The sequence below is a fragment of the Dermochelys coriacea genome, chromosome 9 (assembly GCF_009764565.3).
Source record: "Dermochelys coriacea isolate rDerCor1 chromosome 9, rDerCor1.pri.v4, whole genome shotgun sequence".
In the NCBI taxonomy this organism is placed as follows: domain Eukaryota; kingdom Metazoa; phylum Chordata; order Testudines; family Dermochelyidae; genus Dermochelys; species Dermochelys coriacea.
The window spans coordinates 77,232,608-77,304,696 of NC_050076.1; the positions used below are offsets into that span (position 1 = coordinate 77,232,608).

Genomic DNA, 72,089 nt, shown 5'->3' on the forward strand with positions numbered 1-72,089 from the left:
GCTCTGGGAGTCTCCAGATGCAGCCAAACTGGCACAGGTTTACCACATAGCTGGAGGGCAGGATTTGGGGATCCCAATCATGAGGTCGGCACTATGCAACGCAGTTCTACAAAGTTCCCTGTATGTTCCCACTGCAGGTGTAATCTTGGGAGGAGCAAAGGTGGGGCTAGCGTATCTGCCCCATCCTGGATTCACTGTCCATTTCCTCCTGCAGAATGGAGGCTCAGTAGAGGCACAGGCTGCATCAGTCACAGGGCCAAATATAGGGGCCACAGAAAGGCTCCATTGCTAAACTGTGGCCTAGGATTGAGCGATTCTTATTCCTCCAGCCAAGCTACTGGGTTTTGTTGCATTCTGCCTCGAGTTCTTAGAACACTAGACCCATTTCAGCTCTGAAGCATGTTCTTTAAAAGGTGGGTATTTCTGTGTTGAAAGAGGAAAGACAGGACAATGTCAGCCATGTCTCTTATGGATGAAAAAGACAACTCCTAAGCTTAGACTGACAGAAATAGATCAAGCCCTCCATCAGTGACTATAACAGTGAGTTGAGGGTTTTCAGTGACTTTTTTCACACTGGATTGGACTAATTGTACAGTCAGAGAGCTACTTTGCTTATTATTTTACTTTCACTTATAGTGCAACCCTAAAGAGGACACCTTTTAAATCATTTGATCAATTTTCTATATGGGGACTGCCAGGCAGAATAACCAATATGGAGAACATTAAGAAATGATGAGCATGAAAGATAAACGTTTCTGATAGCACAGAACAAGCACCATGTGTATTGAGCTGAAATGGGAATGTTCAGGCACTCTCATAAAGGAGCCATTAGCATTTTGTGACTGTATAATAGATGTATATTTTAAAAAAATAACCTTTAACTCTCTTTACTGCCGTTAGAAATGTATTTAGTTTATTCACTAGAACCAAATGGATTTTGTTGAACACAAAAAGCAGATAAAGAGAATCCAGAAACAAAATTTTGCTGAATTTTAATGAACCTAAAAGGAAGTAAGATGACTTGGACAACCGTTACTAGTAAAAATATTACATAAATACCAGATGTTTGTAATTCCCCTTAATTGATTGGATCAAATAAAATATACAATGAAAAGTGATCTGTAACTTTAAACACAAGAGGCCTAGTTCTCATTTACATTAAGGCCCTTTTGCACTGCTCAGGTTAGGCTACAGGGGCTTTAACATAAAGGGAAATCAGAACTTAAAGGAATCAGTTATTTACTTCTTCATGCGCCTTGCATTTATGTACAGTTAGTTTCAAAGAATCTCCCATGTGCCTTTTTTATTGTCTGGGTTTTCATTCTTTTATTTTTTATCTCCCTTTTTTATTGTCTGGGTTTTCATTCTCTGTTGTGCAGGGTAAGTGTATACTGCCTTAGGTGGTTTTTTGTTTGGTCGTTTTTACATTGGCATATGTGTCTAAGTTACTTGATAAGAGAAATATCTACTGAATTCAACAGAATACATTATCTGTCCACTCCTGTGAAAGATGACCTTAAACAAAGTGAAATAAGATAACAAGTAATCTACTTACCTAGAATCAATACTAAGAAATTATTTTTAAAATGCAGAAAAGATCCAAAGAGATTATTACCTATAGCTGGAGAACTTGCAAAGCACAGGTTGGTCCGTATCTCAGAATACTGTATGCAGTGTGTGTCTTCCAGCTGAAAATATAATATTTTAGAAATTGGGCTCAAATATCTGTGGGTAAAATCTGGCTCTGTATTTCTAAATTGAACCTAACTTTCTTCTAATCACATAAATAATCCAAATACAGGTGATTTCCCCCCCCCCCCCTTCTTAATTTTCTTTTATTGCTCAACCTTAAATTTTTGTAACTTCTGCAAATTGGAGATGTTAGGCCAGATCCTCAGCTGGAGCAAACTGGCAGAGCTCCACAGACTTCACCTGATGTAATCAGTATAAATCCATTGAAGATCTGGCCCATGGTTTTTAGTATTTGTATTTCCATATAATTTATAAACAATGGAAGTCTTTACTTCTGACCCCTTGTAGTCTAAAGTTCTCGTCTCTGTGTACTCTTCTTTGCTTTCTATATTCTGCATTCCTTAAATTATAACTCCTAACCTTATCTATTAATCTTTGCAGCATTCCAATCTTAAATACACTGTACTGTTTTCACTGGGAATCTCTCCTGTTGACTAAGTCTCTTCTGCCACATTCTGAAAAATCTTTTCCTCACAAAATCCATTAGTCTATAATTGCTTGATTTGTCTATTGATTCTGTTTTAATGGCATCATAACAGCTATTTTCTCATGAAGATTCTCTCCCAAATCTAGTGACCTTAAATTGTTTAAGGTACATTTAATTTCCTTCATTTAACATTCATAGATTTCTAGTATGACATCTGAACCTGATGATTTAATTCCATTAAGTGCATCTAATCTATTCTGCACATCGGTTCTTTTCCCAGATTCTTGCCTGTCACATCAGGAAAAGTTCTGGTACCAGATCTCCATTGTCTTCTTCTATGAAGATGAAACAAAGCTATTTGCCTACACTACTCTTTATTTTCCATTATAAACCTGATTTCATTTTAAGTGATCTAATGCTTTCTTTTCCTCAGCCAATTGCATTTGTAATTGAAAAATCCTTGTTATCATTAATACGTTTCTTGTAACTTCATAACAAATCAATGTGGTCTGCAAGCCAGGAAGATTAAAGAAGGAAGTGTGGATGCTGCTCATACACAAAGCCCAATTCTTGCAAAGCGCTAAGTACTTCCGGCTGGTACTGAGCATCCTTAACTTCTATTAGAATAAATGCTCAGCAATTTGGAAGCGTTCAGCATTTTGTAGGATTGGAACCATATTGTACATCTCCTTTCTGCTTGGTAGGTACTTTACAGCTATTTATTGATTGTAGATGGCCTCACGCTGGCAATTATTCAAGACCATTTGCATTAAAAGTGTAGCTGATCTTAGGAGAAGGGAAGGTGGGAAGATGAGACAGTATAAAGGGGCATGATTCTTTGAAAATCTGCTGGCTGAACTTACTGGATTTTACATCTAATTGTTGGTGGGATTGGTGATGATAAAAATCTTAAACCATCTATCCCCAGGACGAAGGCTTCCATAATGCTTATCTTGTTCTTTCACTCTGGTGAACAGGGGTTTCCAGAAGTACTATTTCAGAATATTGCATGAATCCTTATTGCAGGGATAATGGACAGGCTGTAGATATACTGCCACATTTAAATAAGGGAAGCCCAGTAGGTGTAGCACACAGTACTTAAGATTGTCAAACAGCCTTTGAGAAAGTTCCCCATCAGCAATTAATTAATAAACAGGAAGATATTAATAGCTAAGATTAAGGTGCAGATATTTAAAGGGTCCTTACATATGAATGGAGGCACTGTAATTGGGTGCCCTGCCTCCTTAAGGGCCAGAGGCCAGGCCTGGAGCTGGCTGTCTTGGTAGAATTAGCCCTGCCTGCCATACCTGGGATGGGGTATGGGGTTTAAGTAGTAGAACCAGGTGTGTATGGAGGAGCTGATGGTTCTACAAAGAGAAGCAGGCAGCTGCGGGAGCTCAGGGAGAGAGACTGCAGAGTCAATAGACTCCAGCAGGAACCCTGAGTTTTCAGGGAAAAGGCTTCCAGCAGGGAATAGTCTTCCCAGTAGGAAGACTGGGAGCCTGGACTGGATGGGGCTTTGAGAACTCTTATCTGAAGTATTTTGTTGTGTTAATAAATCCAGCCCCAAGGAGGGGCACAGATGAACTTGGGAAGAGTTTGTTCTGGTGATTTGATTGAGAGCCATAGGCCACAAGGGGTGCTCAGGAGGTGGTTGGCCCATTCACAGGCACCTGTACTTGAAGTTTGATTTACAGGGGAAACATTCTTCAGTGGGGTGAGGAAGGAGGCAAACACAATCCAGGAAAAGTGGCTACTCTCATGTGTGGAGGTATTTGAAATTTTTCCCCAGAAAGGTATTTAGAGGCATTTGCTGCTTCGTATAATTTTGTGAGATGGCTTCTGTGTGACAAGAGAATATAAGAAGCCTAACTAGCTGGAGTACTTGTAGTAGATGGGTAATTAGAAACTGTAACTCTGAGCTTTCTTTTCACTAAACAGTGTTCTATGAATGAACGCTGAATTTATAGAATTGAATTTCAAAATACCCCATGCCTAATTATAAAGCTCTGCTTTCAGAACTGAAAATGTGGTATTGGTAATGAGACATGGAGCCTTTCACTTGCAAGTCCGTTAAAATCTAGCCCAGATGACCAGTGACCCAGAGGGACTGGACCCGGGCAGTAAACTCAGATATCTACAGTTTCTTCTTCAACAAGGGGAACAACAAGAGGGGCCTGTTGGAGACAGACTATGGGAGTCCCCAGATACTTAGGGCTCCTTCCCCAAAACAGTCAACATCATCTAAAACAATGTTCAGGGAGCAAGCTAGGGCCTTTGTGTCCCATCTATGCTGCTGCCTCCCCATATGGGCCAAAGGGGCCTTGGTAGCCTCATGGCATCCTCCTTCACCCAGTTCTGTAGCTTGGATTTTGTTCATTTGTTACACCAGTAGTGGTTGTTGGTTCCCTTCTGTCCTGCTCCTCACCCCATGGCCGTGCTGTAACCCCTCAACCACACTCCTGCAGTGTGTGCCTCTCACCCTCTTTCCCATCTCACCTTCCTTGTTTGGATCTCTATCCCCCTCAAATTTACTCTGGCTCTGCCCACACCCTGCCTGACTCCAACAATCTTCCCCTCTTCCAGCCCAGCTTCTCCTAAATTTACTTAGCTTTTGTATTGTGAAGTAAATATAAAAAATATAAAACATTATATATAAACCAATACGTGAAAAGGGGAGATCTAGGATTATCTTGCCCAATGCCTATTTTCACCCTGTTTGCTTTGTCTGAATGGTGGATCCCTTCCCTCACCCATGGTCTGTTTTTTGTCATTTTAGATTGTAAACTCTCTGGGACACAAACTCCTATGTGTTAGGCCAGTGCCTCGCACAATGGGCTCCCAGTTTTAATGAGGCTTTTGGCTATCACTACAACATAAATAACAATTGTGACAATCATCATGTGGGTCATCACCAGGACTTGAAGCCAGGATCTCCTAAGTGTGGTGTTTGGGAGATAGAAGACCAAAGGTTGAGTGACTTAAATCATCCTAGAAGTGCAATACTTCTCCGTCAATACACTTTATACACTGATCTAAAAAATGGAAATTATTTTAAAAAGGTCAGGAAATAGTTCAGAACTGTGCATTTACTGTATGTGGCTGATATGATACAAGTGACTTGCCATACAATATGCTGCATATGATTTCTGCTCTAGAACAGTAATAGAAATACCTAGGGCCTGATCCAAAGCCCTTTGAAGTCAATGGAAAGGCTCCAGCTGACTTCAGTGGGTTTTGAATCTGGCCCAAAAAGCACTGTTTGATTTGCCACATGAAATTACATGTTGTGTTGAAGGTTAACATTATAAAGATTATTGGACTACGAAGAAGCAGCATATACTGCTGGGTTGAACTAGCAATCTAATCTGTCCGAGCTATGTAATCAGTCTGTCTAGGTTTCTACAGCCTGCCCATCACTATGGCATCTGAATGTTTTACAGGAAACTGGTGAGCAGGCATCATTGTGCAGAGTTGCTGATGTCCTCTTCCCTACAGTAACAAGAAAACCTGGGGGAAGCTCCTCAGAATCCAGATCCTGCCTGAACCCCCAGGAGCCTGTATCTTCCCAGGGATAACTGCTCCGCAATCACCAGAGATTGGAACCTTTGGAGCAGAAGCCAATCACAGATCACTCTTCCACTGGAGGAGAGAGGTCAGTTGACTGCTCATGACTTATTCATTGACAATAGAGCAGTCTTCCTCTCTACTATATGTTATAACCAGCTATTTGTAGTTTATTATATTCTTGAAATGTGCGTAGCAATTGGCCAATGTTACAGATACTGCAGAAGGCTGGATTAATGATTTTTCCGATATTAGGAAATTTAGAAATTTTTATCAATTGATTTGTCATTAAGTGTTCAGCTAAATGCAGTCAACATTTCGTATTTACAGGGAATACTTTTTCTAAAATGGATAAACTGAAGCTGCATATAATCTTTATATCATGGATGGGATCCTCACACAGAGGGAACTTGTGTACAGGACAAAAATGGCCTTATGACAAAAACAATCAGTAGCAACATTTCCTTATTCTGATATGACATTGAATTGTTCTGTGAGGTCCAGTGCAACAACCTTGGAAGTCAGTGGAAAGATTCCCATTGACTTCCAGTAGAATTGGATTAAGCCTTGAAAAGGGGGAAGGACTGACATTTTACTTCCATGTTGCACAGCCAGATTTCCAAAACCCAAACACTGATTTCTATGGGTAGTTTTGATTTAAGAATATTAAAAGATGGTTTGAGTACTTTTCAGTTCTTAAAATCCAGGCTTCCTCCTCCCATGTGTGCAGAGACTGGTCAGAAGCTGAGTGAATTGGAAATTGGTATGTGTACACCTGGCTGTGATTTTCAGAAAATAGCTTATATAAGAGCAACATGCTTTATGGGAAAATGATGGAGTAAATTTGTGGCACCTTGATTCTTTGTGTGTGTGTGTGTGTGTGTGTGTGTGTTTGCAGTTTAATTTCCTGTAAAAAGGAGACTAAACAGGGTGAGACACAAGGGCAATTATAAGAATGTGTCTCAGATGCAAGCTCAAAATACATGCCAGGTTCCTTCTTCCAACAGTGACATGAGCCACCAATTTGAAATGGTCCACACCCCATGTCTTTAGCACCACATGCTAAGGCCTATAGCACTGCAGCTGTACGAGTAACTTCTTCTCTATATGGTGCATCCACTAGAGGGGGAACATGACACATTGCATGTTACATGATCCTTTACATCACAAAAGTGCTGCCCATTTACACCAGTAGAGAATTTGGCTCAACGTTTTATCAGTCATGGGAGTTCTTCCTGAGTTATTAACCTGAGACGCTTTAGACTTACCTTGTCATTGCAGTGTTCTGCTTTATCTGTTGTGCTAGCTAATAAACAGTGAAGAAAATAATTTTAAAACTTAAATTCCAGTGATACCAATATGGTGTTAACATTTTTCCCCGTAGGCTACACAGAAACCAACCAAGCAGATGGCTAACATTGCTATCTTTTACAGTACCTCTCAAGCAGTTTCCCACAATAGCTTCATTCTGATGTACACAGCTGGCTTTACAAAATAATTCAGCATGATGTGTGGTTATCATGAGAAATGCAATCTGAGCATCAGAGTTTTCCCAAATTAAAGGCCATGCTCTGATGATGCGTCACAGGTAGCTTCATCTCTCCAGTCCCCATGCACTGGAAACTTAGAGGTATTGCATATATTTGCATAAAAATTAGTACAGAACAAAGAAAAGCTAGAATTGCATCCTCCTTCCCCTTCCACCCAATCCAACAAAATAGTTTCCATTGACCTCCAAGTCTGCTGATTCCCAAACATGGCTCGCTACCATCTGTGCTCTTACAAAGGGAATAGGGGGGCTCAGTATTGGCACACTCTGCTGGACTCTAGCTGGCTGTTTTATTCAGATCTCATACTTTGGGATTTGGCCACATCAGATGCTACTTATAAGAAGTCCCAGCTGTAGTTATAATGCCTATAATATAGTACATGAGAGAAAGCATGACCACACTTAAGGTTCAAATTCCAGATCCCCATGATTGTGACAAACGTGAAGATGAATAAATTGATGGCAGAAACTTAATGATTAGCTTCACCATATATTGACAATGAACCTAGGTAGTAAGCTAAAGCAAGCCTTTGAATTTAAAGACATTCTTCATCTCTTGATAGTGAAAGCATTCTGTGTCATGTTACTAGTCTTCTGATGAAAATGCAAGCATTGATTTAACAACAGCAAAGAAAAAACTGATATGCTAAGTTTCTGAAATGGGCTCTTTCTTAAGGTGCACATGCTGTTCAAATTCATCAAGGCTGTGATAATGGGTTTGTTGGAATTTCACTTGAACTCACTTGCTTCATTGCTTTATTAGCTCCTGACATGCATTTGTACCAAAATTACACTGCTGTATAGTTACAAGCCATGCAGCCACTTATCCATTTGGCAACAACAGCACTGATGATCAGCCTTCTCCAGGCCATATGGGTAACCAAGAACTAATTTCTTGACTTGTGATTACACAAGCAGAGAGGTATTATTTATGTATGAATTAACATACATTCCTTCTGGAATAGCACAACAGATGGAGAGCTCAGGAAAACTACAAAATCTTTACTTATGCACTTTCTGAGACACAGCTTCCCCTACTGATGCAGTTTCTACAACCAGAAAAATTTGTGCCATATTTATTCTTCTGGGCACTTTGCAATGCCTGAGCATAATTGCTTCGGCCTAGACAACCTTTGAAAGGATAGCCCAAAGTGCCTGAAATGATATGATAAGTGAAGCTCCAGCTGCTGATTGAATAGATACGGCATGTGACTAATATGATGCAAATGAATTGGTTGAGGAGTGAAGGGATGGTAAATGTCACATTGTCACAAAAATGAATTACAGTAATTGTCCACATACGTGTTCCACATTTCACCATTTTTTAAGTCCTAATAGGTTTTCTTGATGACTATTAATAGTATTACACTCTAGCTGTCCATGCTGCTCTGCAGAAATAAAAGAAGTCATTCTTCTGTGGTTTTTATCATCTAAGTCAAATTAACGCATCAAATGATGATAGGCAAAGATGGAGGATTACAACAAACACATACTTGGTAATTGCTTTGTGTGTGTGTGCAGATTGATCTGATTTTAACTTTTCTTTCAAATAACCCAGGGCAAGAGAGGGGGAGCAGATGACAGTGGAGGGGAGCACAGGTCGGAGGTACAAGGATAGCCCAAAGAAGTAAAATTTGAAGATGCATTTGAAGGAGGAGAGCAAGGGCTCTTGGTGCTCTGAAGGAAGAAGACAGTCCCAGAAATAAGGGAGCAGTATGAAAAAAGAAACACATGGAAGCGCAAGACAAAGCAAGAAAAGGTGAACTCCTGGCCCCACTGAAGTCAATGGCACAACTGCCATTGATTTCACTCAAGGTGAGGGAAGTGGGCAGAGCTTTGGGTGCTAGATGCAGAGTAGCTGAAATTTGGGCTGAGACCTAGTCAGGGGCAGAGTGGTGGACTGTCCTGAAGATGATAGTAAAGAGTCTGAACCTGATGCAGAACACGACAAGAAGCTAGTGAGGACTCTTGAGGAAAGGGGTGAAAGGGAAGGATTGGCAGCAGGGCAAGACTCTTGGCAGCAATATGTTAAATGGTTAGCAGACTGGAAATGCAAAGAAAACTGGAGAGGAAAAATTATAGCCACAAACAGCTTTGTTTTGCAAAGCTACCTTACCAAATCAACAGGACTGGCTAGAGCTAAAACCTCAGTACCCACATGATTTATGACCTTTAATCCGTGGAATGACCTCCCCCTGTGCCTGATTGCATTTGGTGCCCTTTATGATGGACATTGACTAATTGACTATAATTAGAAAAACGTGCACAGGAAACAGACTGTTTTCTTCACTGAAAATCAATGTCTTGTGTGTGGCTTGCTTGCATTGCAGGGCTTTTCTTTGGACTGATTTCTGAATGTTTTGGAGGACAAGTCTTTGACTGATTCGAGTGGTCATTGAGATCTCTTAGGTGTTTATTGCTTCTCTCTCAGATTTTCTTTAAAATAGTGGCTACTAGGAGGCCTGGTCTTGCTTTGTGAGGGCATGTTTCCTATTGTCTTTGTAGGCATTATTGCCTACAACCTCTCCTTCACATATGAAAGGCACAATGGGGAGATTTACTTTCAGTGGTGCACAACCATAGGAGAGGTGACACCACCAAAGCTTTGTTTCTGGGAGGTGGAGCTTATGGGTTGGAGTTGAGTTGTAGAAATCTGCTACTGACAATAATACTACCTCATAGGGGAGCAGCAGCATCTAGTGGCACTAGACTGGGATCCAGAGTCCTGGGTTCTATTCCCAGGTCCATTATTGATCACAGACTATCCATCTTGGGTACAAGTCACTTTCCCTTTCTACTCTGTCTGTTTAGATTGTAAGCTGTGGTACAAGAAATATCTCGCTGTGTGTTTATACAATGTCTCACACAATGGGTCTTGGTTTCAGTTAGGGCCTGTAGGCACTATTTGGATACAAATAACCAATAATAACTGAATCCTTCCCCTTCCACTGAAAGCTTTATAAAATAGACACGTTTCATTATTTAGCCAAGAGTCCCACTGCCTTTGCTGCTTGAGTGTGTCTAATGACAAGCAGAGAACAGCTTTTCTCCGGGCCACAAAAAAACAAACCAGGAAGAAGCACAGACCAGACACTAACATTACTTAATCAAAAATTAACACAGACTGCTTGTTTTAGAAATCATGCAAAGAAGACTAGAAGTGGTGGTAAAATAATTTCAAATGATCAAAAGGCTGGGGGAAAAACCCAACATGCTGCACCTTCAGCATATTACATAATTTGTGAACTAACATACACATAGCATAAATCCTGAAGGGATTTCAATGCACAATTTCAATGCACAAACGAAAACTAAGTCCCCACCCCCTCACAAGTGAGTTTTGCTCCAAATCACTGATTTCCACAACCCCTCTGTATAATTAAAGCATTTTATGCCTTGTAATTGCCACATTAACTAAATGTTGCTGTTTATTATTAAATAATGAACCTCATTAGCATGTTCTGGTGAACTGAAATGCACGTGGTTGGATTTTGCATCTGTGAGTTCTGCCCTTGGTATTGTGTTGTCAGGCAGGCAGCCAGTAGCTACATAGCCTTTGAGGACTTGATTCTGCAAAGTGCTGAGCACTCTGGCCCTGATCTGGCAAAGCACTTAAACGCAAGCTTCCCTTTAAACAGGGGAGTAGTCCCATTGGAGTCATTAAAGTTAAGCACATACATGAGTACTTTGATCAGGGCCAGAGAGCTTGGCAACAGCTTGCAGGATTGAGCCCTGAATGAGTCAGTCAGTTGTAGTGGAAGTGTGGGGAAAAAAAGGTAGCATAAGTACTAGATAAACAGAGCAAAGCAGCATACCCAGACCTGAAGCCCTGGATCATTCTACCAACAGATGAAGATAAGGGGGAAGAATGACTCATCTGAACTATTACTGGAACCTATAATGTCCTCAGTAACTTAATAATGAATAGTGCTGACACATTTTGTTCTTCTATTGAAGTTTCCTTTTTTGATGCCCGTCCTTTTCATTTGAGTCTGACAGCAAAGTGAGAATATAATTTCACTGTTATTTCTCCATCCTTGTCTTAATCATTGAGTTTAATCAAACTTGGAACACGAATCTGGTCCTACCTATATTCACTGTCCCTACTGCCTCTCCCTAAAAACTTGGCAAAACTCCCTCCTCCTTTTACCTACTACGTCCAGCCCTTTCCCAGCCTCCCTTCCCCCTTCTCTCCCCCAGCAAAAGTTGAGGAGGGCCTCTTGCTCATAAGATGATACCTGACTGTAGAAGGAAGGCCAGACTCACTGTTATGCATTGTGGAGAAGCTGATGGCAAGGTGCTCCCATGCTATGGCAATGTCTTGAGTGCTATAGAAACACATATAAATAAGTGAGGCTTTCACAGTGATGCTGCACAAAGATAGCACAGAGCTAGGACTGTGCCAAAAACATTTCAGTCATTACATGAGTGGCTTGGCTCCACCTAAAAGGTTGCATTGGCACAGCTGGGCCGATGCAGCGGCACTGCTGTAGCGCTTCAATGAAGATGCTACCTATGCCAATGGAAGGGCCTCTCCTTTTGGTCGAGATAATCCACCTCTCCAAGAGGCAGTAGTTAAGTCGACAGGAGAAGCCCTCCTGTTGACAAAGTGCTGTCTACACTAGGAGTTAGGTCGGTATAACAGCATTGCTCTTGCAGACCAAGCCCCATATGAACAAGTCCAAGGCACTGAGATACTTTACGTTGTCTATTTTGCCTCACATAGAAAGTTTATAGGGACAGGGTACTGAAAAAGTTCAGTGAGGTAAAGGGAAGCGATAAGAGAAGAAGCCATTTTCTGAAAGTGGATTGATGACAGAAGGTTCTTACTGTCCTTTCATCTGGAATGGCAGGTTTTATATCTATGAAGCCTTTAGTTGTGCCTACATTTTCAACCCTCCCCCACATGCAAAACTCATGCAACTACAGCACTGAAAAATGGAGGGGCAAACAAACAAGTACAGGAAGTAGATCTAAATAATTGTATCTTTCAGCCATCCTGCATTTAGCTAATTAAAACCTAACCCTGAGAGCAGCATGAACTGAGACAAAAGAGTTTTTTCCAGTGTTTTGTAAATTTTCCCCCAGCTTGTACTGAGCGGACTGGAGTGTTTTACTGGTCTGGTCAGAGCACTTTGAGTTTGGAATGTTCTGTGAGATTTTTCAGGGCTAGCCTGCCCTGTAACATCTGTGATGTTTAGGTCACTTCTGACACCCATTATGGTACTCTGTGCCTGTACTAATCAATGATGACTTCTAGTGTATTTCCAGGAGGAACATTTTTTCAATCTGTACAAAGCTAAGTTGATTACAAGTGTGCAGTCAGCTAAGTATGTTTGCTGTTCTACTGATACATCATAGAACAATAGTTATGGAAGTTACACAGTCAGTACACAGCCTCACTTTTAAACTTTCTAAACTAATGTTGAGTAACAGGATTTTAAAATTTCAAACATATTAAAATATTCAAAATAGAATACCTCAGCACATAAAAGCAGCTAACTTAGATGTTCCACCAGCTTTTGAGTGAAAACAGAAGGTGGAAAAAGTAAAATAGTGCTTAAAAACTTGTTTTTTTTGCCACTCTGTCACATATCCTCCTTTTGAATCAAATAGTTCTATTTGCTCTTCAGAGCAGACTACCATAGTTAAAGAATATTTCAACTATCAGCAGTTTATTACACAGAAAAACTCACTCTCAGTAAAATTTTGATGTCCAGGATCCTCAATGGGGAACAATTTTTTCCTCCAAACTTTGATATAAAAGTTCCTGGATTCTATTTAGGAGGAAAAAGTCTTATCAGAGTTTTTGGCATCACATGCTCTTTTTTTTGTGCTCTGAAGCCACAACACTGTCATTAGTTGATAAAATTGACTAGCACTTTCTGATTATCTAAAATTACAGTGTCAGAATGCCATTTAACAGCATCTATCCTCATGTGTGGCACTGAACATGACTCTGGGGACAGGACACTGGAGGGAAGAGGTGAGGTGGACTGGGCAGGGGAGAAGTGGAGGGTAGGGTGTGCAGTAAGGCTGTGGTGAAGAGACCATGAGAGAGGAAGTAGGACAGGGGGTTGGAGAAAATCACCAGTTAGCACTGAGCAGAGGGTATCCAGTCAAAACTGTAGAAATGTAGTCTGCACACGCTATTTGTGAACATTGAAACAAAACACCTAGATCAGGGATTACTAGAATATGCACAAACCACATGCACTTTATTAAAAGTAGGAAAACATGACAGAACAAACATCCTTTTTAGAATGACAATAAGTCAATAGACTGAAAAAGATTTGGGGATTGTGGTAGGTAATCTGAACATGAGCTCCCAATGTGTCTATATGGCTAAAAGAGCTAATGCAATCCTAGAGATCTTATAATTGTCTGTGGTGCTTCTTGTCAAGGCTCTCTCTCTCCAGGCCTCTGTGCCTGGACAACTTCACAGTCCTATTCCTGCTTGGGCACGGTTTCTCCCCAGTCTCTGTATCTGTGGAGTCTCCCAGCCTTCCATTCCTTCTGGTCCCAGCCAGAGACTGCTCTGTCCAGCTGGTACAACTTCCTCAGCCAGGAACAGCAGCCTTCCTCCCCTGGCTCCAGCCAGAAATTGAGCTGTTCACCCTCTACAATTACTTTTATATGAGCCTGCTAGGCTCTAATTGGCTGTCTCCCACTGCAGCCTCTATAGGCAGCTTGGAGGACCTCACTCTACTGCCTTTTTCTGGGGTAGGGTGTGGTAGGCCCACAGGGCCTTCTGGGGCGGCTCAAAGGGTCTGGTACACCCCATCACAGTGCGGAATTAATTCCAGTTATGGGAGGAGGAGACAGAAGATATTAACTGAAAAAGCTAAAATTTCCAGGGATTTACAAATGGAACAGGTGAAAGTTGCAGGCTAAATATCTTGGCTAGCAACTGTCTCCCAGGGGTCACATAGGCATGGGAACTATGGGGGTGCAGCACCCTCAGGTTTTGCACAGGGTCCCGGCTGCTGGCCCCAGTCCCAGGGGCCCCGCTGTTGGTCCTGGTCCTGGCTGCTAGCCCTACAACCAGGGCTCTGCACGCATCCCCAGCTGTGGCCCCCCACCCCCTAAAGCCACAACCTTGCGCCCAGCCCCAGCTCTAGGGGGCGGTGAGGGGCATGGACAGGGATAGGGGGCTGCAGCTCAGCACCCCCACTCTAAAAACTGTTCCAGCGCCACTGAGGGGTTATATATGGGACCCATGAAAGTCAAGGAAAAACTTCCACTGAGTTCAATGGGGCAAGGATTTCACCCTAGGGGATATGGAAGTCAATGGAGCTATGACAACGTACATGAACTGAGTAGCTGCCTCATGTGTTCAGAGCCATGTAAAGGAAATGACAAAGAACAATAAGTGGATAAATCTATATTTGACTAGATAATCGAAGATTTCGGGGATGGTCTGATCAATTATAAAACTGTCTGTTTTTGCCTTTTTTGCACTCAATCCAGGTACTTCAGCCAGGAGCCCGTAAAGCAAGGCAATCTATCTATCTTATATAACGGTTTTATACTGCTGCCAATCACCATAGTATCTGAGCACCTTCCACATAAAATCAATAGCAATAGCAAAGCCTCGGGTAGATTTCATGATTCTGACTTTGTTAGGGGTGGGGTGCAGAGGGGAAATCTCTCACTTGTGGCAGGTCTACTAGTGGAAAATTAGTCCAATGAATATTTGAAATGACTGTGCTACTGAAAGAAAAGTGATCAGGCTTTTGCTAACCTGACTTATTAGAGTGCTTTAAACACCAAAGCACCTGCATTTTATTCTTCATGTAAATAAAAAAAATCTAATCAAAATAAGAATATGGAAGGCAGAAGGCTACAGGGACACCGTTCTCTATTGAGAGAGGCACTAATTAGCTCCATCAGATGCTTTTTTGTATTGCGTAACTATGTACACACCAAACAGTTGTGTAATCATAAAAAAATAACCCCATTTTCCTTTACTGGCACATGTATAAGGATTACAATTCTTTGCAACATAGAATTGCTATTTATTTTCATGTATAATTTGACTTTGATGGTTTCCCATGTAGAAATACAGATCAATACTGAAGGAAACTGCATTCCCTTAAATGAGATGAAAAACAAACTTGCTCTCCATGAACAATAAAACAATCCTAAAAGCAGCTCTGTGTAAACTCGAAAGCTTGTGTCTTTCGCTGACAGACGTTAATCCAATAAAAAGTATTACCTCGCCTACCTTGTCTCTCTAAATTCCTGAGAGATGCAGACCTGCTATTTGGCAGCCATGACCCCCATTATAGTCAGTAGGTATTGCGGGTGCTCAGCACGTTGCAGAATTTGTCCCTGATGCTTGCTGGAGTCTTTTTGCTCTTTGCAGTTGTTAAAAATGTCACACTAAAGGAAGTAATGTTGGAAATTCTGTGTCTGCCTCTTCTCTATTTCCAGTGAGCAATAAGTACTGAAAGTGAGAAATGTGAGTTTTCAGCTAAAGGTATTTTTCTTATGGTACAGCAAGGACCTAACTTATTTTAAAAGATTTTCTTTGTATCTGCACTTCATGGTTCTTTGTCTTGTTCCATTTTCTGTTCTACACATTAGGTTATCAAACTTGGTCAGTCTTGTTGTACATTACAGAGTAATAATACTAAGATAGCTCTGTCTAATATATTAAACAATAGAACATGTCAGAAAACTGACAATTTTATTGGGGGGAGGGGCAGAGTAGGGTTCAGAAAAACCATTCTGAAGATTAAGAGAGAGAATAGTAAACGAGGGCTTCACTCATTCCTTTTAACATGGCATCAGAGAGTGCTCAACTGTGGTACTCCACAAGGCTCAATCCTGTCTTCCCCTCCTATTCAAAATATATGTTTCATCTCTAAGCCCTGGTCTATACTATGCGTTGAGGTCAAATTTATTAGCATTAAATTGATTTAACCCTGCACCTGTCCACATGATGATGCCCTTATTTTCGACTTAAAGGGCTCTTAAAATCGATTTCCTTACTCCACTCCCAACAAGGGGATTAGCGCTGAAATCGGTTTAGCTGGGTCGAACTTGGGGTACTGTGGACGCAATTAGACGGTATTGGCCTCCGGGAGCTATCCCAGAGTGCTCCATTGTGACCGCTCTGGACAGCACTCTCAACTCAGATGCACTGACCAGGTAGACAGGAAAAGTCCTGCGAACTTTTGAATTTCAATTTCCTGTTTGGCCAGTGTGGCAAGCTGCAGGTGACCATGCAGCGCTCATCAGCAGAGGTGACCATGCAGAGCTTATCAGCAGAGGTGACCATGATGGAGTCCCAGAATCTCAAAAGAGCTCCAGCAAGGACTGAACAGGAGGTATGGGATCTGATCGCTGTATGGGGAGAGGAATCCGTGCTATCAGAACTCCGTTCCAGTTTTCAAAATGCCAAAACATTTGTCAAAATCTCCCAGGGCATGAAGGACAGAGGCCATAATAGGGACCCAAAGCAGTGCCACGTGAAACTTAAGAAGCTGAGGCAAGCCTACCAGAAAACAAAAGAGGCAAACGGCCGCTCTGGGTCAGAGCCCCAAACATGCCGGTTCTATGATGAGCTGCATGCCATTTTAGTGGGTTCAGCCACCACTACCCCAGCCGTGTTGTTTGACTCCTTCAATGGAGATGGAGGCAACATGGAAGCAGGATTTGGGGACGAGGAAGACATGATGATGAGGTTGTAGATAGCTCACAGCAAACAAGCAGAGAAACCGGTTTTCCCAACAGCCAGGAACTGTTTCTCACCCTAGACCTGGAGCCAGTACTCCCCGAACCCACCCAAGGCTGCCTCCCTGACCCACCAGGTGGAGAAGGGACCTCTGGTGAGTGTACCTTTTAAAATACTATACAAGGTTTAAAAGCCAGCATGTTTAATGATTAATTTGCCCTGGCATTCGTGGCTTTCCTGGATATACTCCCAAAGCCTTTGCAAAAGGTTTTTGGGGAGGGCAGCCTTATTCCATCCTCCATGGTAGGACACTTTACCACTCCAGGCCAGTAGCACATACAAGGGAATCATTGTAGAACAAAGCATTGCAGTGTATGTTTGCTGGCATTCAAACAACATCCGTTCTTTATCTCTCTGTATTATCCTCAGGAGAGTGATATCATTCATGGTCACCTGGTTGAAATACGGTGCTTTTCTTAAGGGGACATTCAGAGGTGCCCGTTCCTGCTGGGCTATTTGCCTGTGGCTGAACAGAAATGTTCCCCACTGTTAGACACGCGGTGGGGGGAGGCAAAATGCGACCTTGTAACGAAAGCACATATGCTATGTATGTAATGTTAACAGCAAGGTTTATCGTGAAAGAGTGTACCCATTGTTCTATAAAATGTGTCTTTTCAAATACCACTGTCCCTTTTTTTTCCTCCACCGGCTGCATGTGTTTCAAGGATCACAGGATCTTCTCCTTCCCAGAGGCTAGCGAAGATTAGAAGGTGAAAAAAACGCACTCGCGATGAAATGTTCTCTGAGCTCATGCTGTCCTCCCACACTGACAGAGAACTGACGAATGCATGGAAGCAGACAATGTCAGAGTGCAGGAAAGCACAAAATGACTGGGAGGAGAGGTGGTGAGCTGAAGAGAGGGCTGAAGCTGAAAGGTGGCGGCAGCGTGATGAGAGGAGGCAGGATTCAGTGCTGAGGCTGCTGGAGGATCAGACTAATATGCTCCAGCGTATGGTTGTGCTGCAGGAAAGGCAGGAGGATCACAGACTGCCGCTATAGACCCTGTGTAACCAACCGTCCTCCTCCCCAAGTTCCATAGCCTCCTCACCCAGATGCCCAAGAACGTGGTGGGGGGACCTCCGGCCACCTAGCCACTCCACCCCAGAGGATTGCCCAAGTAACAGAAGGCTGGCATTCAATAAGTTTTAAACTTTTAAAGTGCTGTGTGGCCTTGTCCTTCCCTCCTCCACCAGCCTCCTCCTGGGCTACCTTGGTAATTATCCCCCTATTTGTGTGATGAATTAATAAAGAATGTATGAATGTGAAGCGACAATGACTTTATTGCCTCTGCAAGTGGTGATCAAAGGAGGTAGGGAGGGTAGTTAGCTTACAGGGAAATAGAGTGAACCAAGGAGCAGCAGGATACGGACCCTGGACTTCAGGAAAGCAGACTTTGACTCCCTCAGGGAACAGATGGCCAGGATCCCCTGGGGGACTAGCATGAAAGGGAAGGGAGTCCAGGAGAGCTGGCTGTATTTCAAGGAATCCCTGTTGAGGTTACAGGGACAAACCATCCCGATGAGTCGAAAGAATAGTAAATATGGCAGGCGACCAGCTTGGCTTAATGGTGAAATCTTAGCGGATCTTAAACATAAAAAAGAAGCTTACAAGAAGTGGAAGGTTGGACATATGACCAGGGAAGAGTATAAAAATATTGCTCGGGCATGTAGGAAAGATATCAGGAGGGCCAAATCGCACCTGGAGCTGCAGCTAGCAAGAGATGTCAAGAGTAACAAGAAGGGTTTCTTCAGGTATGTTGGCAACAAGAAGAAAGCCAAGGAAAGTGTGGGCCCCTTACTGAATGAGGGAGGCAAGCTAGTGACAGAGGATGTGGAAAAAGCTAATGTACTCAATGCTTTTTTTGCCTCTGTTTTCACTAACAAGGTCAGCTCCCAGACTGCTGTGCTGGGCATCACAAAATGGGGAAGAGATGGCCAGCCCTCTGTAGAGATAGAGGTGGTTAGGGACTATTTAGAAAAGCTGGACGTGCACAAGTCCATGGGGCCGGACGAATTGCATCCGAGAGTGCTGAGGGAATTGGCGGCTGTGATTGCAGAGCCCTTGGCCATTATCTTTGAAAACTCGTGGCGAACGGGGGAAGTCCCGGATGACTGGAAAAAGGCTAATGTAGTGCCCATCTTTAAAAAAGGGAAGAAGGAGGATCCTGGGAACTACAGGCCAGTCAGCCTCACCTCAGTCCCTGGAAAAATCATGGAGCAGGTCCTCAAAGAATCAATCCTGAAGCACTTAGAGGAGAGGAAAGTGATCAGGAACAGTCAGCATGGATTCACCAAGGGAAGGTCATGCCTGACTAATCTAATCGCCTTTTATGATGAGATTACTGGTTCTGTGGATGAAGGGAAAGCAGTGGATGTATTGTTTCTTGACTTTAGCAAAGCTTTTGACACGGTCTCCCACAGCATTCTTGTCAGCAAGTTAAGGAAGTATGGGCTGGATGAATGCACTATAAGGTGGGTAGAAAGCTGGCTAGATTGTCGGGCTCAACGGGTAGTGATCAATGGCTCCATGTCTAGTTGGCAGCCGGTGTCAAGTGGAGTGCCCCAGGGGTCGGTCCTGGGGCCCGTTTTGTTCAATATCTTCATAAATGATCTGGAGGATGGTGTGGATTGCACTCTCAGCAAATTTGCGGATGATACTAAACTGGGAGGAGTGGTAGATACGCTAGAGGGGAGGGATAGGATACAGAAGGACCTAGACAAATTGGAAGATTGGGCCAAAAGAAATCTAATGAGGTTCAATAAGGATAAGTGCAGGGTCCTGCACTTAGGATGGAAGAATCCAATGCACCGCTACAGACTAGGGACCGAATGGCTCGGCAGCAGTTCTGCGGAAAAGGACCTACGGGTGACAGTGGACGAGAAGCTGGATATGAGTCAGCAGTGTGCCCTTGTTGCCAAGAAGGCCAATGGCATTTTGGGATGTATAAGTAGGGGCATAGCGAGCAGATCGAGGGACGTGATCGTTCCCCTCTATTCGACACTGGTGAGGCCTCATCTGGAGTACTGTGTCCAGTTTTGGGCCCCATACTACAAGAAGGATGTGGATAAATTGGAAAGAGTACAGCGAAGGGCAACAAAAATGATTAGGGGTCTAGAGCACATGACTTATGAGGAGAGGCTGAGGGAGCTGGGATTGTTTAGTCTGCAGAAGAGAAGAATGAGGGGGGATTTGATAGCTGCTTTCAACTACCTGAAAGGGGGTTTCAAAGAGGATGGCTCTAGACTGTTCTCAATGGTAGCAGATGACAGAACGAGGAGTAATGGTCTCAAGTTGCAATGGGGGAGGTTTAGATTGGATATTAGGAAAAACTTTTTCACTAAGAGGGTGGTGAAACACTGGAATGCGTTACCTAGGGAGGTGGTAGAATCTCCTTCCTTAGAGGTTTTTAAGGTCAGGCTTGACAAAGCCCTGGCTGGGATGATTTAACTGGGACTTGGTCCTGCTTTGAGCAGGGGGTTGGACTAGATGACCTTCTGGGGTCCCTTCCAACCCTGATATTCTATGATTCTATGATTCTAAGGGGCGGGGGGTTTCATCAAGGAGAAACAAACAGAACTTTCACACCATAGCCTGGCCAGTCATGAAACTGGTTTTCAAAGCTTCTCTGATGTGCACCGCACCCTCCTGTGCTCTTCTAACTGCCATGGTGTCTGGCTGCGCAAAACCAGTTTGCCTCAACTTCCCACCCCGCCATAAACGTCTCCCCCTTACTCTCACAGATATTGTGGAGCGCACAGCAAGCAGTAATAACAGTGGGAATATTGGTTTTGCTGAGGTCTAACCGAGACATTAAACTGCGCCAGCATGCTTTTAAACATCCAAATGCACATTCTACCACCATTCTGCACTTGCTCAGCCTCTAGTTGAACAGCTCCTGACTACTCTCCAGGCTGCCTATGTATGGCTTCATGAGCCATGGCATTAAGGGGTAGGCTGGGTCCCCAAGGATAATTATAGGCATTTCAACATCCCCAATGGTTATTTTCTGATCTGGGAAGAAAGTCCCTTCCTGAAGCTTTTGAAACAGACCAGAGTTCCTAAAGATGCGAGTGTCATGTACCTTTCCCGGCCATCCCACGTTGATGTTGGTGAAACATCTTTTGTGATCCACCCAGTGCTTGCAGCACTGTTGAAAAGTACCCCTTGCGGTTTATGTACTCGTCGGCTTGGTGCTCCAGTGCCAAGATAGGAATATGGGTTCCGTCTATGGCCCCACCACAGTTAGGGAATCCCATTGCAGCAAAGCCATCCACTATGACCTGCACAATTCCCAGGGTCACTACCCTTGATATCAACAGATCTTTGATTGCGTTGGCTACTTACATCACAGCAGCCCCCACAGTAGATTTGCCCACTCCAAATTGATTCCCGACTGACCGGTAGCTGTCTGGCGTTACAAGCTTCCACAGGGCTATTGCCACTCGCTTCTCAACTGTGAGGGCTGCTCTCATCTTGGTATTCTTGTGCCTCAGGGCAGGGGAAAGCAAGTCACAAAGTTCCATGAAAGTGTCCTTACGCATGCAAAAGTTTCGCAGCCACTGGGAATCGTCCCAGACGTGCAACGCTATGTGGTCCCACCAGTCTGTGCTTGTTTCCCGGGCCCAGAATCGGCGTTCCACTGCATGAGCCTGCCTCATTAGCACCATGATGCCCACATTGCCAGGCCCGTGCTTTGAGAGAAGTCTGTGTCCGTGTCCTCATCACTCTCGTAACCGCGCTGACGTCGCCTACTCGCCCGGATTCGCTTTGCCAGGTTCTGGTGCTGCATATACTGCTGGATAATGCGTGTTTAATGTGCTCCTAATTGCCAAAGTGATCTGAGTGGGCTCCATGCTTGCCATGGTATGGCGTCTGCACAGAAAAAAGGCACAGAACGATTGTTTGCCATTGCCCTGATGGAGGGAGGGGTGATTGATGACATGGCTTACAGAGTTGGCTTACAGGGAATTAAAATCAACAAAGGGGGTGGCTTTGCGAGAAACTGAATGGCCGCCTCAAGGGTAGAACTCAAAACCTCAAGGATAGAACTCAAAACTGGGTTTAGCAGGCCATTGATTTCACAGAGGGAGGGAGGGAGGAGAAAATGAATACAAATCTGGTCTATTTCTTGTTTTGAGCCACTTCATCTATCTTTATACATCATGCTGGCAGCAGACTGTGCAGTACGATTGCTAGCCATCATCACCTCTGGGGTGCTCGGCAGAAGACAGTGCAGTATGACTGCTGGCCTTCATCTTCTGCTGGCTGCAGATTAAAAGACAGTACACTGCCGGTAGGACTCAATCACCATGAGACAAAACAAGGGAAATGACCTGGCTGAGTCACTCCCATATTTGCCCAGGCACCCAGTTAAAAGAGCACTCAGGTCTACGTTGATGACGGCTACCAGTCATACTGCACTGTCTGCTGCCAAAAGGCAATAAACTGCTGCTGTGTAGCAATGCAGTACCACATCCGCCAGCACCCAGGAGACATATGGTGATGGTTAGCTGAGTGGGCTCCATGCTTGCCGTGGTATGGTGTCTGCACAGGTAACTCAAGAAAAAAGGCGCAAAAAGATTGTCTGCCCTTGCTTTTATGGAGGGAGGGAGGGAGGGAACGGGGGCCTGACGATATGTACCCAGAACCACCCGCAACAATGTTTTAGCCCCATCAGGCACTGGGATTTCTACCTCGAATTCAAATGGGCGGTGGAGACTGCGGGAACTGTGGGATAGCTACCCACAGTGCAACGCTCCGGAAGTCGACGGTTGCCTCGGTACTGTGGACACAGTCCGCCGACTACATGCACTTAGAGCATTTGTGTGGGGACACACTCACTCGACTGTATAAAAACGCTTTCTACAAAACCGACATCTATAAATTCGACCTAATTTCGTAGTGTAGACATACCCTAAGGGAGATCACAAGACCCAATAGACGCCTGTGCCAACAGTACACAGATGACAAAATTCTATCTCCCAAGATTTTAGAATGAGCTCAGATTTACCATGATGAGAGAGAAATGTAAGACTTCTCTTTTGACAATGCTGGAAACATAACCCAACAACCATTCCCAGGAGGGAGGCAAGAGGCGGAAGAGAAGAAGACACAAAAGACATTATTCACTTGAGCTGGTTAGGAATTCTCTGCTGGAATTGTTTTCCTATAGAGAATGCAGTTTCTGCAAAATCAAAGTTTTCCATGGGAAAATCAAAATGAAATATTTAGTTTTAGGTCCATTTGATCCAAATTGGAATGCTTAGTTGTTTTTTTAAAAAATGTTCAGTTTAGCATCAGTTCAGCAAAACATTAAACTGCATTTGCCTCTCAGTGCATTGCTTTACTGGAGTTGTTGTATGGACCTCCAGTCTCTTCTACAGGCTGTGTTCCCTGGAGGTCTACCTATCCCATAATGTAATATAGCTTTCCCTCTGACTGAGCTGCATGGTGCATCATGGGAGTTAGTTGACTTGGTACATTATGGGAGATGTAGTTTGGCCAGAGAACTTGTCCTGTAGGGGAGAATGGGGACATCAATTTCCTGAACTACAACTCCCATAAGGCAATGCAATGCTATGAGATAGACCAAAACAAAGCATTTTGATTCTTGGGAAGATCAAAATGTTTTGATAGAAAATGTCAAAATGAAACATTTCAACATTTTTGAATTGAAACTTTTTCAAACTTTCCATTCTGTGAAAAATTTTGAAATGTCAACTTTTCACCCCAATTTAGGATGAAAATGAATGCGGAAGTATTGGGATTTCCTGTGGACTGGAAATTCCTAATTTCACTCCACACTATTATCTATACACTCCAAACATGTAATCTGAGGAAGAGATTTTGGGGTTGAATTTTCCTCTAAATAATATTGTTAGTCAGATTGTGAACTCTTTGTCCTGGCCCTGTCTTTTGGTTCTGAGTTTGTACAGCAACTTGCACAATGGGGTCCTAGTTCATGACTGCAATATAAATAATAATGCAGAGAAATGGATGCACTGGACATACTTAAATTACTCAGAGCACTGTAAATTTACATTGTACTTGACTTTCAGTAGGTACAGATCAATCCCTTTATCAGTCAGATCTTTCCTGCTAATTTTGGAAAATACAGTTCTACATTCTGTTCTATGACTTGTGGTATGCAGGAAGTCGGATTAGATCACAGCTGTCCATTCTACTCTTAAATGCTATGAAAAGGAACCTGCTATTTTCATGTGCATGTAGTTCATCCAATCAGTGAACTTATTTATTGAAGTGTAAGTGTGGGTGGCTCATTGATCTAAGCTCAGTTTTAAATTTAGACTCCTTAGAAATTGGGTCCAACCCTGACATGGTTGGTATAGTCCTTCATTCTTATGAAGTAGATAAAAGTCCCCATATAGTGTACAGTGTGGAGGTCTTTTGGATGTGACCTTAACAATGAAGGTCTGCATCTGTTTTCAGGAAAAATTACTCTCTCTCTCTCCACTGTAGTTGGGCTTGAAAGGAATGAATTTTTCAGTAAATGCTAGTAAATCTCAATTTCAGAGTACACACACAAACCGACTAAAAATATTTCCATTGATAATAACGGAAATTTACAGATAGGCAAAGTAAGAAAAATACTGCCTGAGAACTTATTAGAGTCAGAATCCAGTGATTTAGACTTTTGAATTAGGTATGTTACAAATGGATTAGCAAATGAATAGTGAAAATAGGTCTGATTAGTTGATTTAAGGATATTTCCTTTGTATATTTTGACATTGAGTTAGATGTTGATAGATGCCTCATACCAGGCTTCTGATACAAGAGTTTATGTCTCAGGCTCTCTTCCTACTACAGACATGTTGGCAGTTTGTGTTTTAATGGTTATAAATATTTAACTTTTTGAATCTCAGCGTCTACTGTCATTAAATATTTGTCTGACCACCACCTCCAATAACTTTCTGCAACTGTGGGAATTTAAATCAATAAAAATATTTAAAAATGCTTCAAATTATCCATTGAGATTATCTGTTAAAATTATTAAAAATTCCATTCTGCCAAGCCTAATTTTAGGTCAGCGTGCTGTGAGTAAAGAGAGGTAGCAAATGGTTTTCCCATCCTATAAAAACTTTCATGGTTTAAAAAAATCTTCCCATTGTTCATTGGGACAAATCTGAGACCTTTCAAAGTGTTTCATGGAAAAAACAGGGGGCGGGGGGGGGGACGAACTCCTGCATCTGAGAAAAGCCATAGCTTGATAGTCAGGGCACTCACCTACATTATGGGACACACAAGTTTAACTCCTTGCTTTGCTGATTCAGACTAGTGACTTGAACATGAGTCTCTTACATCCCAGGTAAGGACCCTAACATGCAGGATATTGGGTATCCTGGGGTGGGCCTCTCTTTGTGGTTTTGACCAGAAATTTCCCCCTCAACCTGAGAAACTTTCCCAATGAAAGTTTCGTTGAAATGGACACATTCCCATGAAAAGTTTTAGATTTGATGAATCAGCATTTTCCAATAAAAAACATTTTGTGAGAAAATTCCTGACAGATCTAACTATGAGCTGGTTAGCTGCCACAGTCCCTGTAAACAGGACCACATGTGTTTCCATGGAACTCTGTGGGACTCGAACTAGAAAGAACAATCCTTGTATTACTTATGTATTCCAAAAACTTTTATTCTCTAGTCTAGTCATACCCATCTTCACTATCTCTGTTATTGTGCTGTGGTTTTATTTTGCCATTCTATGACATTCTCTGTCTCTTTGTATCGTTCTGTATTACAGAATAATGTATTTTAAACATATTATATTGTAGCAATGCTTCAAAAATAGACAATAGTAATATGAGCTCCCAAAAGAGAACTTTATTACAGAGCTGGTTTTATTCTACTTGAAAGTTTCAAAACTATGTGTGCATGCATGTGTCTCTACTTATTTATCATGTTTCTGCTCACAAACTGGGTGTATGCACCTACAAATAACTGGGTACGTGTATGTGAGGAATGAGGAACTATAAGTGGTATTTATTATGAATAGGATGCAAGCCGGTGTGTGTGTGTTTATGATCGGTGACTTGCTATAAGGTTAGATCAAAAGGGGATGTTAAAGGCACTAAGAAGGACAGGTAAAACTGTACCAGAGACATGAGTCCTTGAGGAAGTGATGGGGAAGCTGTTCGTTGGGGAAGACCCCATACTATTACCTAGTTCTTACATAGTGCTTTTCATCATTATATCTCAATGTGCTTTACAGAAGAGGGAACTGAGGCAGAGAGTCTTGCCCAAGGTCACCCAGCAGGTCAGTGGAGGATCCAGGAATGGAACATGGGTCTCTTAAGTCCCAGCTGAATGCTCTATCTACTAGGCTAGCTGTCCAAACCTACTTAACTCTTGCCAGGCTAAGAATGGTTTACTTGTCCCAAGGCTAAGCCTAAAATTAAAAAAGAGTCAATTAAACACTAGTAGACCCCAGTTGAGGGTGGAGTGGCTGGAAGCTGCTCAGGGTATCTGTGTGAGCTGACCAGCTGGCAAGGAGACATAGCCCCTGCTGCTGCTTCTGCCTCTCTCTGTCAGTCTGCTTTTTCATGGCCCAGAGATGGAGGTGACTGGGCTATATGAAATGTACCAAAGTTTGCAAGGAAAGATTAAGGTTTAGATAAAGGGAAATGTGCGCAGAGACTTTTAGAGTATTAACCTTTTGCTCTGCATGCTTTGTACCTTTGGTGAATGGATAAATGATAATTGGTTTTGAAGAAGCTGGTTTTGAGCTGCTTTAACCATCTTGCTCTGGCCAAAGATCCCTGGAGTGAAAAGGATAAAATGTTCCAAACACAGTTGGGCCTATCACATTAATATGGGTGGGAAATGGTGCCCAGAGGCCCTGGTCCAAAGTGATTGAACCACATGGTTCTGCCCAGAGTGAGATGCAGGAGGCCAGGCCTGTCACCTAAAGGGTCCCACCCGAGAGATACTAAAGAGATACAAAGGACAGTTTGCCCCACAATGCTGACAACATCTAACTAGCCTTTTGTGTGTAATCATAGCAGCATTAAATAATTAGGCATTTGAGTTCATGCAGCTTTGAAACAATTTTTATACAGATACAGGGTAATTTCAGTCTTGACTATGCATCATTGCTTTTTGTGTCTAATACATACACTTTTTATACAATGTGTGTTTATAGAACATTGGTCAGGGAGAATGTTCTTATAAGAAAGAAAGGAAGTTAATGGACATCACGGATTGAAAAAAGAAATGCAATACTAAACGCTGCCAGTAGATGGCACCATCTTTTCTCTAAGGATTACGTTTGGGGAAGGGACTTTTCTTGGAGATAAACTGAGAGAGAAATGGCTAAGAGATTATAGCAGATGTTAGTTGTATCACCTTTTGGTGCCAGTTAATGTTGTGTCTGGAAGAAAAAGATTTGTTTGATTAATGATTTTTCCTGGTAGTAAATAGAGTTGGACCTTGCAAAGGGAACTAAAACCAATAGTAAAAGGTTCTATAGCCATATAAATAAGAAGAAAACTAAGAAAGAAGAAGTGGGGCCGCTAAACACTGAGGATGGAGTGGAGGTTAAAGATCATCTAGGCATGGCCCAATAGCTAAACAAATACTTTGCCTCAGTCTTTAATAAGGCTAAAGAGGATCTTAGGGATAATGGTAGCATGACAAATGGGAATGAGGATATGGAGGTAGATATTCCCATATCGGAGGTAGAAGCGAAACTGAAACAGCTTAATGGGACTAAATCGGGGGGCCCAGATAATCTTCATCCAAGAATATTAAAGGAATTGGCACCTGAAATTGCAAGCCCATTAGCAAGAATTTTTAATGAATCTGTAAACTAAGGAGTTGTACCGAATGATTGGAGAATTGCTAATATAGTTCCTATTTTTAAGAAAGGAAAAAAAAGTGATCCGGGTAACTACAGGCCAGTTAGTTTGACATCTGTAGTATGCAAGGTCCTGGAAAAATTTTTGAAGGAGAAATTAGTTAAGAACATTGAAGTCAATGGTAAATGGGACAAAATACAACATGGTTTTACAAAAGGTAGATCGTGCCAAACCAACCTGATCTCCTTTTTTGAAAAAGTAACAGATTTTTTAGATAAAGGAAACGCAGTGGATCTAATTTACCTAGATTTCAGTAAGGCGTTTGATACCGTGCCACATGGGGAATTATTAGTTAAATTGGAGAAGATGGGGATCAATATGAACATCAAAAGGTGCATAAGGAATTAGTTAAAGGGGAGACTGCAACGGGTCCTACTGAAAGGCGAACTTTCAGGCTGGAGGGAAGTTACCAGTGGAGTTCCTCAGGGATCGGTTTTGGGACCAATCTTATTTAATCTTTTTATTACTGATCTCGGCACAAAAAGTGGGAGTGTGCTAATAAAGTTTGCAGATGATACAAAGCTGGGAGGTATTGCCAATTCAGAGAAGGATCGGGATATTATACAGGAGGATCTGGATGACCTTGTAAACTGGAGTAATAGTAATAGGATGAAATTTAATAGTGAGAAGTGTAAGGTTATGCATTTAGGGATTAATAACAAGAATTTTAGTTATAAGTTGGGGACGCATCAATTAGAAGTAACGGAGGAGAAGAAGCACCTTGGAGTACTGGTTGATCATAGGATGACTATGAGCTGCCAATGTGATATGGCTGTGAAAAAAGCTAATGCGGTTTTGGGATGCATCAGGAGAGGCATTTCCAGTAGGGATAAGGAGGTTTTAGTACCATTATACAAGGCACTGGTGAGACCTCACCTAGAATACTGTGTGCAGTTCTGGTCTCCCATGTTTAAAAAGGATGAATTCAAACTGGCGCAGGTATAGAGAAGGGCTACTAGGATGATCCGAGGAATGGAAAACTTGTCTTATGAAAGGAGACTTAAGGAGCTTGGCTTGTTTAGCCTAACTAAAAGAAGGTTGAGGGGAGATATGATTGCTCTCTATAAATATATCAGAGGGATAAATACAGGAGAGGGAGAAGAATTATTTCAGCTCAGCACCAATGTGGACACAAGAACAAATGGGTATAAACTGGCCACCAGGAAGTTTAGACTTGAAATTAGACGAAGGTTTCTAACCATCAGAGGAGTGAAGTTTTGGAATAGCCTTCCAAGGGAAGCAGTGGGGGCAAAAGATCTATCTGGCTTTAAGATTCTACTCGATAAGTTTATGGAGGAGATGGTATGATGGGATAATGGGATTTTGGTAAGTAATTGATCTTTAAATATTCAGGGTAAATAGGCCTAATCCCCTGAGATGGGATATTAGATGGATGGGATCTGAGTTACCCAGGAAAGAATTTTCTATAGTATCTGTCTGGTGAATCTTGCCCATATGCTCAGGGTTTAGCTGATCGCCATATTGGGGTCGGGAAGGAATTTTCCTCCAGGGCAGATTGGAGAAGCCCTGGAGGTTTTTCGCCTTCCTCTGTAGCATGGGGCACGGGTCACTTGAGGGCGGATTCTCTGCTCCTTGAAGTCTTTAAACCACGATTTGAGGACTTCAATAGCTCAGACATAGGTGAGGTTTTTCGTAGGAGTGGGTGGGTGAGATTCTGTGGCCTGCATTGTGCAGGAGGTCGGACTAGATGATCAGAATGGTCCCTTCTGACCTTAGTATCTATGAATCTATGTCTAAAATACTCTTGTTCCTTCATGAGAAAGAGCACCTCCTTCACTCAGTGCTTTGCAATGTTGACTATGGTGCTGTGAAGTTGTGAGTCCTTTAGTGAGCTGCACAACTTAAAAGAACAGAAAAGTATCATCATCAACATTTAAAGTGACATGTTCCTGTTGCCGTGGAGTTTGATGTCTTTGGCCAATGTCTCATAAACCCCTGGCTTTTTCTACTAGCAGGATTCATCTAATGTCCCACTGGAGTAGAATGTATAGTGCACCATCTCATTTGTCATGGTATTACAATGGTAAATTTAAAAGGAGTTAGATACCTTTTGTATTGATTCTTAATTAATTGCCTTAGCTGAGCACTGTACAGTGGAATAACTTTTATTTCATTTTCTGTGCACTTACTGAAACTTTGCGGGAGCGCTTTGCCAAAAGGAAACATACCTCAGCAATGACTGCATCTGTATCTCCTATTGTCCATTAAATGATGAGATACTGACAGGCATTGCTGGTTTTTATTTTACTAACTTGATTTTTTTTATGAGTGCTTGCATTCAATCATAATAAATGCCTATTCCATGATTTTTCTGTCATTGTTGCAGATCTTCAGGGTGATGACTCTTTAAAGAAAGCCAACATGAGCCTTATTGTAAATTGGAAACTACAGAAAGGCATCTCTGACATGAATTTTTTATAATTTCTGTTAAACGTTATGGGTGATATAATTGAAATCTGTTTTTGTATTGCACTGAAAGCCCATCATAAGCACTTACATTGCTAAATTAACCAATGTGCTGTATTTACCGAAGTAATTAAAAATCCAGCAGGTTAGAAAATGGAGATGCTGGATAGAGGCATTTGCATTATGTAGTGCTTGATCACTGTAATCACTGTTAAAACTCACGTTGACTTCAATGGTGCCAAATCAGGCCCTAGAGGCTTATAAGATCATAGAAGACTGAGCAAGTAAGGCAGACAAGAGTCCAGCCTAAAATATTGGTGCTATTTTAAAGTCTTGGAAGGGGAATTTATCACGAACACCCCATGGAGAGGAGGAATTAATGATAGATCTCACACAAGCTGGAGTTAGGTGGGAGCCACTGAAGAAAATAAAATAGTTTATGCTTCTCTATAGTGCTGTACTAAGGTCTGATCCTGCACCATTCCAGTCAATGGGAGTTTTCCCACTGATTTAAGTGGGAGCAGGAATCAAAGGCAGAATAGTCTCTTTGATTCACTTTACCTTTCTGAACAATGAGTAAATTATATCATAATATGATGTCTGGAAATTTAAGCTGGGCAAATTCAGACTAGACATAAGGTATAAATTTTCAATAGTGAAAGTAATTAACCATTGGAACAATTTACCAATGTTCATAATAGATTCTCCATCATGGACAATTTTTTAAATCAAGATTGGATGCTTTAGAAATTATTTTGGGGAAGATCTCTGGCCTGTGTGATACAGGAAGTCTGACTACATGATCACAATGTTCCCTTCTGGCTTTAGAACCTATGAATACACCGGACCCTCACTAGAACGCAGGATTTGGGATCCATGCGTGGGACCATGTTAACACAGGGACCGCGTTAAAATGAATTCCAATTAAGGTAATTAAATTTGGGATCCATGGCTGTGACTGCGTTATATGCGAATTTGCGCTATATAGATGAGCTTTCTAGTGAGGGTCCTGTGTACTTTAAGGGTGTTGAGAATCTGAGCCTATGTCTGAAGGCTACCGCTATATGAATTGAAAGGTATAGTGGATATTTATGGCTGGATCTGACCCCCATCAGTCAGTTGTAGTCTTTTCATTCACTTCAATGCAATTTGGACCAGATTGTTAGAGAATATATCATTTTAAGTTAATTCTGAAAGAATAAGTCTCTGCATAATTTATACTGTAATATGATTTGAATGAGTTTGAGCAACAATCTTGTCTGATTCTTAGGAAAAACATACCTGGCTGAATGGCTGTAATAGGCAACATTTTAATGCATTGAGTAAAGATGAAGTGTTGAATTCATAAGGAGCATACACTATTCTGTGATTTCTCTATGGTGATTTCTCCTGTACTGCACTAACTTGTGCACTTAGGTCCTGACCTTGCAAACTTTATTTATGTGAATAATGCTTACTTGTGCAAGTAGGCTCACTGGCTTCAGTGTGGGTAAAGGTTGTGGAACTGGGCACAGGGGCTGTAAGCTTTTCAGAAGAAGGGCTTGTTACCTGTTTGGCACAGTTCACCAAAAGGGCTGAATACCTATAGTGATAAACAATAACAAAGTATTAACAAGATCCCATTATCAAAGCAATTTGAGTGCTACAGAAAATGACCTTACAGTTTAATTTTACAAATGGGTGCCTAAAATTAGGCACCCAAATATATGCTAATTTAGGTGCCTAAAACAGATATTTAGGTGCTTAACTGTGGATGCAAATGTTTAAGTTTAGGCAACCAAGCTAGATAATGCATCTTCCAATGTGTATTTTCTAAAAACCTTTGAATGCTATATGTAAAATAAATAATCCCTTGAATATAAAATCCCTATTTAACATTGTAAACTGTTCTACAGGCAATCCTTCCTCTTCATGAAAACAAGGTATTCAACTCATTACAAAAGATGTTCTTAAAAAATTACCTCTGTATCACAGTAGACCAGCTATGGAGGAATAACTCAGACACAAACATGTTTACCTGTTAATAAAGTCAAAATGGATAACAAGAAAAGGGTGTCTGATGGTCCATTCACAATGCAGCAAAGGCATAAAAAAAGTTAAGTATTAATTCTGTGGGGACATGGGCAGAGATACATGCAGAGAAGATAAATAATAGTTGACTCCTACCTTGTGTCGGTATTGTGTAGGTTAGTGGAAAATCAACATCGATGGGCATGACCTCTTAAAGCCAGAATCTGGAAAAGATAACAAGCAGAATAAGAATGATACTTTGCACTCAACTGCTTCTTTTCCCAAGAATCTCAAAGTGCTTTACAAACATTAATTTATCCACACAACATTCTGGTAGTTGTTGTTATTACCCTCCTATAAAACGGTAGACCAAGGCACAGAGAATTTGAGGCCAATATTTTTATAGTGTCACTAATTTGGGGTTACCTTAGTTTTTTGAGTGTCCAATGTGAGACATCTAAGGGGCATGATTGCTCAGAATTACTGGGCATCCACAGCTCCCATGCAGCAACAACTGCTCAGCATGTCTGAAAATCAGGTCCAAGGTATCTAAAGTTGGTTACACCAAAAAAGAGGCACCTCAAATGAGTAGATACTTTTGGAAATTGTGTCCTGAATGACTTGGTGAATATTCCACAGTAGGTCAGGGGCAGAACTGCAAACAGAGTCTAGGAATCTTGACTCTGTCCCTGGTTCAACTGTCTAGACCAAACTCCCAAAATAGAAAACAAGTTTGTCTGCAAAAGGAATAGGGCAGTAGCATGTGTACACAGAACTGGCTATTTGGCTGGAATTTACACATTTATTGAGTATTTATAGAGTAGCAGCCGCACATGAGTCAGGGAGATTTCTTAATTTTTTAAAAAGTAAATACCATACTAAAAATGCAAAGAATAGTATTCATCCAGGGCATGGTGATGGAGAGGATCAGACCTAAGATTTTGAATTCTTATTAGCATACAATTATATCTTACTTTTATTAACACAAAACATCTGTGAATTTAAACAGATGTGGAGATTCATTGAAAGAGGATCTTTCTGTGGCTTCAGAACATTAAATGTGTCAGTTTTTAACAACTCTTTTAGATTCCCTCTTGGGTTTCCGTCTTATGAATCTGCTACTGAAGAAAGTGAAGGGTAGCATTGGTAGGATGACCCAAAGACCCAATGGAAGGACTCCCATTGACTTCAATAGCATTTAGATTGGGGCCTATATCTTAGTATAGCACTGGCATGTGGGTAGTTATTACAGAAATGAGGCCCCCTGATTCCCAGATATTGTACAGTCCATTTGCTCCTTCCTCCTACGTGGTTCTGTGTCCCACCTTAGGCCCAATAGGTCCTGGTAGATGGATCTTACTGGATTCTCAATGTGCAGTGTCTGCACCTAGTGGTGAGATGAATAAATTAATACGACATTACAAATTAAAATCAATCAAGGACCAAGCAAGATTAAAAAGGAGCAAACACTTTACTAGGGGAAAGAACAGAATTAACTAATAAAGGTTAAGGAATGCAACTGGGTGAAGAGAAAAGACAAGGAAACCAAGAGGAAGTGATGAATGAATATGTTAAACCGCACAATTATCAGACCTTTCTACACATAAAAACAGCCCATCAAATAACTAAAAGTAGTCAAAATCTCCCACAGAATATAAAAAGCAAATGGGTGCAAGGCCAGAATCTGCCCACAGGACCTGGGTGGTCATTGTATATACTGGTCTTGTGTTGGAGCTTTATCAGGCTGCTTGTACAGTAAAACAAACACATGTGGCAGGTCTACTTGTCGCTTACGGGGGGTGTTGTGTCACACACCCCTTCATGTCTGGATGAGCCTGTGCACCTATTGATCAGATCTTTCCTCACCCCAGGGCCTTTTACTAGCTAGCTAGGTATGGAGGGCAACCAGTGCTCACTGTTGTGATGTCCTACTGTGAGGCAGGCAGATCTATCATGGGAAGGAGCAGATCCTCAGTCACTCCCATCCTGGCCTTCCCTTGGTTTCTAGAAGAAGGGAGGCAGGGGTGAAAGTAACTTAAAGGACTTGCCAGTACTCCAGAGTCCTGAGGAGGGGGAGGGGCCTCAACTGGAAGAAGCCTCTACCAGAAGAGGCGGGGCCTTTAAATCCCCAGGCCCTTTAAATCTGGATTTAAAGGCCCGGGTCTAGGGCTGTAGTAGCAGCAGCTGGGAGCCCTGGGCCCTTTAAATCACCCCCCGAGCTCCCAGCTGCAGAGGTGGCTGGGAGCCCTGGGGCTCGGGGGCGATTTAAAGGGCCCGGGGCTCTAATTGCTGCTATTGCAGTGGAGCCCTGGGCCCTTTAAATTGCCGATGGAGCCCCGGGTGTCCAGCAGCAGGGCCCGGGGTTCTGGTTGCCGCTAACCTCTAGGGCCCTTTAAATCATCCCCGGAGCCCTGGGGTCACTACCCCAGGGCTCTGGGGACTATTTAAAGGGCCCGGGGCTCCTGCTGCTTCTACCACCCTGGGCCCTTTAAATAGTCCCCGGAGCCCTGGGGTAGCAGCAGCGGGGCTACAGTGGCATTTAAAGGGCCTGGGGTGGTAGTGGCGGCAGGAGCCCTGGCCCTTTTAAATCGCCACTCAAACCCCGCTGTTGCTACCCCAGGGCTCTGGCAGCGGGACTCCATCAGCAATTTAAAGGGCCCGGGGCTCCAACCACTGCTGAGAGCTCTGGGCCCTTTAAATTTCAGCCTGAGGAAGCTGGTCCACCTCAGTACGATGCACCAGCCCTTGCCGGCAGGGGTGGCAGGTTTGTAGAAATGTTGGTGATGCCCAGAACCTGCCCCTGATTGGCAGTGCAGGAGGGATTGGGGTGCAGGCTCTGGGAGGGAGTTTGGGGATGGGAGGGGATGTGGGGTGAGGCTGGGGATGGGTTTGGGGTGTGGCTGGGGATGAGGGGTTTGGGGTGTGGGAGGGGGCTCACGGCAGAGGCAGAGGTTTAGGGAGCGGGGGGGGAAGAGGGCTCTGGCTGGGGTTGGAGATGAGGGTTTGGGGTGTTGGAGAGGCTCAGGGTTAGGACAGAGGGTTGGGTTGTGGGAGGATGAGGGCTCTGGCTGGGGGTCTGGGGTGGGGCAGGGCTGGGGGTGAGTTTGGGGTGCAGGCAGACTGCCCCAGGACTGGAGCCAGAGAGGAGGATTCTCCCCAGCTCTCTCCCTGCCGGCAGCAGTGAGCTTTGGGGTAGAGGCCCCCCTCTCCCCCCTGGTAGCACACTCACCCCCACCACTGTCTCTGCATGTGCTCCTAGGGCCCCTCTTAGGTCCAGGAATCTCCCTCGCCTCCCCTGTGGTGGGTGCCTGGGGGGGGCTGCCCCTCACTGTAGCCTCACTGGGGGTGGGGGATGGGGACGGGGCTGCCCCTTGCCCAGCGTGGGGCAGGAGCCATGACTGCGCGGGGGGGCAGCTGTACTGCTGGAGGGTCCTGCCGGAAAATGAAAGGGTCTGAGGGGGAAGAGTAGTGGTTGGGGGCACTAGGACCCTGTGGCGGCAGTTGATGCAGGGAGGCAGCATGGATCTACAGGGGAGAGACAGGGATGCTCTGCTCCATTACCCAGGGAGGCACGCAGGGGCAGCAAGGGGGGGGGCAGGGTGTGGGACCAGGGGGAGACCTGGCCCCGAACATTGGTGGAGCCCGGCCCTCGGGACCTCAATATTGCCGGAGCCACGAGCCCATATAACTCGCCTCTGCTGTTTGCCGGCACACTGTATCGGGGCATACCGGCTTACTTTCACCTCTGAAGGGAGGCCTAAAAGTCGAAGCTGGCAGACTCTGCCTATGGAGTCTGGGGGCTCCTTCTCTCCCTCTGTATGGTTGGTGATTGCTTGGGCAGAGGGCTTGGATTCTCTCTGCCGATGCTTTCACTGGCCAAACTGTGTCAAAGACAGTTAGCTGAGGGCGAAGGGAGCACCTGGATGCTTGCGGTCAGCTGGGCCCTCTGGCTGAGATGCAAAATGGAGTTTTCTCCTGTACTCTGCATAGAGCACTCAGGAGCTGTTGCATTCTCTTGCTAGCAGCCCATGCCTACCATCTGACTGTCTTCCTTCAAATACTGTCTGTCCATGTTCCGTGCATATATATGAGCAGTCTCAGACATGTGCTCGCTGTTGGAGCCTGCATTTGGTTGCCTTGAAATGTTAGTCAGGTTCCTGGCCTGGTAACATCTCCTCTTCTTGTCAGTCCCAGCACTGACTGCTGGCTGGAGTCTCAAGCACAGGATCAAGAGGCGGTTTCATATGTTGCTATCATTAAAAGAGAGACTACATGAAGACATATGAGCAATTACCAGAGTTAACGTTGAACTTTTAATATTAACTCTACAATGTCTTGATCTTTCAGTGTTTGATTTTTCAGCCTTAATGTCGCTTAATGCTATTGTGTGGTGTTGTTTTTTTAATATATGTACGTATGCAACACCCTCTTGAGATCTTATATTTCCTATGGTTATAAAATATTATTTAGATGCATAGATACGAATAGTGAAATTACAAATATTGTTGTATTTGGAAACCTGTCCATGTTATAGATGTTTCATATTTGATTGGATATCTCGCATCAAATGAAAATTTGACAGGTATGAATGATCTGAAGGAGGTAGAATCTAGACAATATTAGACTAGTATGGGCTGATCGTAATCAAACATTGGGAGACCAAATTCCAGGAATCAGAATGGAGCGAGAGTCCAAAGGGCTTGAATTCATTACTCCCTGCCATTTTCACTCTGTTGAGATCTGTGGGTTGAAGGGTGAAGTGAGTGTGTGCAGAAAACTTTGTAAGAAACATAGGTGATCTACCTTTGTAGCTAAAATAGCTACTTATTAATCAGAGACTGCTATAAGCACCTTCATGTCTGGGCAGTGGTCCTGATGTGCCATAAAGAGCAAGGGTAGTGTGTGTTAGGGATATGGAAAAAGGGAGCGCATAATAACAAGGGAACCTAGCCAAATCCATAATGAGTGTGTTATATTGTTACCTTCCAATCTAAGATTACTGGCTTTCAAAAGAAACTTGTACAGGAACTCTTTAAGGCCAACATTAGGCTGTCAGTTTTTGGCATGTAGAGATTCTTATCAGCTCATGAATCAAAGTCATTTTTTCTGAAGAATGAGTTCTGTCAGCCACCTTGGGGACGTGAGTAGATGTTATCCAATTGCTGCCTGCCCAGCAGTTAGCTGCACTCAAAGGAAAATAAATTAATCGTTCTCTTATTTTGTTTTCTTTTCCATTCTGGTACCTGAACAGCACAGCTCTTCCCTGAGAAATATCGCTTTTGTCTGATTTTGCATCATAAAATACAACAGGCAAAAGTCACAAAGAGCAAAAATTATCTTAGACTGTGTCCAATCCTTTTCAAAGGAGTCTCCTGTGAAAATCCCAGATGAAAAGCATAACTTTAAAAACTTAGCATGCATGAAGGTCAGCAAAAATATGGCCACTTTACTTAGCCTGTATAAATGCTTTATGTAAAATGTCCTTTGTGGCCAACAACACTGTCATATAGAATATAAATGTATCAAATGTTAAACAGAACTGCTGAACCAGGCATGAAGGATTCAGGAATCAGATTGTAAGCTTCATCCAAGGGAACCATTGTCATTCCTTTTTAACATGGTGGTATGTTTACCAAGAGACATGAGAGAATATTGGTATCTTCATTTGCCTAAAAAGCTGATTTAAAATGTAGCTGAATACTGTTTTCAAACAGATATGCCATCCAAAGCCAGCAATTAAAAATGCTTTGTTTCTTTATTTTGGCAAAGGTTATACAACAGCAACTAAAATATTAAATGCTTTGTGTTCATTTTAGGATTATTTCCTGCTCGCTGAGAAGTAAGCAGAATGGAGTTAATTTGCACAGCAGCCAACAATAACATAAAAAATATGAAAAAGTCTGCATAACACACTCTGGTGTACACAGCAGATTCAGGTACTGTATCTTGGAATGAGAGTACTAACCTACTTGTGGGGAGGTTGAACATGCTAATCATGAACCCAGTGACACCTTTTTCCAGGTGTCAGTGACATTTTAATTCAGTGGATGTCCCTGGAAGTGGTTAAATTGTAATTCAGTAAATTTTACATTCTACTACCTTTGAAATTTAAAATGGGGCACCTCGCCTGGTGAGTATTTCACTATTCACATGCCTTTGGGAACGGTCTGACTTAAATAATGAGTCATATTGTGGTTCAGGGCACAACTATCTCCCAGTACTCATGTGCACCTGAATGCTAGCAGGCAGCACTCCCTGCCCCTCACAAAATAGCATGACAGGGGCATACACAGTGTCTTTAGGAGAATTTTTTTTTTAAATCTTTTCATTTCCCAAAAAATTTTGGTATTTTGAATCTCCCTGATTTGTCACAGACACAAATGTCAACTTGTCTACATTTCCCATGGATTGCAAATTTCATTTTTTTGATCAGCTCTATCTATGTTGCAGCCCCTGCCAGAAATTGTATCACAGTTTGCTTGGTGGATAGAGATGTCAGGATTTAATCATGAATGTAGCACCCCTGGAGACTGAAGGTGGTCTTGATCCATTGCTGTGGGCAAGAAGCTCCATGATTCCGTCTCTTCTTTGGGCCTGTCTTTCACTAATTTACTTTTGCATGTAAAGCTGTTATGGATCAAATCTCTAGGAGTTTGCCTGAATAAGAATCACGGGGTTTAGACCTCCATAGTAATAAAGAAAGTGAAACTATTTCATTTAACTGCATGATTCTTCTTCCTAGACTGGGTGAGGCACACTCAGGTGTGGAAGGTGGAAGCGGGGCTCAAGAGTGGCAGTTGAACTCTTTCTTGTGCAACTGTTTTGCAGCTGTTGCCCCCATAGCTTGCTCCACCCCGTTCCACAAAGGAATTTGTCAAATGGATCCACATAGGGCTGTATCCACTGCTTCCAATCTTCTCCTGCTCTACCCTTCCTGCATCCGAATGCCCTGGTGCACAGGAAACCCCCACAGAGCTGGAAGTAGCATGGATGTAGTCTGCAGCTCCAGGGCAAGAACCCTGCATCTTTACAGTGTATGGTCTCTGTGAATCTGTATTAAGGGGCAGACTCCAATTTTGAATGTACAGGTTTTTTTGCTTTCTCTATTGCCTGTTCGCCTCCACATTGAGCTGAAGTCCAACACATAGAGATACAGGGTTGACAATGGAGGGTAGTTGGCTTTAAGTACCCATTTATTGGGAATCTATTCACTCTAGACAGAAGACTAGCTCCTGCCCGAAGAACTGGTTTAGCAGAGGGAAAGTCACCTTGGCTACCAAGTCACCTAGCTGGGAGTTGTGTTCATGTGAGGAAGTTGGCAAGGATGTCACCTGACACGGGGGGGAAGTTATTTGGCTCATGGCTGGGGCAATTTCCTCCTCTCCATGAGGGAGAAGCAACCCATCCTGTGGCAGCCCTTGAGCCATGCATTGAAGCAGAAGGTTTCTGGACAACTTAACGGTCTCTGATCCCAGCCTAAGAAAAGCCTGGAGCAGGGACGATATTGAGGCAGGGATATGCGGGTAGTGTTTATTGTTTTATATGATTTGTACTCTCCTGTGCTTTACATGATTAAATGAAAGAGTGTAAGTGTGTGTGTGTATATGTGTGTGTGTGCTGCTTCACAACTTCTGCATGCTCCCTAGGGAATTAAGCTGTAAACCAGAAGCTTCGTGCCTTTTGCGTATGTGCGGGGGGAGGGTATGTTTAAGTACAAGGGACTCTGAAGGGTTGTTACAGAGCCCATGGACTAGGCACCTGGACAGTGGGTTCCAGTTCTCAGAAGGGGCAGCCAGCTAGAAGGTCTGTGCCCTAATAGTGCACTAGGGATCACAGGCTTGGGGCAGCGGCTGGACTCTGTTCAGACTTCAGGGGCTGAACCTACCTGGGAGATCCAAGGACACAGAGGCTTGGCTTCCCCTCAAAGCAGTCCTAGTGAGTGGCCAGGAGTGGGCTCTTGCTAGGATCTGCAACACAGAGACAAAACACTACTTCTGTTCCTCCTGAAACCTAAGAAAACTTTAATCTCCAGCCACATAAGTTGAAATGTCAAGGCCTCATCTGCATTTTAATGGAGGCTTGTTACCTAAGGTGGTACCTAGGTCATGTCTGTACGTTTGTACTGAATCTTGTCTCATTATTCACACCAGTTCAAGATGGCTGTGAAACTGCTACCAATCTGGTTTAATAGCATTTTATATTGTCTTTGCATTAATGTGAATGATGATACAAGGTGCAAAACAAGCTGGTCTTCCCCAGATATTGATGCAGTGATCAATTAGCCTGGCATTGTTTGTTTGTCCACACCCATCATTGCAGTTCTGACCTCCAGCTCTATACTAATGTGAAGGATTTGGCCTTGCTCATGTGTAATATTTCTGCATTAGTTCTAGCCCGTTTAGCGGCTCCTTGTATTGTGTAAAGTGCTTCCATTCTGCTGTATTAAATACAGGGCTCTCATTAGAATATAAGCAGTGCCAGAACCTTTTTTGACTAATTTACAAATCAACAGACTCTTCTGAAAAATACATAGCCTGTAATTTTGTTTAGAGAATCAGATGCATTACTGGATGCCAATCTGAGATCAGTTCAACCAGCTTCAATGCTAAGGATCTGTTTTAGCCATGGATCTTCTTCATGGGAGATGCAGAAATGTAGCCACTCACTCGTGTATTCAAATAAAAATGTTGCTTTCAGTGGTGCTACACGTCTAATAAGATTTGTGTCCTAGAACGGAACATGTCACAGCAGCCACTGCAGAAATAATTGAAAGAGCCTGTTCACCAAAAAAAATAAGTAAATAAAAAAGAATTAAATAAATCAAGACTTTCAGAATGTGTAGAATTCTTTCTGCTGTTGAGAGGTGTCACTCTCTGGTTTAGCTGGAGGAGGAAAAGATTTAAATGACTGTGTTTAAAAGAGGAGTAGATGCAACTTGACATGAACCACAGAGTCACACCACAGTTATGGAGAGCTGAAAGACTAGATTCATTTTTCTGCTGATTTACTGGCTAATGACCTGATTCTGCTACCATTGTTCACATTAAATAGAGCCGTATTATGCAAACAATCCCACAAAAATACCATTGATTTCATGCCTACCAGGGCATCTCTTGTGATAAGTAAGTGTGGGAGAATCTGTCCCCAAATTCTTATTAGAATAAAATGAATTTGTTGAATATATGTTTAAAAACCATCAAAATCCATAATAAGAAGAAGGAAGGTGTGTATGCACATGCACACACATCTCTGATTAATTGTAAATATCCTAGTGCCATCTGCTCGGGTTAGGTGAGTCAGCCGCTACTCCTGTGATATGTCAGATCTGTGCAGGCATCTTTCTTGATCTGCTTGACCTTCGAATGGTTTACGGCTGGTCTGTTCAGTGGACCATAAAAGGCTCTCAATAATTTTTATGATGCTATTTTAAATGATTTCAACTTAGGTGCTCTGCCTATCTCAGGTACTTTTAAAGTGCTTATCAGCAAGGTACCTAAAAGTTATTAATCAATCCTCAATGCAAGTGTGTGCTGTGTAGCACTATGTGCACTGCATGTAATTTAATCCTTAATGGGAGATATATAGTGAAGATCAAGTATGTTATAGTTACCTTGTTTGATTTTTTTTCCTAGCCAAAGCATTATTTATTTGAGCAGACAATGAAATCTATTATCCTGGACAATAGCATCTCTCTCTGTCCCATTCTGTATCTTTCTAGGCTCCACTACTTTTAAAGAAAATGAAATGTTTCACATTGCATTAGTATAGTTTCATGTGAAAGTGACTATGCTAAAGTCATTGATTAATGCAGTTCACGGAATAGAACATTTCCTGGGGAGATTACTGCCTTCTGGGGACTTATGCAAATATCTTGCCTTTTTTTATTCAGCTATGTTGTTAGGAATCTTCTGTGGGGAATTAGTTTATGATTGCTTCTAAGTCATTACATAAGCCACATGTATATTGAGTGTGGTTTATGAGGAGTTATTTATAATTCTTAATGGGCCAACTCAAGAAAGGTCAGGTATAATAAACAATATTACTGGATTCACACACAAACATAATTCATTATTAACATCTGCTGTATGGTAGTATGAAATCTAACAGGTTCTTTACCTTCATTAATACATTCAAAACTGATATCCCTAAAATGCCCCTTTGATATATTTTTCCTCTTGTTATAGCCACATCCGGATACTGGATATTATATAGAATTATAATGGTGCTTTGGAAGGCTACTGCTGGGGTTTTCAAAGCAGCGTAAAGGCTTGAAAGTCAATGGGATACAGCACCTAAATCCTATAGACTGCTTTGAAAATGGCAGCCTATAGAGATTTAGGGCCTTGGAAGAGAGGAGGATATTTTCAATACTTCTGGACTGTGATCTACTCTAATAGATTGAAAGTACTGAAGGAGTAGTGTCAGAGCACTGAAGAATTTGCAGTCATGATTTCAAAACATAAATTCCAATAATCCACAACTGTGCAGCAACCATTTATCATTATAAAATCATTAAGATGCAAATTCAGTAGAAGTCATAACAGAAACATCAGTCCATGTCTGAAAAACAAAGCAGGCCCATTTCACCTGTGTATACCTCAGGGTTATTACTCACCATTTAGACAGTTATTTATATGCTATTTCCATCTTGTGCATGTATTAATATACGTTTTGTTTTGTTATGTTTATATTTTATATCAAAACAATACAAATAACGTTTAAAAGAAAAAAAAATCTTTAAAGCAGCTTATCGGAGTGCAGCATCCCAGGGACTGCCATGCAAAAGACATTGGTTCAGAAGTGATCTTTTAGACTTCCCTTCTTGGATACATTGTAGTTAATGCTCGTCTCTGAAGAGTGAAATTGCTCTCTGGCTATGCTGCTATAAAGCTGCATTCTGCAAACTGATCCAGAAATGACATTGGTAGTGGTTAACCCAAAGTGATAAGCATTGCTTAGGAGACCTTATTAGAAAGCCAGGGAATGGATACAAGCAGTAGGGTGGTTCTTGTCTAATAAATAGACCGTCCCAATTCCCATCTTCCCCTGTTTTGCTGCAACTGGGGCTTTGATATAGTTATCCTTTCACTTTTCATATACCATCTCATCATATACAGCCAAGAGTATTTGAAGATGGAATTATTGTGACACCAGGAAAGATGAGTACAGAAAATTGGCAATATAGTTTGGAATTCTTTAAACTTGAGTATTTTCTCACTTCATTGCCAATTCCGAATTGGTCTCATTTTAATGGACTTTTAGAGCTAATGTTACCAGGTATTTAGAAAACTGCAGTGCAAGATTTGCTATCCAGTTTCAAAGATCATGAGTAGGTTCAGTCTCAGTTTGATAGCATTAATCCATCAATGGTGCAGAAGCATAAATACTGTAGCGCCAACCCTCTTCTGTTCTGCATTTGTTTCAACCTTTTCCACTCTTTGAACTGGATTTTTTTTAAACCCTAAGCCATGAATCTTTGAGGCTGATCACTGAAGTTTTAATATTGCTGGTGTTTGTGTTTTCTCTTTATAGTGTTATGGCAGGCAATCCAAGTGGTGCTGTTGCACATAATATTACAAGTTCTTTTTGTGTTTATGCGAACCAGTGAGCTGTCTTTGGAAAACATTGCTGTGTTGTTGTTTTTTATTATGCAAGGTTCTACCTGATAGCTTTCTTTGACAGGGTAACAAGCCTTGTGGATAGTGGGGAAGCGATAGACGTGGTATATCTTGACTTTAGTAAAGCTTTTGATAGTGTCTCGCATGACCTTCTCATAAAAAAGCTAGAGAAATGCAATCTAGATGGAGCTACTATAAGGTGGGTGCAAAACTGGTTGGAAAACCGTTCCCAGTGGTTCACAGTCATGCTGGAAGCACATAACAAGTGGGGTCCCTCAGGGATCAGTTCTGGGTCTGGTTCTGTTCAATATCTTCATCAATGATTTAGATATTGGCGTAGAGAGTATACTTATAAAGTTTGTGGATGATACAAAGCTGGGAGAGGTTGCAAGTGCTTTGGAGGACAGGATTAAAGTTCAAAATGATCTGGACAAACTGGAGAAATGGTCTGAAGCAAATAGGATGAAATTCAATCAGGACAAATGCAAAGTACTCCATTTAGGAAGGATCAGTTGCACACATACAAAATGGAAAATGACTGCCTAGGAAGGAGTACTGTGGAAAGGGAGTCATAGTGGACCATAAGCTAAATATGGGTCAACAGTGTAAGTGTAACACTGTTGCAAAAAAAGCAAACATCATTCTGGGATGTATTAGCAGGAGTGTTGTAAGCAAGAAATGAGAAGTTCTGCTCTACTCTGCGCTGATTAGGCCTCAACTGGAGTATTGTGTCCAGTTCTGGGCGCCACATTTCAGGAAGGATGTGGACAAATTGGAGAGAATCCAGAGAAGAGCAACAAAAATGATTAAAGGTCTAGAAAACATGACCTCTGAGGGAAGATTGAAAAATATTGGGTTTGTATAGTCTGGAAAAGAGAAGACTGAGGGGGGACATGATAACAGTTTTCAGGTATGTAAAAGGTTACAAGAAGGAGGGAGAAAATGTTTTTTCTTAACCTCTGAGGATAGGACGAGAAGCAATGGGCTTAAATTGCAGCAAGGGAGGTTTAGGTTGGACATTAGGAAAAAATTCCTATCTATCAGGGTGGTTAACCACTGGAGTAGATTGCCTAGGGGAGGTTGTGGAATTTCCATCATTGGAGATTTTTAAGAGCAGGTTAGACAAAGTGGTGCCAGTGATGGTCTAGATCAGTGTTTCCCAAACTTGGGATGCCGCTTGTTCAGGGAAAGCCCCTGGCGGGCCGGGTCGGTTTGTTTACCAGCCGCGTCTGGAGTTTCAGCGGATCCCGGCTCCCACTTGCCGCGATTCACTGCTCCAGGCCAATGGGGGCTGTGGGAAGCGTCAGCTGGTACATCCCTCGGCCCGTGCCGCTTCCCGCAGCCCCCATTGGCCTGCAGCGGCAAACCGCGGCCAGTGGGAGCTGCGATCAGCCGAACCTGTGGACACGGCCGGTAAACAAACCGGTCCGGCCTGCCAGGGGCTTTCCCTGAACAAGTGGCATCCCAAGTTTGGGAAATACTGGTCTAGATAATACCTAGTCCTGCCATGAGTGCAGGGGACTGGACTAGATGACCTCTCAAGGTCCCTTCCAGGTCTATGATTCTATACAGAGGGAGCTATGAAAGCAGCTGGGGAGTTTGCTGTTTGCATTGGGCTCTGATTAGAGTCAATTCTTGAAGCAGAGTTACCCCTGGCATTGGAATTAGACTGAAATTCCTTATAGAAGATGTTGCCTGCATGTGGTTTGACCTCTGTTTTAGGACTGGTGTGTATGTATAAATAAAACAAATTACACTTAGTATATACTCAGATTCCACATCACTGATGACTTCTCCACTGGGAAGCTCCACTGGGAAAGCCCCAGACATTTGCTGCTGCTGGGCAGAGGAATAATGCAGGTGTTAAAATGGGACACTGGTGTCAGAATGTGGATCAGCTATAGCTATATACTTTTCAGTATTGCTAATAGTTTCACTATGTGGGTTTTTGTTTGTTTGTTTGTTTGTTTTTTAAGGAATTTCAACAAGCTGTGGATAATTAAAGGCCAAATCTGGTAGCCCTTACAGAGGCAAAACTCCCACTAAGAAAAGGAGTACTTGTGGCACCTTAGAGACTAACAAATTTATTTGAGCATAAGCTTTCAGATGAAGTGAGCTGTAGCTCACGAAAGCTTATGCTCAAATAAATTTGTTAGTCTCTAAGGTGCCACAAGTACTCCTTTTCTTTTTGTGAATACAGACTAACACGGCTGCTACTCTAAAACTCCCACTTACACTAATAGAAGTTTTGTCTTAGTACAGACTGTACGATTGGACCATAGGTAAGGAGTAGTTTAGCTGGGGCAATGCTAAAGAAACTCATGCTAATATCTTATTACGACAGGATGTGATGCTAGCTGTACAATATATTATCATTCATGTTGTAACATGGAGATATTTTCAATACAGTGTACCTGGTTCTATGAATTATGTCAATTCATTATAAAGTTTGCGCCATGCAAAAATGTATAGACCATCAGCTGTATGGAGATCTAATCTTGTTATAAAGGCATTTATGTGGCAGCTTTCCCACTCAGTGGGTATTGCACCAGAAGAACAGATTGAGATCACTCACTTTAATGGTATAGATGGGATGACAAAAGAAAAGAGAAAGAAGCTGAGGAAATAACTAAAGTCCAAGCTGAGCTGAGATCATATAACTATTAACAGCTTGAATGACCCTGTTCCCCATGGCATTGGTAGTGTAAAACAGACAGCCAAAGGGAAAGTAAATAGATAACTACCATATGTAAGTGCAATCAATTTCTTTGCAATTTAACCTGTACCGGGGGCTGGTTTTCTCAAACACTATTTCTGGCATTGCTTTCTGCTCACCAGGCCAACTGGTCTGCTGAAATGAGGTGAAGCTGTGAAGTGTGACCTGCTTTAACACTGCCCTCACAGAGCTGTTTTTTAGTTTCAGAGACACAGCGTACAACCTTTTGAGAATGTAGTTTGGTATGGAGATAAAGTACTTATTTTACATCCACTGGGTTGTAGCAGCAGAACTGAAGAGCCAAGACAGTATTTTTAGGTAGCTGTGCACCATTTTATTAACATTTAATTGATTTTAGAGTTCTTTTAGGATGGCAGAAGAATGGAAAAACAAAGTATGTTTTCAATTTTACACCAGCAATGGAAATCATATGGGTCCTGATTCAGCAAATTCAATGGGATGCCTTTAGGCATGTGCTTTTAGTACCTTACTTAAGTGAGGCCATAATAGGGAAGACTTGCTCTGTATGGCTAACCAAGGGAAGCTGTCAGATGTACATTGCTGGGGTCGGTGAGTGGCAGCAGAGAATGTTGCATTATCACTCTGCTGGAACAGATGATTGATATGATCAGTGGCAGGACAAACATCGTCTACGGAATGTCATTAACAGTCAGTGGAATGTTCCAATCAAACTGATGTACCTCCCCAAACCCATGCAAACTACTAAAGCCTACAGTTGGTAGTAAAGCTTCTTCGAGAGCTGGAATAATGGCTGTCCCCCAATGATTGTTCTTAAAAGTTAATTCCAAAATAATCAGTCACACTATGAAATGTAATGATGACAGCCTTCATGGCCAGAAGTGAATGAAGAGCAGCTGAAGTGTCAATTAGAGCTCAGATCTCTCTAAATATAGGAGCATTTGGAGAGTTGTGAGTAGGCTGGGTATTTTGACTGTCCAGTCTACCACAGACTTGTGACTGTCACCCACTTGTAGGCTGACCAGATGTACCGATTTTATAGGGACAGTCCCGATATTTGGGGCTTTTTCTTATATAGTTGCCTATAGGACCCTCTGTCCTGATTTTTCACACTTTCTGTCTGGTCACCCTACCCACTTGAATGAATGTTTTGAAGGGTAAAATCACAGTATTTGCCAAGGAAAAGATGGAGACACTTAAAGAGCTCTTTAACGAATTTTTCAGCAATCCATGTCTCTGAAGTCTCTGTGAAGCATTATATCTGGCTGATTCACTACTGTGATATTAATTGACATGACAGAATTACCCAGATAATTATCCATCATAAAAACAACCCCACATACCTCACTGCAGGTTTTTCAGAACAGGTTAGATAAATGCCTGTCAGGGATGTTTCAGTTAACTTGGTCCTGCCTCAATGCAGGAGAATGGACTAGATGACCTCTTGAGGTCCCTTGCAGACCTACATTTCTGTTCTTTTAGGTGTAAAGGTAATGGAGACTGACAGATTTTTCTAAAACAGCACAAACTAGAGGCCAATTATAGAAATGTGTGATACCGGGGGAGTTGAGTGGTATTCATTCTGTATGCATAAAAGGCTAATTCAAGGTTCTGCGATGCAGAGATGGAAGAGAAGGAGAAAGCGAGAATCACAGTAACTGTGGTTGGGAAACATAGAGGCTGCTACCATCCTGCAAGCAACTTATTAAAAAGTAGGTTGGACAGGATGTGGGGAAGGAGAAGGCAGGGCTTTGACTCAGGAGCCCCTCTGTGTCAGGTGGCAGAGTTTACTGGCTGTGGTGCAGGAAGTATATGCTCCATACCTTAGAAGGCTGTGGCAAATTACTCTCCCTACAGCATGGTCAGCTTGGAATGGTGTGATTCCTCACTTCTGCAAATGCAGGGTAATGGCTAATGCAACAATATAGCCGAAAAGCACAGCAGCACCTACCTAAGCAAAATTTATTGAACATGAGTTCTAACGTTCACTTGGATACAAGTAGTGTTAGAGAAAGGTCTTAGCTGATGGCCGTCTGTCTACTTTCCGAATATTATGATGGGGGATTCCCTCTGAATAAGCAGCAGCTGCCACTCTGATGTAGTGTGATTTAAACAAACTGGTAACTACCACATGCTTGCATTTTAAAACATAAACATAAATTATTCATCCCCAGTCATATTAGATTAAGCATGTCAGAGAAGGGAATGAGTTTTGTGACGAACAGCTCAGTGAAATTTCCCCCTCAGTAAATGGTCCTAGAATTGACTTCCAAATGTGGGGAGAGGGAAGCATGGAGAAGTAGGTGTTGGTAGGGGCACCTTTCCATCAGTTATATTTACTTAATGTATTTATAGTTCTTCTCACTGCTTCCAGACTTGACAGAATAATGTCTGAACTTCTCAGGTGCACCGAAGAGCCGATAAGTGAAGCCTCATGCCAACTTTTTGTCCAGGCTTGGACTACTGGGAAGGTACCAGTACAGTGGAAGGAAGGGTTCATTGTCCCACTTTGTAAGGGACAAGGCCTAGGCCTGAGTCAGGTAGCTCTAGGCCAATAATTCTGTGCTCTCTGTTGCTGGAAAAGTCTTCACACATGTCCTACTTACCCAGCTCCTGCCTTGGCTTGTGAGCAAGATGGCTTTGATGCTGGGCGATATACAATAGACACTATATTTATTCTCCATATTTTATCTGAGATCCATCATGAATTTAACCAGCCTTTGACAGCAGGATACATAGATCAAGGCAGCCTTTGATTCTATTAATGATGCTGCCTTATAGAAGTCCGTATGAGGCATTGGTGGTTCCTCCTGAAGCTAATTCAAGATCTACATAATTACTCAAGGGCACAGGTGCATTGGGGGACCCAGAAGTCTGACTGGGTGATCTGGGGTGAAGCAGGGATGTGTCCTGTCTGCAGTCCTGTTCTGCTGTGCAGTGGGTTGGCTCTTTGAACATCTCTCTGCAAATATCAGTATAACTGTTGTTCAAGCTCTTTTATTGACTGGATTATGCAGATGATGTCTAGCACTTTTGTCAGGATGCAAACAATCTCAAAGATGTACTAGAAGCTCAGGTTTAAGGGGCAAAAATCTGGAGTGTCAGTGCAAAAGTTGTGCTACAAGACAGCTGTGCTTCTGGACCCACTGTGGAAGTAGTGGATGATTTAATCTATTTAGGCAGTAAATTGTCAATGAACAGGTGCAACCAGCTGGACAACCTAAGGAGATGTTTAGCAGCCTCAGGCATGAAGGACCTGCATAGGGGCCGTAGCCAAAAGGGTATGAAACTACATACAAAAGTAGGGATTTAATCAAACCCATGTGCTTCCGATCCTCTTATAAGGATTTAAAACAGGGACATTGCTTAAGCAAGACATCAGGAGGCTGGAGGCATTTTATATGTATTGCCAATGGCAACTACTGGGTGTAAGATAGTTTGACTTTATCAGTAATAGGGACATATCACTGTGATTGAAGTCATTATTGGCCATCACCAGCTGGCCCTTTTTGGTCATGTTGCCCACCTTGAAGACAAAGTTCCTCCCCACACTGAGTTCTGAAGATTAGGCAATGACCCCTCCTGATCTCAAGCCCAGTCATGGATTGGTGGTGGCTATACAGTCACCCATAAGTAACCTGGCTGCACCAGATCAGTAATAACCTTGGGGCTACTTAGATGTCTGGAATAAAGCCTTACAGTTTGGCCATGGACTTTTGGCACTATGGCCATACACTCTCTAAGCATGTTGTTGGTGGTGGTGGTCAGGGTCATCACTGTGGCCAGATCCTGCCTTTTTTATTTACACTGAGCAGTGTGTTCTCTTACTCTGGTATCAATCCTTTCAGGAGCCAAGGCTAGCATAGACTCCTCCCTTGGTGCTAATGTGTGTGTGTATGTGTGTGTGTGTGGGGGGGTGTTTTCTAGAATCCAGGAAAGGGGAAATGTCTTGTATAAAAGAGATAATTGAATCTTTTCAGTGAATGATAGTTTCTGTTCAGACAAGGGCTGGGCTTTTCAAAACAGTTTATGGGATTTGGATAGCCAATTTTATTTAAAATGGGAATGGGATTCCTCAGTGCCTCTGGGAAGCTCTGAAAATCTCAGTCCAAAGCCTGTGAGGAGAGCCATAGACCATGGGGCCCCCAAAATGATGCAGATCTACTCACACTGGCTTCCCTCCAACGTGAAACAGAGGAATTATTTGTGTGCCTGTGTGAGGGGGACTGAGAGGCAAAGCCTCTTCAGACTATCTGCATTGGACTGTTCCCTGGACACTTCTGCAGAGCTACTACGTATTTTCATGTAAAACAAAAGGTTTCAAATGTTGCCCACAAGCTAAATGGAATCTCTCTGCAGATTATTCCTGAGGTTTAAGTTTTTTATGTTTGTTTCACTTCAGGAATTCTGGGATTTTTCCAGACCACCTACTAGTGGGCAAATCCTGCCTCTCCCCCACCTAATGCAGATGAAAAAGTTCTCAGATGCTATAAGGAGGGGTTGGTTTTGGGACCTGCCTCGGAGTGAGGGCAGGGAAGACAGAGTGTTCCCCTGAAGTGGTGTGTGGAGAATGGTAGAGATAGGGATAAGACAGGATTGGAAGAAGACTGGGAGATGCATGATGGCAATTGTGTGTGGAGTGGGATAGGCATGGCAGTATGGCCCATCCTAGATTTTCCAATTCCCCAGCTTTGACTGGACCTCCCACATTTACCTACCTTTGTTGACCTCCTTAATCACTGGTTTGTGACCTCTGGTGACTTCCAGCAGGTGGAGCCAGAACACCAGAATACATTATCCGTCACAGACTAATGGTGAGGAGAGATGGAACCATGAGCAGGGACTGATGATCCGGGATGGTGCTCTGAGTGGCTGAAGCTGTGTGTAGAGAGTGTGGGTTCCTTTGCAGCCAAATAATGCATATAGGTCTCAGGCCATGAGTACACGGAGTTGATTGGGAGGGGCCAGTCATGGTATGGATAAGATAGGAAGAAGTAAGCACGGTCAGGATTGGAAGGAAATGGTGGTGGGCGGGGGGGAATAAGGACAGGATCTCAAGGAGGCTAGAGCAAGAGCCAAACATCCTTTCCATTATTGTCATTCTGTGGCCAATATATTATCTTCAATCACTTGTCTAGTTAATGTATTGAAATGTGAAAAATCTCATTGTTTTGACAGTTAAGGCACTGTAAAATGTTATTACGATAATTGTGGAACCAAACATTAGGCTATTACATGCCAATCACCACACAACAGCACTCTTTAATTGACAGCCTAAAAAATGAACATTAAACACTAGACATTTGATAGGGGATGAGTGTGTAATTACAGACACAATGCTATCCTCTAATGCACTGTGGATCCTTTTCAGTCACATTCTAACTCACAGTACAATGCCCTAAAAGTCATTTGTATGTTTCTGATGTTTGGTATTTAAGTGGGGATGGAGATACCATCTAACAGTTTGTTTCTCTGGATGTTTTGCAACCCACTTCCACTATCCACTAACACATTTCAGAACTGACTGTGTCTTTCGATAATTTCAAAATTATTTTTTATGAGTAAAGCTTGGCAAATACTGCAAGCAAATAGCGAACATGGGTATGAATACAAAGTGCAAACTTTCTTTGCGGGTATTCCTGTCCCCCTTTATTCACTAGTCACAAACATTCAGTAGAACAAAATTTTCAAAAAAAGGAAAAGTGCAATATTTAAATTAATATGATTTTTAACAAATATTCATAGATACTAAGGTCAGAAGGGACCATTCTGATCATCTAGTCTGACCTGCACAATGCAGGCCATAGAATCTCACCCACCCACTCCTACAAAAAACCTCACCTATGTCTGAGCTATTGAAGTCCTCAAATCATGGTTTAAAGACTTCAAGGAGCAGAGAATCCTCCCTCAAGTGACCCGTGCCTCATGCTACAGAGGAAGACAAAAAACCTCCATGGTCTCTTCCAATCTGCCCTGGAGGAAAATTCCTTCCCAACCCCAAATATGGTGATCAGCTAAACCCTGAGCATATGGGAAAGATTCACTAGCCAGATACTACAGAAAATTCTTTCATGGGTAATTCAGATCCACCTATCTAATATCCCATCTTCAAATATGTAGTCATGACAGAAGGGTTTGCTTAGCAATTCTGAAATCTTTTGGGCTTTGAGAAGAATCAAATCAGGGAGTAGAATCAATATCGCGATGTAGAAAAATCAATCTCACCAGCCGAATAGTGAATATTTGAAGCAAAGTCATGGGGAATATTTTGGGAGTCACCAATAAGATGAAAGATATTTGCATAAAAGACAGGTGTTGAATAATTTTGAACATAAGTAAAAAATGAAGGCTGCTTGCAGACAGTTCACAAAGAAATAAAGAAATTAAATCAATCATACAAATCATTCGTTAGGAATAGTCCAGCCATGAGTATCAAGGCAACATAGTGGAACCTTTACAACTGATAAACAGCATTTACTCATATTAGTAAGTGCTCACTACTGAGTGAAACTCACCTCTGTAGGGAGGGCCAGAAGACAACCTATGCATCACTTAATTCCCACTTCAGTCGTCAAATAGTCTTCAACTGTTTGTAAAAGTTCCATAATCAGGCCCTATATGGGTATCATATATATAAGTTATTACTCTATCAATATTTTGTAGATGATGTGGGGCAAGTTGGACTTTATAATAACTCAATGGTTAAGATGAAATATTAAGTCTGGTTTAGAAAAGTTTGTCATCTTTTGCCTTCTCTAAGATTTATTTCTGTTCTTCAAACACAGCAAAGCCCCACCACAAGCTATTAGCTATATCATTGCTTAAGTTCTTTGTTCTAGAAGTAGGAGATTGATGTCCAGGGTCCATATTTGGTTGTCATGACAACATGATTGCACAGGACAAAAAAAAAACTTTCTGAAACCTCTGTACCTCAGAATGAATTTAAATAATTACCTCTTCAGCCTTCCCCTGTCTCCAGGGACAACTGTGGAAGACCACTAATGATGCATGCGCTGACGTCAAATCCTAACACCAACGAACCCACCATAAGAATTCTACGTCAATGTTGTTAATGGCATAATCTGTCCACATCCCTTAATGCTATTAGTGTCAAGCTGTGAATGGCAGTGAATAGAGGAAAGGTTCGCTCTACATCAGGGTCTAAAGTGCTAATGAATGTTAACAGCTCATAAAGAAGGCTGTGCTTCTACATATTAATAATGCATCTGAATCACTGTTGAGTGATTGTGCAATAGGTATAATAATTGTAATATAGTTAAGCAGAAATAAATAGAGGCTAGTGTGAAAGTTCATTTCATTTGCATGGCAGTAATGTTGCCTTTTATCTTAGCATATGATGTGACTAAACACTGGCTGACAGAAAAGATGGGGGGGGGGTGAAATGACATGTCATTTATAAGAATTAGCGTGCTGGATATTTGGAAGCTAATATTTTGAATGGCTTTCCTTTGAAAGGTGTTAAAAAGAAAATGCTGGAACTTGCAGGCTGTTTCACCTGATTGACTGCAGATGTTCTGTAAGTTAAGTTTTCTCTTGTCATTTGCACAGACCGTATCCACCTATGTATGTGAGAAAATGGTTAATCAAGTGTTGGGGAGGGAGTAATATTTCAGTCTTCTCTGTTGTGTTGGTTTTTGTGTAATTCAGGCCCTAGTTTTAAGAGGGTTCCCATTAAAGAAGTTACAATGTTCACCACTGTGTTGGTTTTCTACAATGTATTTGAGCGTTTGTAATGAGCTCATTCATCCATGTTGTGTTTGTTTGTGTAATGAGTTTACACAATGTTTTGAAATCAATGGAAGTACACTTTGTCAGCTGAGGATCTGGGATCCAATCGTAACTTCACTGAAGTCAATAGAGATTGCACTGCAAAGGAAAGCCATTTAAAATATTAGCTTCCAAATATCCAGCATACTAATTCTTATAAATGACATGTCATTTCACCCCCACATCTTTTCTGTCAACCATACTGCACCTGCATCCACAATGTTTTGCACTGCTGTTTAAAGTGGTTGTTGTATATGTTCAGTACAACACAGTATCATCAAGTGTTTGATCCAATGGCCAGTGAAGGGAATGAGAGTCCATCCAGGTTCTTCAACACTGTTGGACTAGACTCCAGGCAAACAGAAGGCAGCAAAGAGAAAAAAGACAAATTTTTTTTTAAAAAATCATTCTTACATTTATTTTTAATACAGAATGAAGAAGGTTCACAGGCCCAAATTGAGCCCTGAAGTAATGACTGCTCCCTGATGAAATCAGTAGAAGTTACTCTTAACTCCACCAAAGCTGAATTTGATCCACATTCTTTGATAAATATATCTTTCATATCCAGAATGCCTATGTGCAAAGGTGTTACATATGTAGCTCTCGCAGTGCATGTACATCTAGGAGAATCCTAGGTTCTTAGATTTTAAGGCCAGAAGGGGCCATTTTGCTCATCTGGTCTGACTCCTCTATAACACAAACCATAGAATTTCACCAATGATTCCTTCACAAAGCCCATAACTTCTGATTGAGCTAGACTATCTGGAGACTTCTTAACTGTCAACTGTAAAATACCAAGAACATGGAACAAATAGATAATGTTTATATATTACATATTGACATCATATTTTATATATTATAAGCAAGTCTTTTTTCTGAATAAAACAGTTTTGAAAAATAAATAAATTAGAATATGTCCTCTTCAACCTAAGAGTAGCTTGCCAAATTCTCAGAAGAAGAGGGTCATTCTGTGGATTATTTAGCATTTATATGAACATTTTTAGCACCATTTGCAGAATAATATAAACTAAAAGTAAAAATCTACTCTTATATGTTATCAGGTGAGATACTCTGGACTTATCCTGGGGTAACTGAGAGCAGAATTTTTATATATATAATGGCAGCAATTTTTTATCAGGTCTCTAACTGAAACAAAGATCTTGGTTTAAAAATGTCTGATATTTATGTACTGTATATTGGGGAAACAATGTAAATGTTCGTTCTTGTTTAAAATAATTGCACAGATTTTCAAACCAGTGCTTAGTATTTGGTGAATTTGTTATTTTGTTAATATATATATACCCATTTATACATATAGCCTTATATAGCTTCTACCACAGTAGTACCTGGATGCACTCCACATATATTTAGACCAACATGCACATATTCCCTCGAATAGGGAATGTATCTCTTTATGTCTTTTCAGGCTGTCAAGACAACTACCTTAGAGTAGGCAAAACCAGCTGGCAGACTACCAAAGGAAATTCCAATTCTTGCTATAAATGTATGACAAGAAGAAGGTGGCCAACTTTGGGCTTTGGTAGATTTCCAGTCAGCTCTTGACCCAGCTATGGTGAGCTCCTCCCTTAGGACAGAAGGCCAAAGAGTTTCTGTTGAGCGCAGGGGCCATGGAAGTGCATAACAGAATGGGCATTGTGCAATGTTTGCTCAGTTTTCAATTTCCTTTAAAAAAAAAACCGTTTCGGGAAAACTGTTGCTTGTGTTTGCACAGAGGGCTTAGACAGCATAAGAACCTGTACAATAGCTGGAATGTGGAAATTCTTGAAGTTTGTTGGATTCCACAGCAATAGCAGCTATTTCCTATTATGCCGCAGGTTGACACATTAGATATTCTGCAGCTATCGCCTCCCTTTAGCGTCTATGGTTCCTGCCTGGTCCGATCACCATGTACTGAATAGTAATTATGTTCTGGAGGATGCCCTAATAATTTAACTTTCTAATGTGAAATGGATTCTTCCACAGATGAATGAATGTCAAGGAAGAATTTTAAATGGATCACAACCTGATATCACTGCACATGTCCTGTCTTTCTACTGTGCTATCTTCAGACATGAAGAAAGGAGCCAGACAGCCTGCTCCTTTTCATGCATACTCCTCCCCCCAGACCAAAAACAAGCAAAGGGAAAAAAATCACTTAAGTTCTTTGGGGAAGGGGGAGAAGAGAAGACCCACAAGTCTCTCCAACAGTGAGGAAACCCCTCCCCAGCACTGGTGAGTGGAGGATGAGATGTTACAGCCAAAAACAGTGGGCACTGGGGAAGGAGCTTCCCTCATATGGGTAGAGCTATCCTTCTCTCTTACATTCACATGCAATGTGCACACCCCCTGAAGAGCAATGTTCGTGAACTTTTATTCTATATGTAGAATGATCTGCATACATAGATTTGCAATGCTTTCTAATTCATTGCTATAAGTGGATAAAGCAGATGCCAGTTTCCCCCACTTTCCTCTGTACTTAGTCATCATAACCTGGCTGATTTCTCTGTGTCATGATGTCTTAGCAGGAGAGATCAGAAGGAGGACAGAGAGTATCAGCCTTCACAATCATGTCAGGCAGGATTTTTGTGAATGAAGGGCAGAGTGGAAGATGGCATAGAGATGGTTGTAAGAAGTTAACAAATAGGTTGATGAGGTTGGTATTTTTGATAGGGCTTCCCAAACCTCTCTCTTCTTACTAACTTTTTATGCAGCTGAGATTCTCCTGCCCCTCTGCTGTGAGGATGGACTCCTAGGCCACAGACGTATTATCCTGTCACAAGAAACAGATAGCCTTGTTCTACTGCCTGTGCTCCAGGGACATTGTCTCACAAGGCAAGACTCTTCTTGGGGAAGTGGCTGGTGTCATTCTCCCACCAGCAGGCCCTGGGCAGTGCATCTAACATGGGAGGGTCTCTTCAGCAGGTTCAGAATCAGCATAAACTGGCTTTTTTTCCACCCTACCACTGCTGTGTCATGGGCAGAGTTGGAGATGGAGGAGGGATGGGGCGTATGTGTACATGCACGCACACGTGAGTAGGTAATTCTGTACCCTGGCTGTCCGTGCCCACAGGGACCATGGCAATCAGTGCAAAACTTAAGCCAGCTTCCAGTAGTCCCCTAGTTAGAAGGTACAAGATCCCCCACCCTGAGTCTCTGTGCCAGGCTCAGCACTAGGACAGGGCTGAATCATCATGTTTCTGTCTCCCACAACCAAATTCAGAGTTAAGTTGGTTCTGCAGGCTGCTCCACAGCAAGCATGTGTGTTTGGTGGGGGGGGGGTCCTCCACAAATTCTTGCACCAGCCTGGTGGATAGCATTAGCCATAACTGTACCTAAAGCTGTGCAAACAAAGGGAGTTTTCAATTTGCTGGCAGTTTTGAAAAATAAATATTTTGGGTCAACTTGAAAACTATGTTTTGAGAATTTTCGAGGAATTGAAAAGTAGGGGAGGGAGGAAATAATTTCAGGTTGAATAAAGTTTCATTTCAAGTGTGTGTGGTGTTTTTACCTTTTTTTAAAATAAAACTGAAGGAAAATCCAAAATGAAGAGTTTTTTTGATCTGGGGGGAACCCTCAAAAAATTTTAAGAAGTTTCAAAAGAAAAATTTTGGGGTTTTTTTGGTATTTATTTTCCTACCAAAATGAATATCCACAATTTTTTTTTTTTTTGGTAAAAAGTTTAGGCCAAAAAATTTTGCCCACCTCTAATTGTATCTACGGTACAATTTTCTTTCAAAACAGAGCCCATCTTTCTGCCACTTGGAATGTGCACAATGACTCAATGTAGGCATCTGGGCTTCTATGTCCCAGTGGGATCCTCTAGCCAGGTGAAGATAGGAATTGCCTCACCTATATAGCTTGTGGGGAGCCTGGTCTGGGAGGTATTCTCCAAGCACACCTAACTCCACACAAAATGGTGGGCCAGAGGCAAACTCCCTTATAACCTTTAGCTCTGTGGTTAGGTCACTCACCTGAGTATTGGAGACCCTGGCTCAAATTTCCCCCCTCCCAGATGAGAGCCTATCACAGGGTTCACTCACCATTAGGGGCACCTTCTCCTGGCTACTCTGGGGATTAGTTGCATCTACACCCCCTTCTGTCACTTGTTTGTGCATCCTGCCATCTCACTCTCTCTGTGCAACTCATAGTGATCTCTCTTCATGCTTGGCCTTCTGTCCCAGTGACTGTTTTCCTCTTCCAGCTGTTATCTAAATCTTTAAAAAAAAAAAAAAAAAAAAAAAAAGCAGTTTTCTCACTAACTTCCCTAACTGTGCCACTTCCCAAGTAGTTAGTAAGAGAATGCAGGCCTGCCCTCTACTCTAGGTTCCAGCTCAGGACCTCTCTATAATCTGTGGTCAAGGTCTGCAATATCCTATGTTGTTGCCAGTTCTGAGCTCTTTTCTATTCTGCCTCTCTCAGGCTTTCATTCCACCACTCTTCCTTCAGAGCCTAGATTCCATGAGATTTCTCCTCTCCCCATGGGTTTCTGTCCTTTCCCCTCTAATATCTAAAAGACAACTACAGGCTCCTTTGCTTCAACCCTTCTCTACTGCTAATTTCCTAGGTTTATACCACCCCCATCTGTTCCTTCTCAGATGGGCTCCATCATCAATCCAGGGTTACTTAGGTCACCCAATTCCCCTCAAGTGTGGCTTGTCTGCTAACTCAGCCTCATTAACCCTTACTAGGGTAGTGTGAGGTGAACATCCCATTACAGTGTCCTAACAATTAAGGTCTGGGAGTGTCTGATGTGGGCCTCTCAATTTCTCCTGTTGAAGCTGTTTCTCTATGTATAAGTAGTTTAATATGCATTTGGCCAGAGAGATAACAATGTCTCTATAGTCAGGGCACTCACTTGAGAGTTAGGATCCTGTCTATTTATCAGGTAAAGTGGGGAATTGAACCAGCGTCTCCCACATCCTGGGTGAGTTCACTAACCATTTGGCTAAAAGTTATAAAGAGGATTAGGGATGATGCCTTCTACCCCAGGCCATTTTGTGTGGAATTCAGCACGGTGTTGCTGCCATTCTTGCAAGAAATGGTTTCAGTGTCTGACTCCAGGAGAGTTTTCCTGACTGAAGATCCCAAGTAGAGTTAAGCACCAATTCTGTGAGAGGGACAGGGCTTAGGGCACACCCCTCTTCTTGGCTAGTTTAGGCAGCTTCCCACCTAGCATGCTGACTTTTCTGAATCCCATTCTTAGGTACCTATCTCTTCCCCCTGCATTGAATAGGGAGCCTACGTGCCTAATCCAGGGTTTGTGGATTCCACTGAGTGATTAAAAATTAGGCAAGGCAGCTCTGGCCTTGGGGTCAGGAAGGAATTTTTCCCACAGGTCAGTTTGGCAGTGACTTGGGTTTTTTGTTTTTTTGTTTTTTTGGTCAGGATTATCTGGTTATAGCTCATGTAATCATTTCCCTGCCATTGCAGGCACTGGCACATCTCAGTCCCTTCTGCTCTCTGGCTGTAGTCTAGTCTTCTGTGGACTGTAATACTTTGCTCTCATTTTGGTTATTGGGTTTAGTGTGCAGGTTCTAGGGGGCGGTGGAGGCTTGGGATAGACAGGGAGTCAGACTAGATAATCTGATGACCCTTTGTGGTATTAAACTCTATGACTCTAGACTATTGCAGGCTCCTTGTGGACCCTGCTGACATGCAATAATGGTTCATTAATGCACTTCCATCTAGTTCTTTTTGAAATGGGAATAGATGAAAAGGCATTAATGAAATGTTAATGCACATCAGCAGGGTCCACATGGAGAGCTGGTGCGCAGCAGGCCAGTGCAGGGTAGATTCATATCCTAGCTTGCTGCAAACTAAATATTCATGTGGACAAGCCCATAGGTGCCTTTCTCATTCATTGTACAGAGAGTAGAGGCGCTTACCTCAGGCTTTGTGGATTCCAGTGATTTTCAAAGTGTCCAAAAGTTTGGTGTTGCAATGCTCAGCCTGGAAGTCTAAGTCCCTTTGTGGATCCAGGCCCAACTGTCTCAAATGAGGAAGTACAACTGTCATGCAAACACCATAGGACTATTGCAAGAAATGAATTTTCTTTCAGTGCTTCTCTGATGCTAAATCAAACACAGTCTCAGCAGCTGACAGACAAAGACAAAGGCCATTTCCCCTACTCACTACCAGTTGTGGGGGAATAGGAAGTGGGAAGGAGAAGTGGGGTTTGGAGCATACTACATGAGCAAACTAGAAGTTCCAAGCATGTGTAGGTGACAAAAGAACTGATGCTAATTAAAGGCTAATTATGTTCAGGGAACAATTGCTACGAGCTGGTTAGAACCACATAAAAGGGGAGGTTGATGGGAGAAGGCTTCTTCTTTTGGGCTCAGTGGGTGGAGATAGAAAAAGAAAAGAGAGTAGGAGGAAGAGGTCATTAATGATAGTGTGAAACTTAGATGAATGCTTTCTATATTTGTGCTAGTTACATCTTTGTGTAACCTAGGAAATATGTATGTAGAAAGGGGTAGTATCTATTAAGGTGACAGGAGTCTGGTGTATCTGTCTTTCATTTTCAAAATCATATTAAATATGAAATTAATCAGATTCCTTTGAAACTGTTTTGTGATGTTTGATTTATGTGCAGTTCTATCTTTTCTCTGCTATGGCCTTGGCTTTGTCACCCACCAGCTACTAGAACCAATATTCCGTTTTCTCTGGTTCACTCATTAACACAGGTTCATACATTTTCCAGAATTCCTTATCTTCTCCTTGAGAAGTACCCTTTCTTTCAAGCCAAAAAGGTACTTTGACAATTTAGAGTGGCAACTGGTGATTCTAATATTTGCTTCCTTATTAACTATTGTGAGCACTAGAACAAGCAGGCAGAAGTCCTGCACCTGAGACAGATATCCAAGCTGGCAAAGACAAGTGCAGAAACAGTGTGACAAACCGCTGGGGTTCCCAGAATTGTGGGTTACTGTGTTACCCCTCTCAGTCTCAGCAAGTGGGAGCTTTGCTGCTGCTAAGCTATGGGTCAGCTCTCTGGTGTACCAGTTTATCTGTCTTGCCAACAAACTCTTCAGGACTCTGCCAGTCCAAACCTTGCCTAGCAGGCAGTAATCTGTGAACCCCAGTCCTTGAGTTCAGAGACCTCTTTCTACAGTGTACAGTTCCTTCTTACTATAACATTCACAAAACCTTATCAAGTTGGTTCACTGCTCCTTTAAGGGGACAGTCCACTGGAGTTAATACATTCTATTTCATTGCAAGCCCTGAGTTTTTTTATGGTAATAAAAACTTGTTTTACTTTTAACAAAAGGAACATATGTTTAAGTGATACCACATCTAAGGAATAAGGATAGACATGGTTACAAACTAACAAAAGTAAGAATATGCTTCTAAGACTTAAATCTTATTTAGAAACTAAAGTCCTTGGTTCAAAGAAGTTTTCTCACCAGTTTTTCTTCTAGTATGGCTGACTATACCTTTAACCAGGACCCAACACACAGAGCTCAAGGTGTTGGTTTCTTTGACTTCTTAGCTGAAGGATAACCTAGGGTTTCACTCTCCCTCTCTCCAGTAAACCTTTGAAATGTATTCTTCTGAAATGTATCCCCAGATAAAATTCCTTACCCCTGCTGGATATAGACTCCCTGCTGGTTACTCCCCCACTAGTGATTTTTATAATGTGAATGATATTTTCCTGCAACCTCCAATACAAATGAATAGCCCATTGAATTTGACCACACCTGCTTTGAGATGTCGGCCTCTTTCCTTTGTCTGGAGAAAATCTCTGTATCATCCCCCGCTGACATGCCCAGTTTAAGCACATTGTAGTCACGTATTTCCAGCACATCTGTAAAGTCCTTTGGAGGTTAACCATACATTCATCACACGAGTATTAATGACCTGTGAGGTTATTAGTTTTCCAGTAATATATCATATGCCACCTTGTGGGTAAATATTCTGGCAATAGCATGCCATCTGGCATTGGGGTGCTTTTAAAGTCACAGAGGGATACAATTCTTTTGTTACCTTAATGGAACAAGACTCAGTTCATTTCTGTTATTACATAATTCACATTTGCCTCTATATTAGGTTAAAATGTGCACTACAGTTTTCAATAAAAACTAAACTGATACATATGCTGCAAAATCTATTTTTTCCAATTCCTTTGCAAACCCAATGCAAGGCATAATGGTCATACAAGTGTCAGCTGCTTTCCTTTTTGAAAGGTGTTGACCCATAGTTGCTTTCCCCGTGCTGGTGGGTGTGGGGTTGAGTCAAAAAAATTCAGTCCTCAGGTGAAAACTGACTCAATGTCTGTCTGTTTGTTCATACTACATTTCTTCAGCGCAGACATGGCATAAGCTGATATCTCAACTGTGAAAAGTCATTTTTGTAAGAACACTAGTGTCTGAATGGAAGGAATTCGCTGGGAGGTCAAATTAGTCTCTTTACATTTTTAATAATATGTCTGGTAGAGTCAGACCTGAGTAAACAGAAGTGACATCACCGGCTGCCACATCTATTCAATTCAGATCACTAATGCTTGCTGCTTCTATTTTTAGCCCCATACCTGAACACATCAAAGCAACAATAGAACCATTGCAGACTCTCTGCTGTAAAACTGTCCATGCATGATGTGGCTTTGCAGTGTTTAGAGAGATGCAATTATTGAAACTACTTCTGGCAAAAATAACTGACCTCCACTAATGACTAGAAACTCAGATCAGCTTTGGATTCAATACTTAGCAGAGTTAGCAGCAACTCATGGACAAATACTGTAAGGAAAAATTTAGAAAAACTCCCCAATCACAATTAGAAAAGGAGTACTTGTGGCACCTTAGAGACTAACAAATTTATTAGAGCATAAGCTTTCGTGAGCTACAGCTCACTTCATCGGATGCATTTGGTGGAAAAAAAAAAGTTGTTTTTTTTCCCCCCACCAAATGCATCCGATGAAGTGAGCTGTAGCTCACGAAAGCTTATGCTCTAATAAATTTGTTAGTCTCTAAGGTGCCACAAGTACTCCTTTTCTTTTTGCGAATACAGACTAACACGGCTGTTACTCTGAAACCAATCACAATTGTTTTAGTTGTTTGGTTTTTACACTGTCTGAACAGTTGCATTCTATGTCTTAATTTCCCTAATTCAATTACACCAGATACATGAAAAATCTAGTGTATTTTTCTCCTGTAAATAATAAATCTCAAATAGAATTTCACATGCACTAAAAATGGAACAAAGTGATATTTTATATGCACATTTTAAAATATTTTCCTTTTAATGATTTGTGTGATATACATAGGGAAACTCATAGTTAAGCCATAAATGTCTCTGTATTCTGTTAACACCTCAAAGCAGTCATGCTTTGGTCATGTGCTTATTGTCATGCTTTCTGCAGTACTCCTTCCTAGGCAGTCATTTTCCATTTTGTATGTGTGCAACTGATTGTTCCTTCCTAAATGGAGTACTTTGCATTTGTCTTTATTGAATTTCATCCTATTTACTTCAGACCATTTCTCCAGTTTGTCTGAATTTTAACCCTATCCTCCAAAGCACTTGCAACCCCTCTCAGCTCGATATCATCTGCAATCTTTATAAGTGTACTCTCTATGCCATTATCTAAATCACTGATGAAGATATTGAACAGAACAGAATGGACCCAGAACTGATCACCCGTAGGACCCAATTTGGTATGCCCTTCCAGCTTGACTGTAAACCACTGATAACTCTCTGGAAGTGGTTTTCCAACCAGTTATGCACCACCTTATAGTAGTTCCATCTAGTTTGTATTTCCCTAGTTTGTTTATGAGAAGGTCATACAAGACAGTATCAAAAAGCTTACTAATGTCAAGATATACCACATCTACTACCGCTTCCCTCCTATACACAAGGCTTGTTACCCTGTCAAAGAAAGCTATTAGGTTGTTTTGACATGATTTGTTTTTGACAAATCCACGCTGACTATTACTTATCACCTTATTATCTTCTAGGTGTTTGCAAATTGATTGCTTAATTATTGGCTCCATTTGCTTTCGGGATACTGAAGTTAAGCTGACTGATCTATAACTCCCCAGGTTGTCCTTATTCTTCTTTTCATAGATTGGCCCTATATTTTCCCTTTTCCAGTCCTCTGGAATCTCACCCGTCTTCTATGACTTTTCAAAGATAATCGCTAATGGCTCAGATATCTCCTCAGTCAGCTCCTTGTGTATTGTAGGATGTATTTCATCAGGCCCTCATGACTTGAAGATATCTAACTTGTTCTTTCCCTATCAGCTTAGCCTCTGATCCTATCTCATTTTCACTAGCATTCATTAAATTAGGTGTCCAGTTGCTTCCTTCTAGGTGCATCATGAAATGTACTTTGATCAGTTAGGACACCTTAAATTTAGTTTTACATATTTATGATTAATGCTGACAGTATTTATTTATTTATTTATTTATTTAAATTTATATAGCTAACTATATGCATGCAGCGTATAGAATTGGGTATCCCTTTCAGTACTTTGGGGAGTATCCAAGTCCTGTCAAAAAGCCTATAAGCTCTGTGTACTTTTCCATGTTTCCTAGTGTGAATTTTAAGACTTAATATAAACTCTTTGGGATAGGTACCGTTGTTTTGTTCTGTGTTTGTACAATGCCTAGCATAATGGATTTCTGGTCCATGACTGGAGTTTCTGTGCTTTACTGCAATACTACTAATAAATAGTAATAACAAGTCACTTATACAGTGCCGATCTGCCCTTATATTGTGAAATTATATTATTATAAATATCTATAATCTGTTATAAATTATATTAAATTACTCCCCAACAAACAATCATAAGGCCCTCACCTGATGCCCTCCCCAAATGACTGAAGGAAAAAGGTAGAACTTGAAATGAGTCTAGGAGGTTAACAAATCTGGTCTCTGGGAGACAGAGATTAAGTGAATTCCAGAGCCAAGAGGCATTCTTCCCAGAGAGCACCCTGCCAGCAACTGCCTCCTGTTTAAATTCAGAGAATTGTTTCAACCCAGCTTGAGCACCTCTGCTGATAACCATGAAAGGAGTATCATAGAAAATATACTGCCAGATTTTCAAACTGTTTAATAGCATGGACCACATCTCAACAGAGATTGTCTCATGCTCAACCTCCCTTCCCATGCATAATCAAGTAACATCCCTGGGACAACTACAGCATTTGCTTACATGGAAGTTGAATAACAGAAAAGCATTTAATATGTCTCAACCTGTCTTTTACTGCAATTTAGCAGCTGGAAAACAGAGGGGGGCAGCATTGTGTGACCAGCCAACTCTCTATAAACCAACTGCAAGAGCTCTGCAGACCACAGCTTGAGAATTGATGCTTTATATGCTTAACAGAGATATTTAGACAATGTATGAGTCAGGCACTGTTATTTAGTGTATGTTTGTACAGTGTCAGCATGATGGGGCCCTAGCCTCATTGGCTTTGGTACTTCCCCAATGAAAATGTTTAATAATTATAATAATAATACTGAACCATTTCATGGATCAAGTCTAGCTGAACCAAAACAAGTCTAAAAAACCCTACTGTGTATTAAGAAATCCATCTTTAACAAAAGTCCACTCCTCAAATGCCTTACAGTGAGAGATGTAAAGGGCTCAATCTCTTTATCTTATCAAAAAGAAGACTGAGGTGTGATTTGTTTGCAGTGTATAATCACAATCATGGGGGGAGGGGGAAATTTTGGATACTAAAGGGCTCTTTAATCTACCGGAAAAAGGCATAACAAGACCCAATGACTGGAAGCTGAAGCCAGACAAATTCATATTAGAAATAAGATGCATGTTTCTAACAGGGAGGGTGATTAACCATTGGAACAAACTACCAAGGGAACTGGTGGATTCTCCATTGCTTGGTGTCTTCAAGACTGGCTGCCTTTCTGGAAGATACACTGTAGCCAATCACAAGATATGCTTTCATCAAGCACTAGTTATTTGGCTAAATACAGGGATAACTGGGTGAAATTTTATGTCCTGTGATACACAGGAGGTCAGACTAGATGATCTAATGGTCCCTTAAACTCTATGAATTATACAATGTATTAGTAAAATATTTCCACTCTCTGCGATATCAGGGTAGTTGATGCTCATGAAATGTGGTGTGCTCCAATCAAGAGACCTACATTCTTTTTCTGGCTCTGCACAGACCTGCTATGTGATCCTGGTGAAGTCTCTTCACTCTCTTTTCCTCTTTCCCCTCCCACTTTTTGCCTGTCTTGTCTCTTTAGACTGTAAGCTCCTCAAGGCAAGGACTGTCTCTTACTATGTATTTGTGTAGCACCAAGCACAGTGGTGTCCTGAATTCTACTGGAGCCTCTGTGTGTTGCTGTAACACAAATAAATAATACGGTAACCTTCTGGCCAACATGTTGCTCCATTCAACTCTCACACTCAGCAGTGATATCATCTATTCCAGCAAAGGATGGCTGTGTCTCATTATCCAGAAAGAAATTTGAAAATCTTAATCTTTTGGGGATTATGTCACCTGGTGGAAGTACAGTTAGCATGGAAAGAAAAGGAGTACTTGTGGCACCTTAGAGACTAACAAATTTATTTGAGCATAAGCTTTCGTGAGCTACAGCTCACTTCATCGGATGCATTCGGTGGAAAATGCATTCGATGAAGTGAGCTGTAGCTCACGAAAGCTTATGCTCAAATAAATTTGTTAGTCTCTAAGGTGCCACAAGTACTCCTTTTCTTTTTGCGAATACAGACTAACACGGCTGCTACTATGAAACCTGTCAGCATGGAGTTGTTCTTTCACTCTGGCATGTGTGTGATAAACATGAAGAATGAGAAGAGGTTTAATAGGGGATGGCAGGTGACAAGTGCTGATATAGTGGAAAGAGTCATCTGTGGTCAGGATGGAGTGTGAAGACATAACTGTAAATATTGTAGAAGAGACTAAGGAACTGGAACAGAATTACTAAAATAGTACAAATTCCATGCTTTCCCTTCCTCTGGGAACCTCAGAAGAAAAAGAGTTCTCCATCTTCATCCCTGCTGCTCTCGTCCTAGAAATCCTCTAGAAAGTGTTTCAATCATATATATATATATATATATATATATATATATATATATATATATATATATATATATGTGTATGTGTATATATATGTATATATATGTGTATATTAACATTTTAAAGTGTTTTTCTTTTAATTTTGCTTTCTGAATGGAGCTCTCTGAATGGGTGTGTTAGGTGCCTGAAGAAGTTGTGCTGCCAGAGTTTTTAGAGTGCCTTGAATGAACAGAAAAGTCGGTGCCTAAGAAGAGTTAGTCACATAAGCTCTTAGTCCAAATGTTAGTGATAATGGCACTCTCATGTATTATCTTCCATCATAAAAAGTGCAGACTATATATAACTATCTGCTTGAAGCAATTCTCCTATCCCTGAAACAGCCCCCTATGAGCCCCATATGTAATATGTATAGGGATTTCCTATTACTGGACTAAGTCCTTGGGATATAAAATACTGTACTTCAGGAATGAGGAAGAGCATTTGAGGCTTAATATGTTTACCTGGATGGCGTAACGGGAAGAAAAGACACAGAATCTATATTAAGTAGAGCTGAGCAGGGCAAACCAAATCAAAGGAGATACTCAGGATATCCAGATTAATTTCTGAGTCCGCTACAGACTTCCTGTCCGAGCTTGTCAAGACCTTTAATCTGTGCTTCAGTTCATCACCCATAAATTGGGGATAATAGAACTGCCCTATCTCACAGAGGTGTTGTGAGGATACCGTTTGTGGGGTGCTTAGATACTGTGGTAGTGGGGGCCATATAAATATCCAAATAGTTTATTGCTTCTTTCATAGTTCACACAATAACAGAACAAATCTGGATTATTTTTGGCTAAAATATACAGTCCCGAAGGCGCTGAAACCATTGCTGGCTGTATACGAAAACAAACCAACAGCAGCAGCAGCAATTTAGTCATCATCATTTTTAAGTTTCTGGAACTTGTACTTATGACATTCAGTTTCTTTCTGTAGACCATCTGTTTATCCATTTCGGTGATTGATCTCTTCCTCATGATATTTCCTCAAAGAGGCCAGCTGTCCCCCTCCTTCTACCTGAAGTATTGGTCCTCCTCAGCGGCCTGCTTCTTCCTACAGGCCCCTCCGGTTTCATAAATTGAACCACCTCCTTCCTTCCCCCGTCCCCTTCCGTGGATTTCCCACCTGGTTAGATCTGGAGCTGAAGCTCCATTCCCATTTCTAATGCAGTATGAAAGCCCCACATTGGCCAGCTTGCACCACCACCATCACTTCCCTGCCCTTGGAGACGAAACAACCTGAGCTATGCAACACTGAACCTAGAGTGAGGAGGCGCCATGCCAACCCATACTGCACCCAAGGAAACGAACCGCTTGACCCATGCCCATATAAATATCTAAGACAGGTAGATGGGCTGTGTAGACCATATGATACAATCTATTAGTTGGGAGTTTGGAGCTCCTCTGAACTGATGTGTGCATTTGATTAAATAAAAAGTTTTGCCCCATTTGAAGAATCAAATGCGTACGTAGGCTTGGAAGGATTAGATTTTTATCAGTAAATGTCAGTGGGTCAGAAAAGGTCGATTTCACCATACACACACAAACTGACAAAAAATATTCCATCTATAAAAAATAAATTTACAGATAGGCAGAGTAAAAAAAAATGCTGCTTGAAAATTTATTAGAGTTTGATTTAAGAATATTTACTTTGTTTTTTGACATGTGATGTTCACAATTTGTGTTTTAATGGTTATAAACCTTTAACTCTGTGAATCTCACCATGCCCTGTCATTAAATAATTATTTTCTGACCCTCCCCCCTGCATAATTTCCCACAATTGTGAAAACTTAAATGGATAAAAAATAGATAAAATTGCTTAAAATAAACATTGATATTATCTGTTGAAATTATAAAAAATTGAAAATTGAATTCTGCCAAGTCTATGGATATGAATCTGATTCTTCTCATACTTATTTTATCTTGGTATAACTCAGTTGATTTCAGATCCTAATTTATATCCATGTAACTCAAGACAAGCATCAACTCCAATATCATTCCACCATATTGCAGCTTCAAATTAGCAGGTAAAGCAGTTGATATTACCAAACCCATTCCCTGCTTGAGATGAGTAAATGTTATTTTATTCATGTCAAACATTCCAGTAACCCATTTTGACATTCTTCCACATTTCTAGAGTATACATTTTCAAGAATTATCCAGAAACCTGACATTCTGCCTTGTCATCCATCTATCTCTTTTCTCATCACTTTATCCCCTTTCAGAACTTCAGTAAGTATTGTGTCAGAGGTGTCCCATGTCACATCCATCATCAGCATTTTACTTTCCAGGTCAAAGCTTTTGGACTCAGATTTTCAGATTTATTGTCCAGTGGGATGATAATTTCCTGAAGTCCTCAAAATCTCTGTTTAATGACTTGTTGACTGATGTGATAAATAAGATCACAGATTTCCAGAAAGTTTCCCCCTCTCCTACCATGGTAAGACTAGAGCATGGATTTTGTGTGGTCATTGAGGACATATGCAATCCTCTGAATCTTGACTGCTTTCTGCTCCTAAGCCCCAGTCTGTCCCACTTAATTTTGCTTTAACTTTTGATGTACTTCTCCAGCCTCAAACTAGATGAGAAACCAAAACAAGGGACCAGAATGTTCTTTATTTCGGCCTAGAGCATGAGGCAAGATGGATGCCTCTCTGAGGTGTTGAACTTTCTCAGCTCCCACAGAAGTCAATGGGAATTGAAGGTGCATAGCAAACTGGCTCATGCTTCATCTTCCTGACATGACAAATTTGTTATCTAAGCCTGTAATAGTCTCAGTCAGCATGTCTGTGCTTTTTTTTTTTTTTTTTTTTTTTACTATCCTGGTTCCTAATGGCATGTGACTCAAAGCAGATAGCTGCTGTCTGAGGCAGTTGTGATGCACATAAAGGAAGTTGCTTGAGCCCGCTGAGACTGTAGACTCCTCATTTACCCATCGTTTCCTCTATGATTTTGTTCATAAATGTCCCATAATTTCATTGTGCAGTTTAATTGGGATTTTTTTTCAGAAGTTAATTGCTGGTTCCATGGAGCAGGATCTTAGAAATTGTTTCATACAAAGAAAATGTTTGGGAAAATATTTACCCATTTGTCTCCTGTACTGTAAATTTCAAAGAAATCACACCAGAGCTGATGCTGTAAGTGAAGAAGAGGATGAAATGTCTGGATACCCAGAGGCTACTTTCTCCTGTTTACTCTATATGTGGGAACAGTGTGTCCCTGTTACAGATAATTCACTTCAATGCAGGTTACAGTGTATTGCTGCGCTCCATATACCACCAACCAGAATTAAATCTTCTTATTGCTAAGATGATCAGTTGCCTTTACAGCAAGTGTGCTGGGTGCTTTACAGAATTGGTCTCTGCCCTGAAAAGTTTACTTTTTAACTCCCCTTCTGTGAGATTGTAAGAGATTTGTAACTGTCCACTAGCTGGTTGCTGCTTTGACTTTCTCCTTTTCACCTTCCATCCAAAGAAGGCTCCATTCATCTCTCCAGTGTCCAAATCTGGGTTAACCTGAGGGAGTTGCTTACGTATGTTGTAAAAAATGTCCTCTCCCAGAGGTTGAACTCAGATCTCCAAATAGTAATTGCTACAAGGCAGCCTTCTCTAGCCCCGTTACAAAGTTGGAGGGCCATATCATCCATTCTGACTTCACTGAAGTCATGTTATGGATGACTTTAATCCATAAACCCTCCAAAAACTAAGGGCTAGATTCCGTCCTGCACTGGGATCTGATTGGGTTGCTGGCAGGGAGCCATTACAGCTCTCTGATTCTGAAGCCATAGCTGCTCCAGTATCAGCCCCCATTGCAGCCAATGGGCTCACTGTGTATGGTCCCTAAGAGCCCATATGCCAACTGAGAACTGGCAAAGCAGAGCTGTGCTCCATCCAATCCCTGACATGCTTCCTGTAAGCCCCACATATCCTGTTCATTGGGGAGTGGCGTGAGGGGGCAGCTGGAGCAGGAACTCGCTTTCACCAGCTGAATGATCCCCTGTGGTGGGAATTGTCAGCTGCTTAGTGATGGGCAGATCCACCTCCTTTGCATTTCCTGAGTGGCACAGAGGAGCTGGTTAGCAGAAGAAAATCCGGCCCTAAATGACTGGGCAAGGCAGTGTCTTCACCTGGGAAGAACTATTAACTGGGTAAGTGCTATTGCTGTAGAATACAGACACCTAATCTCAACAATGATGTGTTTGTCATTAATAAGGTCATTTGAATTATCACATCTATGATAAAAAAATTTAGATTTGTATATAATGTGAGTATTTTTCTTACATATGATTTGAGTAGAAGCTGAGCATACACCTCTGTGTACCTTGCTTTCCTCCATGCCAGGTTTAAATACCACAAAGAGCATTTTGAATAATATGTGAATTTAATAAGGATTCATTCATCCTTCACATTCCACACTAATAGCCTATTAACCTGAACTGTCATGACATGATTTCCCCAGGTACTTAAGTAATCTTGCATAGTGTTTTGCAGAAGACATTGCAATTCAAATACTTATTCATCATTCAAGCACTTACAATCTGAACATGCATTTTCTACAGCAATACTCTATTGTTATATGCATTTATTTATGACACT

The 72,089-nt window shown here is 41.8% G+C and overlaps 1 long non-coding RNA gene across 1 annotated transcript; it reads left to right on the top strand.

Annotated features, from left to right (window-relative positions):
- Window positions 1-5,632: 5,632 nt before the first annotated feature.
- Window positions 5,633-56,343, top strand: LOC122455741. The gene is made up of 4 exons (XR_006274192.1): window positions 5,633-5,834; window positions 38,164-38,283; window positions 54,137-54,197; window positions 56,284-56,343. It is a non-coding gene; the product is annotated as an uncharacterized LOC122455741 (long non-coding RNA).
- Window positions 56,344-72,089: the final 15,746 nt, after the last annotated feature.